Below are 72089 nucleotides of genomic sequence, written 5' to 3' on the forward strand. Positions count from 1 at the left end.
TGTGCCAAAGGTGTGGCTTTGCTGATGACAAGTGCTGATCCATGCTTTCTGCAGGTAGGGACATTGTGATAAATAACAGGCTTTATTTCACAACACGTTTCGTTCCTCCACACATCATAAATAAAGAAGGAAACTTTTATGTTCTGGTTGAACAAGGACACACTTGTTAAAAGAAGGAAAGAACATCTTTATTCAAAGGACATTCTGTTCCCTCCACCGAGTCGACATGGTGGTTAAATGGTTAGATTTGAGGTGTCTCAGAGATCTTGCAAAAGTCTCATTCAAAACAATTTTTAAAAAGGTAAATTTGTCTTTTTGATCAATTTGTATACCTTGACGATGCTCATATGAGAGCAAAAGCATGGTTGATGGTTGATGCATGGTTGATGACGAAGAACATAATGCATGGTTGATGTCTTATTAAATAACAGATGAAATTGATCTCTCATTTTAAACAATTTAATAACAGGTTTAATTGATCTGTCTTTTGTAAACAATTTAATTACTGGTGAAATTGATCTCTCTTTTTAATCAATTTAATAACACGTGAAATTGATCTCTCTTTTTAATCAATTTAATAACAGGTTTAATTGATCTCTCCTTTTAAACAATTTAATAACAGGTGAAATTGATCTCTCTTTTGAAACAATTTCATATCAGCTGCAATTGATCTCTCTTCTTAAACAATTTAATCACTGATGAAATTGATGTTTTTTTAAACAATTTAATTACAGGTGAAATTGATCACTCTTTTTAAACAATTTAATTACAGGTGAAATTGATCTCTCCTTTTGAACAATATAATCTTCTTGTTTTTCTTCTTCTTTCGGCTGCTCCCGTTAGGGGTCGCCACAGCGGATCATCCGTTATGATCCGCATAATGATTTGGCACAGGTTTTACACCGGATGCCCTTCCTGACGCAACCCTGGTCTCCTCTTATGACACAGGGATATGGTACACCTATTCTAACTGGGGCATACACCGGGCCCAGTACACTGGTACTCCCTTTGCCGACCTCAGAAGGATGACAGGCTGAGACAACCTCCTGGTGTGTATTAATTCAAGCGGCCAACGGGGCTTGAACTCAGGACCTTTTGGATCCCAAGCCGCTACCCAAACCACTACGCCAACACCAGGCTTTTTTTTAAGCCAACACCAGGCTTTTTAAACAATTTAATAACAGGTTTAATTGATCGTTTTTTAAACAATTTAATAACAGGTGAAATTGATCTTTCTATTTAAAACAATTTAATATCAGGTGGAATTGATCTGTCTTCTTAAACAATTTAATATCAGGTGGAATTGATCTCTCTTCTTCAACAACTTAATAACAGGTGAAATTGATATATCTATTTAAAACAACTTAATAACAGGTGAAATTGATCTCTCTTCTTCAACAATTTAACAACAGGTGGAATTGATCTCTCTTCTTCAACAATTTAATTACAGGTGAAATTGATCTCTCTTCTTCAACAACTTAATAACAGGTGGATTTGATCTCTCTTCTTCAACAATTTAATAACAGGTGGATTTGATCTCTCTTCTTCAACAATTTAATAACAGGTGGAATTGATCTCTCTTCTTCAACAATTTAATAACAGGTGGAATTGATCTCTCTTCTTCAACAATTTAAGAACAGGTGAAATTGATATGTCTATTTAAAACAATTTAATAACAGGTGAAATTGATATGTCTATTTAAAACAATTTAATAACAGGTGAAATTGATATGTCTATTTAAAACAATTTAATATCAGGTGGAATTGATATGTCTATTTAAAACAATTTAATAACAGATGAAATTGATATGTCTATTTAAAACAACTTAATAACAGGTGAAATTGATCTCTCTTCTTCAACAATTTAACAACAGGTGGAATTGATCTCTCTTCTTCAACAATTTAATAACAGGTGATATTGTTCTCTCTTCTTCAACAATTAATAACAGGTGGAATTGATCTCTCTTCTTCAACAATTTAATAACAGGTGGAATTGATCTCTCTTCTTCAACAATTTAATAACAGGTGGAATTGATCTCTCTTCTTCAACAATTTAATAACAGGTGGAATTGATCTCTCTTCTTCAACAATTTAATAACAGGTGAAATTGATATGTCTATTTAAAACAATTTAATAACAGGTGAAATTGATATGTCTATTTAAAACAATTTAATTACAGGTGGAATTGATATGTCTATTTAAAACAATTTAATAACAGGTGAAATTGATATGTCTATTTAAAACAATATAATAACAGGTGAAATTGATATGTCTATTTAAAACAATTTAATAACAGGTGAAATTGATATGTCTATTTAAAACTGCTTCAAACTAATTTGCAAATGATCGACACAAAGTGCAATATTAATTCTTCCAAATTATAATCATCATTTTGACTTTTTAAATATTCTGATATTCTTTTAAAAATGTCATTAATTCTGATAATGAAAGACGATGACCATTGATTATTCTGACAGAGATCATCAGACGTCACGATGTGTTGACTTTATCTTCATGTGTGCGCATTGTGACTGAAGAATCTCATTGAAACTTGTACATCATCAATCTATTTCACAAAATGTTCTTTTATTTGTTCTGCAAGATTCCACACCCATCAGAATTAATGGTAACAAAATTCAAAATGTTCAAAGACTTCTTGGTCATAATGTCCCACATCTGACCTTGTCTGGGCCGGTTTAAAGAAATATGCACACAGGAGGGAAAAATCAGAAAGTTTTTATCGCCTTGGTCAAAAACAACAAACGCACAGGAATGCAAGCAACGGTCAAACAGCGGTCCAACTACCAGCAAAGCAATTCTGGACAAGATTAATATATCAGGCTGTCAGCATCATATAATTCCTTTACAGAGGTTTGTCAGTACACAAAGGCTTGCCAGCACATTGATGAGAAATCTAAGAACAGAGAGAGAAAGGGAGGGGAAGAGAATGGAGGAAGAAAAAGAGAGGACATGGAGTACATCCAGAGAGCAATTCGAGAATAATGAAAGAATAATACAGGAAAGCAGACATAAAGCTGTGGAGGCAATTGGCTTTTGGCCTTTTGGCTCCAATACATAATAAGCAAGAGAGGATACATTTGATTACAAGTTCTAATAAAATACATTTGATTATAACTTCCAATAAAATGAGTTGCATCAAGGTGAATATATGTGGAGTAATTAGAAACAGGGGTAGTGAAAAGAAAACAGGTGTAGCAATTAATGTTAATAGAAACGGGTGTGGTAATTAGAAACAGGTGTAAACTGAGACAACAATACTTATTAATGGCCACATTCAAACATTCATTATAAAACGACCAAAACAAGAAAGACTGACTCAATCAGTCAATTTCCTGACCCAGATCAAAACCAATGGATCTCCATCTCTTCTGGATCTGATTTTGACAAAATTTCCCTGAAAATATCTGCTGTTTTTCCTCCACTCCAATCACTTATTCAGACCACGTCCTTGTCAATGTGAACATCTCTCTGGCTGTCATCAGAGAACCCCCTCAGCGCCGTCGAATCTGGTATTTCACTCAAGCCGGCTGGCAGGTTCTCCAAGCAGCCATCAAACTTCTAGACTGGTGTTTCTCTACTTTCTTTCGCAAAGCAGCCATCGCTACTTTCTCCAACATCAACTCATCCTGGGAATTCTTTCCAAGAAACTTGCTCTCTCTCATGCACAGATTTATCCCCTGTCGTCTTCAGTTGTCCTACCCTTCCTCTCGCCCATGGTTCACTGAGGCTTGTTACGAGGCAGTTGTCCTGAAACAACTTGCCTTTGCCTCAGGAAAGCAAACCCAACTGAGGGTAATCTCAGTTCCTTCCAAAAAGCTCAGTACAAGTGTGTATTTACCCTCAGGAGAGCCAGAAAACATCTTTCTAAGGTCAAGTCTGAACTCTCAACCTCTCTCCCTTCTCCAAATCCTGGTGGCATCTAATCAAATCTGTTTCTGGTGTATGTTCCCTTCCATCCCCTCCCTTACCTCAAATGGCCGCACTGCTGAGACCGCATGTGAAAAAGCTGAATGCCTAAACTCGGTGTTTGCATCAAAATCTCGTGACCAAAACCCACTGCTTTCTGTACCAACCTTACCCAGTTGCATGCAACTGTCCCTGGTCTCTGTGTCCTTTTCTTCTGACAAGGTGGAGAGCTTGCATTCAAACCTCGACTCAGATTCTGCAACCGGTCCTGAAGGCATCAGCCCACGTGTCCTAAAAACCTGCTCGCTCCTCTGCTCTTGCTCACCCTCTCTCTGTTCTATTCACCCTCTCATTTGCTCAACGTCATCTGCCATCTGCTTGGAAATCAGCAAACATCACTGCCCTGCATAAAAAGGTGCAAAAACAGTTCCCTGTAACTGCAGACCAATCGGCCTTCTCCCAATCATCAGCAAGGTTATGGAATCCATCATCGCTTCAGACATTAAGTCCTTTCTCTTCTCTAATGGCCTGATTTCCGATCATCAATTTAGTTTCAGACCAGGTCACCTTATGCTGGATATGCTGCTTCTGCTCTCCCAACAATGGATGGAGGTCCTCAATGGCGGACATGAAATCAGAACCATATCCCAAGACATATTGCGTGCTTTTGACACGGTCTGACACCCTGCCCTGCTCACCAAACTCTCTTCCTATGGTATCCAAGGCCATCTCCACTCATGACTCGCAGACTTCCTCTCCTGTCACAGTCAACGTGTGACCCTAAATGGAGTTCTTTCATCCCCTCTTCTTGTCCAGGCTGGATTTCCTCAAGGCAGCGTTCTGGGCCCTGTTCTTTTCTGGTTTTCATCAATGATCTCTCCAACTCTGGAAAATCCTCTTTATCTCTTTGCTGATGACTCCACCCTCTGCCGTACCATCGGTCATCCCTCAGACCGGCAAGCAGCAGCTTCTTCACTCACTGCAGATCTGGGTAAAATCAAAAAATGGTCCAACACGTGGAACATATCTTTCAATCCAGACAAATCTTGCACTCTCACTTTGTTTCTCCGAAAGGACCGTTTCGAACCCCACCATTTCCAAAGCCAGTCGACAACTGGGAATCCTCCGTCGTGCAAAGTCCTTCCTTGGCTCACCTGAGTTCTTGACCACATACAAATCTTTCGTCCACAGCCTGATGGAGTACTCCCCTCTGGGCTGGTGCTCCTGCCTCCGACCTTTCTCGGCTTCACGCTGTGGAAACCAAGGCATTTAGGATCATTTGTGTCTCCCGCACTGAGGCTGCCTTTCGGCCACTCACTCTCTCGCTGCAGGCAGGTTGGTGGTCTTTCTGTTTTCTACTGTGTCCCTCTCTGGTCTCGCCCTCCCCGCCCTCTCTGTGATTTATCCCCACAATATTTCCGCAGGTCGCTCAAGGTCTGCTATCAACGCCCTTCTGGTAAAACTACCAAAATCACGAATCACTGCTCACCTTCTCTCTTTCATTCCTCTTTTTCCAACTTTTGGAACAAACTCCCTCACTCTGTTCAATCCCATTCTTCCCTCCAGGCCTTCAAAACAGCTGTCCACCACCACCTCTTATCATCCCCCATCCAAATCCTCAATCTTTTCTACCCCCATTAATCCAACCCAAACTCACCCGCTTCAAATTTCCTGCTTTCCTTCAAGAAAGTCCCTGTAATGTCCATCTTTTATACCCCGTGTTCCCCGCCCCATACCTCTCCCTTCCACAGATTAATGTCTCCGTTCCCCACTGTTTTGTCCTTCCCTCTCCCACCCCTCTTGTCTCATGCCCCCCTTGCTGTGCGTTGTCTGTGAGCTCTCATACGAGCCTCGACAAGATCGACAAAAATAAAATAAAACTCGAACTGCCACTTTATAACTTCTGGCAGTGATGACCGGGTACCCGTAAATGACGCCTTTGATACGACGTGAGACTTAAACGACGGTCGCAAAGTTTCACGACGATACGATGAGCGGTTCTGGAGAAAACGATATTTAATGTTGTTCTTGAATCCGACGTGGCTGCCAAACCGTGTGACCTATCGATTAGAAATTAAAAAAATTATATTCACCACTCGTGTGCGATACGTACGTGAAGTTTACCCTCGATCTGACCGGCCGTTCTGGAGAAGAAGATGTTTGAAGGTTTTAGGGTAAATTTGACCGTGGCCGCCAAACCGTGTGACCTTTCGATTAGAAATTAACAGACTTGTGAAAGGATGTCTTGGGGAAAGTGTGCGTGAATTTTTGTCTCGATCTGTCCGGCTGTTCTGGAGAAGAAGATTTAAAAAAAAAATTATTAATTTTCAATCCATACCAAGATGGCTGACGAACCATGTGACCGATAACATCACAAATTTATATTCTGCTTCAAACCGTGTATTGGAACACGTCTGTCAAGTTTCGTGTTCATCGGAAAATGTGTGTTTTTCTATCCAAGATGGCCGCCACACAATGTGACTTGTGACATCATAATTTTTAGCATGTCTTATTTTCACACTTCATTATTTACTCTTCTTCTTCATTGTTTACTCTTGTTCTTCGTTTTTTACTCTTCTTCTTCATATTTTACTCTTCTTCTTCATTGTTTTACTCTTCTTCTTCATTTTTTGTCTTCTTCTTCTTCATATTTTTTTACTCTTCTTCTTCATTGTTTTTTACTCTTCTTCATTATTTACTCTTGTACTTCATTATTTACTCTTCTTTTTCTTCTTCTTCATTTTTCCCTTCTTCTTCAATTTTTACTCTTATTCTTCATTTTTCACTCTTCTTCATTTATACTCTTCTTCTTCTTCTTCATTATTTACTCTACATCTTCATTTTTTACTCTTCTTCTTCATTATTTAGTCTTCTTCTTCATTTTTTCTCTTCTTCTTCTTGTTTTAGTCTTCTTCTTCATTTTTTACTCTTCTTCTTCTTCATTATTTACTCTTCTAAATTAAAATGAAGAGAGCTCGGTGTTCTTCTTCTTCTTCTTCTTCTTCTGCTGAAGGCAAAACCTTGAGGACGAGGCTCTTGGACACATTGGTCCTCGTTAACATATGTGCAGGCATGAGGCTAGATTATAGTAGCCAAGTATTGCTTTGATAGATTATGTGGTTCCAGAGAAAACATTATTTAATATAATTCTTGAATCCAACATGGCCGACAAAGCATGTGACCTATCAATTTGAAATTAACAAAGTTATATTCACTACTCGTGTGCACTATCCACACCTCAGCCTTTGATACGACATGAGATACATGAGATGACAAAAAAAATTATATTCTGCTTTCAACTGTGTCGTGAAACATGTCCGTGAATTTCGTGTTTACGGAAAAGGTGCGTTTTTCTATCCAAGATGGCCGCCAAACTATGTGACTTGTGACATCATAATTTCTACCATGTATGCAGACATCATAGGGGATGACAGTTGCAAATTTTTGCTTTGATAGGTTAAGCCGTTCCAGAGAAAACATTATTTAATATTTTATTACATCCAACATGGCCACCAAACCATGTGACTAGTGACGTAATAATTTTTACCATGTATGCAGAATTGATGGAAGATGGCATTTGCAAATTTTCGCTTCGAAAGGTTAAGCGGTTCCATAGAAAACATTATTTAATATTTTTTTCAAATCCAACATGGCTGCCAAACGATGTGACCTATCAATTAGAAATTAACAAATTTGTATTCCCTACTCATGCGCAATAGGTATGTGAAGTTTCCCCTTGATCAGATCAGCCATTCTGGAGAAGATGTTTGAAGGTTTTAGGGTAAATTCAAGATGGACGCTAAACCATGTGACTGATCAAGAAGAAATTAACAAACTTGAGAAAGCACCACATGGGGAATACAAGTGTAAAGTTTCGTCTCAATCTGTCTTGCCGTTCTGGAGAAGAAGGTTTTTTAAATTTATTCATTTTAAATCCAAGATGGCTGCTGAACCATGTGACCGAAAACTTCATAAATTTAAATTCAGCTTCCCATCGGGGACCCAAAGAAGTCTGTGAAGTTTCATATAAATTGAATAAGGTCTGTTTTTCTGTCCAAGATGGCCGCCAAACCATGTGACTTGTGACGTCATAATTATTAATATGAATGCAGACACCATAGAGGATGATAGTTGCAAATTTTCGCTTCCATAGCTTATGTCATTCCAGAGAAAACATTATTTAATATTTTTCTTGAATCCAACATGGCTGCCAAACCATGTGACCTATCAATTCGACATTAACAAATTTACATTCCCGACTCGTGTGCAATATGTTTGTGAAGGTTCCCCTTGATCTGACAAGCCGTTCGGGAGAAGAAGATGTTTGAAGGTTTCCGGTAAATTCAAGATTGCCGCCAAACCGTATAACTGATCAATAAGAAATTAACAAACTTGTTAAAGGACCTCATGAAGAATGTGTGTGTAAAGTTTCGCCTCAATCTGTTTAGCCGTTCTGGAGAAGATTTTTTTTTTAATCCCAAAACAAGATGGCTGCCAAACCAAGTGACCAATGACGTCACAATATATTTTTTCTACGGTGAATTGTTGTGCAGATGAGGCTCAAGAAATTTCAAATTTTTCTGATGCAGTGTTGTACCTAATGAATTTTTACCGGCACACCTCTTGACCGATGACCTCACGAAAAATCAACCTGTTTCCCTTGAGGAGCTTATTCAAATGTTTCAAGCGAAAAAAATTTCCATCGCACCGTTTCAGAGATACAGAGGTCCAAAGTTTTTCGGTTTTTTTCAAGATGGCGCCCGCACCACGTGACCTATGACGTCACAATTACCAATTCAGTTTGCTATCAAAAAAGATACATACTATAGTGAAAATGTCGTGTCGATCGGACTTACCGTTCTTGAGAAATTTCTTTTTAAAGCGAAAGAACCCGCAAATTGCCGGCGGAAAAAGAACAAATAATAAAGAATAAGGAAATAAACAGAAGAAAAACAATGGGGTTCCCTGTCAGAATGATGCGCAATAGGTATGTGAATAGGTATGTCAGAATACGCAATCGGTACGCAATAGGTATGTCAGAATGACAGGGAACCCTAATGAAATATAAGGAAGTCCACTTCTCCACTTGTGTGTACTGTTGGTGATGCATTCATTGCATGGAGGAACTATAATGTCGACTACAGTCATGCGCACTTAACGACGGGGTTACGTTCTGAGAAATGCATTGTTTTGCGACGTTGTCGTTGTGCGAACATCATATACATATATATATATATATATATATATATATATATATATATATATATATATATATATATATATATATATATATATATATATATATATATATATATATATATATATATATATATATATATATATATATATATATGTATACATGTACATATATATATATATATATATATATATATATATATATATTTTTTTTTTTCGTTTTCGAACAACGAACTTTTACAAACGTCGACACCTCGGCTCGATGATGTAGCCTATTGTTCCTCGGATACAAACCTGTACAGCATGTTACTGTTCTGAATACTGTGGGCAATTGCAACACACATCCAAGAGAGACGGAAGACACGTTCGTTTTACCTTTGTGCTGTTCATGATGGCCATCGGTGTTGTTTGCAGCAGATTACAATCTCATCTCGCATCGATTATCGAAAGGTGAATAATTGGCGTTTGCATTTTATAAATATGTAATCATTGAATCGATGTTATAATTTACAAATGAAGAAACGAGCTCCTGTCAATTGTGTGATATATTTTGGGAACAGTGCGATTGTTTTAACAACATTAAAAGCTTCACCAAAAAAAAAATTTGTGTTTTAATTTCGACGAAGAACAACGATTTATTCGTGGAATTCTTCAATTCAAAGGTAATTTACTTGCTGGAAGGTAAACGTGGTTTCATTGGTTCAGTTTGAAAGCGATTTCCTTGAATCCCGATTTAGCACGATCCTGTTTTTTTCGCGATGACGTTTTATGGACCTCAACGATCGCATTATAACAGGGCCACACTGTCGTTTATTATCATTATGAGGTATTATGTACTGTGCAGCGTACATAATTGTATGTGCTATTTTGATACATTATGAGGTATTTTTTAATTTTTTTATTTATATTTATATTTATATATTTTTATACTATTTTTAGAGATATATATTTTTAATTTTTATATTTTTATATATATTTATATTTTATACGATTTATCCATTATTTTTATATAATGGAGCTGGCAGATCCGTCGTAAATGTGATTTTGTGATCGCCGTCGTTGCCCGAAACGTCGTTCGGCGGCGCAAGACTGAATTTGGCCAAGGATTTGGGGAATGTCAGAAATGTAAAAACAAGAGAAATGGATGGCCTTCATGACAAGGATTATTTGGAACTCCAAGTGTTTAAAAGGTCTTTTTCACTATCAAAATTAAGACCAATGACTGCACTGTTGTCCCAATAAGAAAGCCAAACATGCGAAACACACACACACACACACACACACACACACACACACACACACACACACACACACACACACACACACACACACACACACACACACACACACACACACACACACACACACACCACGACTCCCACGCCGCACGGAACGCAAACCGATGCCGATAATAGAAAGACAACATCCCGCCACATTGTGCATGATACGGGCAGCACGTACTTTTCAACCCATTGCTGGACGAGTTATATCGATCGGGTTTCGTCCCGCGCACACAACCGCAAAATCACCCGAGTGCTGGCCACGTGCGTAATGGCGGATCCACGTGCACTGTACGGAACGTGCTCGAAGGCAGACCCGTCCGCCGCTCGTGACTTTGTTTTCGTACATAGCCGGGCACGAATGGACACATCTTACTGTCTGTGCATGGGTTCGCCATAACGTCGTATCTTCGGTCCTCGCGGTCCGTAAATGTCCCCTCACCTCAATGGCCAGCGAAGCTGCGATCAGGCGGGGGCATGTTGTACTGCTCGGGCCATGATGGCGCACACAGAGCGTTGGCCAGAGCTGGTTGGGGGCGCACGAGTGGGCGTGCGGGACCGACGCTACCCTGGGCCGCTCGTCAGGGCACCGCCCGGGAAATCTTGCAGGGCGATTCATGTCGCGGAGTTCGGTGTGGGCGATTCGTATCATGCCGTGAGTTCGGAACAGGACATCTTTGTGGCGATAAAGGTCGGAGCGGGTATGTCTCTCCCTCTCTCCCTCTCTCCCTCTCTCCCTCTCTCCCTCTCTCCCTCTCTCCCTCTCTCCTCCCCCCCCCCCCACTGCACTCTCCTCCACCCTCTCTCCGTGTGTCCTCTCTGTCTCTCTCCCCCTCTGTCCCTCTCTCTGTCTCTCTCCCCCTCTGTCCCTCTCTGTCTCTCTCCCCCTCTGTCCCTCTCTCTTTCTCTCTCCATCTCTGTCCCTATCTCTTTCTCTCTCATCTCTGTCCCTCTCTCTTTCTCTCGCTCTCTCTCTCGTTTTTCGCTCAACCTGGACCTCGACTCCGACTCCGCCTTCTGTCGGCATCAATTTGGCTCTTCTTCCTCGTCTCCACCCACACGACTCAAACCCCTCCTTCATGCCCATGGTCTCGACTTGAATTGCCTGAAGCAGTAGATGACGCGCCATCTACCAGGGGGGTACCGCGCCACGCAGCACTCCCCCAAACGTATTGGTGGCGCGTTCAGGTACCGCATATCATTTAAACAAAGGCACTGAGAGACCGTAGCCTAAACTCCTCTCCTGTCTTGCCTCAATCCCTCTTCATCGGGTTGTCTGTGTGTGTGGGTCTGTGTCGTGTGTGTGACCTGCACCTATCCAAGTAAGTAACCCTGCAGAAGATCGTTATTATTATTTTCGTGTTTGGTCTGCTCTGTGTCCGCTTTTATAAGTTGCTTGTTAATTAATGCACCACACCTCTCTCCTCTATCTCTGCACAACACACCCCAATAAATCTCTTGATCATACCACATACCTTTCCTCGCCCATTGTAATAAATTATTATGAGAAATGTTCCCTGCTCGTGTTTGTCTTTTCTTCCATTGATCCAGCATGGTCCGAATCCGAGTTTAGCTGGGACTATGTTCCCAACAATCCATTCCTTTCAACCGGTACGTCCTTGGCAGTGTTGCTTAGCTGCATCCCATCCAGTAAAGTGATCCAGTCCAGTTGAGTGATCCGGTTACCGAGAGCGGAGCGGAGCGGAGCGGAGAAGGCTTACCGAGGGCATGTTCCCCGGTAAATAAACCACATGGTTATTTTTAGGTAACCGGATTAACTAGACGGAGGACCCTAAGTCACGTGGTTGAGTTATTAGCATCCACAGTCTGTTAAGCGACCCGCCGCGTCGCGGAATTATCAGTGTGTGACAGCCTACAATTACGGGGAGTCGGGTGGGAGCCGAGAGAGCTCCCTCCTCCCCCCCTAGTGGTCTTCTCACCTGACCCCTGGCCCACAACAATATATTAAGCGACAAACACTTTACCTTGCAGACATGTCCAGAACACAGAACCTTCATCTAACCATCGACTGAAACTCTCATTCAAATATTAAAACTGTCATTTACAACCGATTTTAACATGCTGAACTGCATATCTTAGCAACCAAGAAGAAATTATATAAATGCATAATTACAATGTATTATTTATTTATTGCATTTTCATCAAAACACCTCCATTATTTAATGCCATGGGTACCGAGTGTATGATGAAGAGCCGGACCTGGTGCTCCCGCTCACAATTAACTTTGTGGTACGGTGGGTTGCTTTACGACCATGAACGCCAATTAGTTAACCAAGAGTTCCAGTCTTCACCGTCTAATTTTGTCATTGAACTGGAAGTCACATGGCTTTGTCAGTGGGGAGTGTGTCCTCGGCAAAGCACCAATCCTATATTGATTCGATCTTAATTAGGGCACCTGAGCAATTACCGCAGGTGCTGCCGACAATGACAGGTTAATTAGTTTGTCAATGTCAATGAAATCTATCCAGGTTCGGACAATTTTGGATGAATGGAAGGAAACGACAAGAACGGACAGGTTGAAACGTCAACAAGGAATTTATTAATGAGGAAAAAATAAATAAACTGAAGAACTTTTTATTTGTTTGTGATGAAAATAGGGAAATTCAAATCACTCAAAATAATCTGAAGCAAATAAAGAATTTATCAGGCATTGAGAGAAAAACTGACAAAGAGAAGATGATTATCACTATGCCTTACTTTACGCTGAAACACGAGACAAGGATACCCAGCAGATCATGCAGGGGAAAGAAATCCGTGCTCTCTTACCAAGGAAGAAGTGATCATATGTCAAATAAAATTTCCTGAAATGTGTGAGCGGACCTTGGTCGATTGCCAGTGCCCGGCCTTGCCTTACACCCTCTCAGAAACGGGCTTGAACTTGAACCATCACCCACCATTAGGAGAAGCTCACAAACTGTCATCAGCGGTCAGGACTGTGAGGCTGGAAGGCTGTCACCAACTCACCAGCTCACCAACCGACTGTCACCAGCTCAGCAACAGACTGTCTATCACCTGCTCACCAACCATCACAAAACTCTCAAGAAAAACGGTCCTCCCATCCTTTTTATAGGTGACCAGTGTGGGTGCAGCCTCAAGTAGACCAGCCAAATCCACCTTGACTATTTGCGCATCGTTTCATGTGACCAACCGTCAACCTTGCGATCATTCCTTCCTCGTTCAGCCCGACATGAACAAGAGCCAGCCAGCATCTATAGAGCTGCCAAGCAGAGCATCAAACGTCGATGAAAAAAGGTGGTCGACAACATCAGTAAAAGAGTTGTGTCGAATGTCGATGAAAGATAGGTGGGTGAGGTAAATGATCCACAGCGTATTTGACCATCAGAATAACCATTCAGGAAAAGCCTGTGGTGTGCTTAATCAAATGTCCTGCAAGTCCAAATTGTAAATAAATCCTCCACCTCCAAGCCAATGTGTCCTGATGGAAAGGGGGTAGACAAGCCTCCTTGGGCTAACAGCTATCTCATGTGCATGAATGTGTCTGTCGTAAAGAGAAAAAGGCCATCCCATAAGAAAGGGAATCTCTTCGATACCCTTCTCCAACGCATCTAAGTTAGAATCCCACCAGACATGGGAATGGGTCTGTCATGGACATGCATTCAGGGAAATAACTGTCTGAGGACCTAAATGTTTGTGTGCATTAGTCAGATCCGATTCTGTAATCCACAACTATATGTATATGTATAAATATCTGTTTAATCAAGAATATTAATAAAAGAATTTACCTCACTGAAATAATTAATTCATAATTATTATCATAACAAATGCAATGCAATCGGAACTTGTTCACACGAAAACCAACCAAAGTTAAACTAGAAGGGTACTCGGTGGAGCGCACACCTCTGCCACGTAATGCCTGATCCACGAGAACATATTGGGCCCAATACATTTTTGAAATATCATGCTGTACAGCACTATATCGTTTTTGGCCCGATCTCTCAATGGTGAAGAATAACTTTAAAAATAAAAACAATTCTCCTATTCGGATCTTCATCAAAATTGAAGGAATTCGGCCTTGTCACACACCCAACCTGTCCACCAAGTTGCATCCAAATCCGTCCACAACTTTGTGAGATATCATGCCATACAGTGGGGAGAACAAGTATTTGATACACTGCCGATTTTGCAGGTTTTCCCACTTACAAAGCACGTAGAGGTCTGTAGTTTTCATCATAGGTACAATTCAACTGTGAAAGACGGAATCTTAAACAAAAATCCTGAAAAATCACATTGTATGATTTTTAAATAATTAATTTGCATTTTATTGCATGAAATAAGTATTTGATACATCAGAAAAACAGAACTTAATATTTGGTACAGAAACCTTTGTTTGCAATTTCAGAGATCAGACGTTTCCTGTAGTTCTTAACCAGGTTTGCACAGACTGCAGCAGGGATTTTGGCCCACTCTTCGATACAGATCTTCTCCAGATCCTTCAGGTTTCGGGGCCGTCGCTGGGCAACACAGACTTTCAGCTCCCTCCAAAGATTTTCCATTCGGTTCAGGTCTGGCGACTGGCTCGGCCACTACAGGACCTTGAGATGCTTCTTCCGGAGCCACTCCTTAGTTGCCCTGGCTGTGTGTTTCGGGTCGTTGTCATGCTGGAAGATCCAGCCACGCTCCATCTTCAATGCTCTTGTTGAGGGAAGGAGGTTGTTGGCCAAGATCTCGCGATACATGGCCCCATCCATCCTTCCCTCAATACGGTGCAGTCGTCCTGTCCCCTTTGCAGAAAAGCATCCCCAAAGAATGATGTTTCCACCACCATGCTTCACGGTTGGGATGGTGTTCTTGGGGTTGAACTCATCCTTCTTCTTCCTCTAAACACGGCGAGGGGAGTTTAAACCAAAAAGCTCTAATTTGGTCTCATCAGACCACATGACCTTTTCCCATTCCTCCTCTGGATCATCCAGATGGTCATTGGCAAACTTCAGACGGGCCTGGACATGCGCTGGCTTGAGCAGAGGGACCTTGCGTGTGCTGCACGATTTTAATGACACAGACATCATCAATAACGTTAACGACACAAACATTGTGACGTTAACGACACAAACATCATCAATACAACGACACGTACGAGATAATATCTTAGCAAATCCTAATATTTTCCCCTTCATCAGTTTCTGCATGGACGAAAATTCACAGAAAATAAGAAAAAATGTCACAAGTCGGGGTTGACAATTCCCACTAATGGGATACCCTTAACCTGTTAAAACATTATCCCACAAAAAGATAGAAACATGTGAAATAAAACAACATTAACATCATCCTTGAGCTTGTTTATCAAAACAATGAAAACTTGATTATTTATTTTTAGAAAAGAATGTTCTATCAAACCTGACATATGAAAACTTATTAAAAGAGTTTAAAACCTTGTCAATCACTTTGAAGAGTGAATCCCTCACTAGTACTAAATCCAAATTTGGAAATACAGTCATGCGCCGCTTCACGACGTTCCGGGCAACGACGGATCGCATATACGACGGGTCTGCCAGTTCTGGAAAAAAAAATGAAAAATAAATTTCACTGAAAAATTCCTTTCGCCGAGTGATATAGCCTCGTATAAAAATAGCACATACAATTATGTACACTCGACAGAACATAATACCTCATAATGATAATAAACAACGACAGTGTGGTCCTGTTATAATGCGATCGTTGAGGTCCATAAAATGTCATCGCGAAAAAAGCAGGGTCGTGCAAAATCAGGATTCAAGGAAATCGGCTTTCAAACTGAACCAATGTTTCCACGTTTACCTTCTAGCAAGTAAATTGCCTTTGAATTGAAGAATTACACGAATAAATCGTTGTTGTTCGTCAATTAAAACACAAATTTTTTTTAGTGAAGCTTTTTATGTTGTTAAAACAATCGCACTGTTCTGAAAATATATCGCACAATTGACAGGTGCTCGTTTATTCATTTGTAAATTATAACATCGATGCAATGATTACGTATTTATAAAATCCAAACGCTATTTATTCACCTTTCTATAATCAATGCGAGAGGAGGTTGTAAGCTGCTGCTAACAACACTGATGGCCGTCATGAACTGCACAAAGGTAAATCTAACGTGTCTTCTGTCTCTTGGATGTGTGTTACAATTGCCGACAGTATTCAGTACAGTAACATGCTGTACAGGTTTGTTTCCGAGGAGCAATAGGCTACACCATACAGCTTAGGTGTCTAGGTTTGTGTAAGTACGATGTTCGAAAACGATGTTCGAAAACGAAAAAAAAAAAGATGTTCACACAATGACGACGTCGCTGACCGAAGAGTTTCTCAGAACGTAACCCCGTCATTAAGGGGCGCATGACTGTAAAGTAAAAAATCAAAAACTTCAACTGACTTGATATTGAGGTTTCCAATTCTATCTCAGAACTCTAAATAAGAATTAATATTCCAGAAAGTGTTAATACCAGAATTATTCTCAATTACTATACAATATTTCCTGAACTATTCCCGAACAACTTGTAATCCTGTGTTAATTATAACCGATAACTGTTTGGTGGAACACTGCCTGGCACCCACTATAAACCTATACTTGTATGGGTTCTTATGAAGCTTATGTATCCAGAAAAGTCGAGGAATACAAAGATTTACCTCTTTACATTTAATACCGAAATTACGAACTAAAACTTCCTGAAGCTCAGAGATAATATCTTAGAGTGACTAATGACAAGGAACATATGTGCAATTTCCTATGCTGGTGAAATTAACCGTATCAATGTCTAACTCTCTTAATAAAACCTCCACATAAAACTTTTTCCACACCACAACAAAATTATGAGCAGCCTTATCCACTGGAGCGATTACAGAGCTACCATGGAGATTCTGAATGTCTTTCCAAACACTCGGCTTGTTCAACATTAGTTAACACCGACCCAGTGAAAGGAAGTCCCAACTACTAAAAAAAACTTAATCCTGTTATCCAGGACTTCCCCAACCCTGTTAAACCATGCAATAAAACTGTTTACAGATAACTTAAACTTGGTGCACATATTGTTCATAAAATTGGAGACCGAATCCTCAATTGAAGACCTATTGCAGCTCCAAGGTTGAGTTACGAGTTCCCGATATTTACCTCCCATTTTCATCAGATCCCTATTTTCTCTCTTACTAATTACATTTAAATCCCCAGAAACTACGTGTCCACAAGGACCAGATAGAAAAGGGGAAGATGAACATGCACAGTCGGTTTCCAAAATGTCCTTTTCGATATCTATCCTTAGAGTTTTAAGAAATTTACCATAATTGAATAAGGATTGTCCAATGGTGTTCGTGAAAGTGAAATAAACCATCAATGGGTTTCACTCCCTTACTTTATCTTGTAATAAACTCTCGACACTAATATCCCTAAAATGCAATGAAGCCGAAGGCGATACACCTGCTTGCTGAAAAAATCACAAACTAAGAACTCGCGGATCCCATCAACTTTGGGACACTCTTATTCACGGGAACCCTGGTAGAAAAAGCCTTGATCAAAAACGAGCACATATCAGATGAACCTGCTAAACTCTGGAGAATATTAGCAATGACTTGTTTGGAACATGACCTCGGAAGTATATAAAAATCCTCACGTGATCCTTCCATGGAAGATAATTTGACATTAACAATTGAGTTACCACCATTCTTTGGTACAAGCTTAAACCTTTTCAGCAACCAGAGTGATTCATTAAAGCCATTCAGTAACATTTGATTGATCTTCTCGTGGCTGGCAAGCATTGACTCCGACATGCTTGCAACGCCCTCCATGCTACGTTGGTGGTCAAAGGTTGCTTGGTATTCACAGCAATCTCATAACTTTCCACCTTTTCTTTCTAGCCAAGCTCTTATTGGATGAGTGGCCAAGGCCCCAAAAGTGACCTACATTTTGAGATACCCCTCTTATGGTATAACAAGGCAACGTTGGTGTGGGATTTGCAGCCTGATATTGAACTTCCGGATCAGGGGTCGGTGCATGTGGATGACTGATCGGTGCTCTGTGCTCCCACCTCTTCTCAGCTAAGTTCCCCCAAACATTTACATTATGTGTTGCTGTTTGGTTTTTATCATTGTTTTGCTATCCATGTTTTCATTATGTTTTCTTTCCCAATCTGTGTCCTGCTGTGTTGAATCATTGAGTTAGTCACTCGAGTTCAGTTGAGCCTATTCGTGATCGTCAATTGTGCTTCCAAGGTTGCGATTTGAGTGTGGGGTGGGGGGGATTTTCCTGTGGTTTTTGTTTCCCTGGCACCACACTTGAAATTGCCATCCCCATGTGGTATAAATTTCTCCCCCCACCCCCGTCGAAAAAAGTTATATCAATGGTGATTGAATTCGTGAAGTTGTAACGTCTGACATTTAAATATGATAAATGTTTGCTGCACCCTTTTTGAGCACGAACTGATTTAAAAAAATGTTCAAGCACACAAACAGCATAAGATCAGCATGACATCGGGGTGAACTTGATTTTTTTTCAATGTAATGAAGTTTGGTTTCACTGGATCCGGATCAGAGTGTGAAGGTGTTTCGTGTGCAAAGTGGATCGCATGGGATTCCACTTATCCGTTATGATCTCACAAACCTGCACATCATGAAACACAGCAAATTAACTCATGAAAATGGACTACGTCATCGTCATTACAATGCTGTATTTCGATCCAACATCAAAAAAATAAATCCCTTATTTTCCTGTCAAACTTTGATTTAAGTGATAAGTTTTGAATCCATACGTGAAGAGTTTAAATAGTTCCAAGATTAATTTTTTCATCACTTTTTTTTTCAGTGTGAGAATTGTATTAATTAGTGAAATATTTCGGTTATTTCTCCGCAATATGCTCACCGAGTGGGTTCCAGTGTGCGGTCATACATGCATTCATACTAACGTACATCCATTAATATGTGACTCAAACATCTACTTACCAACGACCTGACCGACTCCTCACAAACCACCCGAAGAATCAGGACCTAATTTGGTACGATGCACTTGGACATTGTCAGGTCAGGTCAGATTCAATCTGTAACTTGCGCGAGGTACCATATAAACCTGCACTAATATGTTTCATGTTCGGGTTGTTGGGGACTAAACCGTCTCCCCCACCAGGTTTTCTCGTGAGGAGGGTGTATTATATTGCTGCCCAACAGGATTAAAAACAAAACCTCTCAAAGGGCGGAGGAGCTCCTTGTGAGCCAACGGACATCCATATAGAGTGCCAACTTGTTTCTGCGAACATCCTCCTGCAGTTGGGTTACATTGTCTTTCGGAGGTTAGTGACAGGACTTGAACTCCGGCCACCGGAAAACCCTTCACTCAGCAAAACACAAGAAACCTGAAAACCCACCCCGTGGGAGTACCTCCTGTACTGCTGCCCTTCACAGGGTATTAGGTAGTTGGCTGTAGACAGCAACCACTCAGGGTAGTACTACCGTTCTGAGTTTGGAGAGTTCATGTGGTGCCCGGAACCATCTTACACTCTCCGTGTCGGGATTGCTGGTTTCACTTTCTGTCTCACTCAAACTACAGCTTCCGGGATCGCTTTAATATCTCTTTCTTGAAAACACAAAATCACACACTTTTCAAGCAAACATCACACACTTTTCCAACAAAGAGCACACACTTTTCAAACAAACATCATACACTTTTCAAACAAACATCACACACTTTTCAAACAAACATCACACACTTTTCAAACAAACATCACACACTTTTCAAACACACATCACACACTTTTCAAAGAAACATCATTCACTTTTCAAACAAACATCACACACTTTTCAAACAAACATAACACACTTTTCAAACAAACATCACACACTTTTCAAACACACATCACACACTTTTCAAACACACATCACACACTTTTCAAACACACATCACACACTTTTCAAACACACATCACACACTTTTCAAACACACATCACACACTTTTCAAACACACATCACACACTTTTCAAACAAACATCATACACTTTTCAAACACACATCACACACTTTTCAAACACATATCACACACTTTTCAAACAAACATAACAAACTTTTCAAACAAATATCATACACTTTTCAATCAAACGTCACAGACTTTTCAAACAAAGATCACACACTTTTCAAACAAACGTCACAGACTTTTCAAACAAACATCATACAATTTTCAAACAAATGTCACATACTTTTCAAACAATCGTCACAGACTTTTCAAACAAATATCACACACTTTTCAAACAAACGTCACAGACTTTTCAAACAAATATCACACACTTTTCAAACAAATGTCACAGACTTTTCTTCCTCACTCATTTTCACTCCTCACTTCACATTCTCTCTCTTTGATTTCTCTTTCCTCTCATTTCCCTCAGACAGCCTCCAATTAAATATGATAAAGTCCCAAAAGTTAATAGCCCTGAGTTCATGGCATTATGGGGTGCGTTGCAACTCCGGTGGCCGCTGCCAATGAGAGGGGGTGGGTGCGGGTCTCAGGCAGTATTTGAATTGGTCCCTCCCAAGACACTTACCTTTTGAACCAACGTGACTCTTTTTCAATTCATTTCACCAACGTTCGTCTTTCCTCAACTCTTTCCGCTGTTGAACATCATCCAGCAAGCTCCTCTCCTAATATTTTGCTTCTCTCAGAGACACAGTTATCACATGACGTTCTTGTTAATTCTTATAACATTTCGAATTGCAATGTTCACTCACGGTTCCGCTTCAAAGGAGCAGTCTGTGTCGATTCTAACATCAACACGCCTGCTGTACACCTTGTGAGTAGGGTGAATACACTGATTCTGGCTCACTTTTCCCCATGTAAGTGAATGGGGGATTTTCAGCAATTCATATTTTTCCCATAAAAATAAACCCCCTTTTTATCTCTCCCAAGGTATATTTATTTGTCTCTCCTATTAACCTTGGGGCACTCTTTTCAAATAACCAATGCAATAAGATCAAGATTTGTTCAAGTAGTAAAGTAGTAATGTGATTTGTTAAAGGTGATTCTAAAGAAATATCTGAAACATGTAAGCCTCGGGGCACTCTTTTTCAAATAACCAATGCATATTGTTTAGCTCACTCATTGAACCTATAAAGATTTCTTCATTCTCAAATTCCTTCAATGGTCTAATTTTCTTTGCACAATAATCCCCATCTGAAATATTTAAAAATATAACATTTGAATCTTTATATTTTTAAAGATACCCCTTTTGTGCCATTATGAAATGATAAACTTCTCTCAATGCTCTTGTTTGACCACCTCCTGAGCCACATATCATTTTGAGATGAGGGTAAATTGTTTTTCCATTGTTCAATTGATAACCACCAAAGTTTTCAGTCCATTCAGGGATATTTATTTATTTCTTTACATCCTCTAACTTTCTCGTTTTTAAATTGATTTGCTTATTTGTTTTATTTACCTTTGTTTTTCGTTGTTTTTTCAATAAGACTTATTTGATATTTTTTTACATTCATGATGTTTTCCATTTATATACCAAGACTGAGATTTTCTCCACTCTTTAGTTTGATTAATGCTTGGTTTGACCATTTACATATTGTGAAAAAACGTGACGGTAACCCTTAAAAACCCCAATCCATCTTCTCATCTATAAAACACAATCTATTCTATCCACTCTATCATACAATATCCATATGGAACACAATCTATTCCATTATCTAAAATAAATCGCTTATCATCAAAGGCTCCGAATGCCTTTTTATTTCCTTCTTCACTATATATCTTATGTTTATAACTTCTTATTTTATTCGTTTTCCTCTATTCTTCTTTCTTGTTCATCAAACAATTATAATAATTTCTAAAAGTTATTGATTTCTTTATTACATATTTCTTTATTCCCTTTAACCTCTTATCAATCTGATCACCATACTTGTAAGCATATGCCTTTGCTCTCAATCCAATAAACTCACTCATTACTTTTCCACCCAACTCATCTTTAAACTTACCAATAACCTTTTCATTCTTTTTCGAAAATAACTCACTCATCTTACTAAAATTACTTGTATCATATACTCCAATATTTTTCTTCATATCTTGAAAAACATCATCAGTTTTTATATCTAGGATATAACTATCAGTGTACAAATTCAACAATGAAACATTTTCACCATACTCTTTCTTTAAGCCATTATACAAATAATATCTTTGATAAATCAAGAACTGCTGTTCCAATATAAATTGCTTTATCCATTTCAAGACTTTTATTTCCTTTTCCATATGAATAGCAGAAAAGTTCTCTGAAAAAACCTCTTCTCTCTTAAAACTTGGTTTATATATCAATCAAGAAGCTTCTTTCCAAGATGTTGCAAATCTAATGTTTTGCCTGTTTCTAACATTCTCCATTGTCTTTCCAAAGACAGCATTATTCATCAATTTATAGAATTCCCCTTCAAATTTTACTTTTGTATTTGTTCTCATATCTGTATTGAATTTAATATACTTTTTCATCCAAGGACTTTGTTTAAATTTTAAAACTCTATGAATTTTAGCTACTCTCAATCCTTCTCTCAAAAATTGTTTCAAGCTTCTCTGATGCAAAACATGTCCCTCTTAATCATAGAATGTTGTTAATAACTTTTCTGTTGATTTGCCTTTAATATTAAAACTTTTATGATAATCACTTAACCATTCTTTCTTTGGGGTTTTTTTTTCACATGCAAAAGGAAGTTCTTCATGCTATTATGAAGATCACTCGGGTACCTCAAATCAACTTCAAAATAATAACCATCTTCTTCCTCATTCAATTCCTCTTGAGAAGAAATAACAATATTCATCAAAGCCTTTTCATAAGCCTTTTCTTCCACCCACTCTAATTTACCATAAGGCAGAGACTGAGACATTGCCCATCCATACAAATTATTAGCATCAAAATACATCAAATAATTGCTTTCTTTTTCACTGTCATAATTTGGAAGATATTTGTTATTTGCTTCAGCATATCTTTTTGAACATACTTGTGATATTCCACCTCTCTTCGACTTCTCAATCATCAAAAGCATATCTACATCAGTGATTAAATCTATATCTTGTTTTGTCATTTTCAACATTGCACTCCAAGCTAAACCAGGAGCTGTGAAATAGTGGGCAGGATCTAATCCATAACAATTTTTATGATGACAGATTGATCTAAAAGCTGCAACACATCAGCGAACAATAAAACATCTGTTTTTAGACACAAATCATGATATTCTCCAAGGTTCTTTGTCTTAAATATTTTCCAAATTTCTTGTGTGTGTTTATATTCCTTCTCACTTATCTCTTCTTCATAAAGGTTATTGTAGAAACTTTCTTTTGTAGGAAGTTGTGTTTCTTTAAATCTCATAAATGAATCCATATAATCACAAGGTTAAATTCCCAAACTTGCAAGAATTTTCTCTTTACTTTGAATTTCAGTCCTTGTTTGAATTATCTCTCCAGTGAGAATTCCCTCTTTAATCAGAATTTCATCTTTAATCAGAATTTCCTCTTTAGTTGGAATTTCATTCATTGTTTGAATTTTCTTTATAATTAGAATTTCTTCGTCAGTTAGAATTTCATCATTAATTTCCTCATTAATTAGAATTTCGTCTTTACTTTGAATTCTCTCTTTAATCTGAATTTCCTCTTTCGTTAGAATTTCCTCTTTTGGAAAGAATGAATTAAGATTTGGAAAAGACGCCGTGGAGCTTAGATTTGATGCTCGGTTGGCTTGTGGTGCTCCCATAAACTTGCAAGAATCTTGAAACCTAATTCGAGTTTAAGGTTTTGTGAATTTCATTTTTGTAAATGAAATATACTTTTGACTTGTATTTGTTATGGCAGAAATATTCCCTGGTGTTTTTGAAAGTTCATTTATAAATGGATGTGTTTCACAGTTGGCTCTGTTGTGAAGAAAGACTGGAATAAAAGAAGGAAATTTATAATTAAGATTACAACAGGACTGAGCGGGACCTCTATATTTACCAGTAAGATGACTATGATCCCTAACTTTAGACTCCTCAATTTCCTCCTCACACATATGACAGATATTGTTCTTTCTCAATTCTAATTTTTCTTCTTCGGTTAATTTCATCGGTTCCTTTGTTTCTTTCATTAATTTATTTCCTCTTATACAATCCTTTTCAAATCGTTTTACAAACTCTTGTGAAGCTTTTTTTCCACTATAATGTTCAAGTTTATTATAGTTTTCTCCAACAGATGATTTGCTATAATAACAGACACCACAAGGAATATGTTTTTGAGATTTATTTGTATATGATTCTTTTCGATTAGGAGAAGCAGTATTTATCTTTATTAGGATACAATCAAAATCAGCGTATATCACAAATGGGTGCATAATAGATTTATTATAATTTTAAAAATAAATCTTTTCACCAGGTTTAGGCATTGTAATTACAGCTGATTTATGATTACTACGATATTTTGAATGTTGTTCTAATCGTTCTTTTGTATGAAATGAATTAAGACTGAAATGAATTGTATATCGCTTACAAGGATATATTTTGTTTGCTGTTCTGAATACCTGAGAAGAGATTAATCTTGATAAATTATTGATGTATGTATAATGTGAATTCTTTCCAACACTAAAATATAAAAGATCAATGTGTGTTTCTTCATTTTTATAGTTGTTTGAAATTTTTAATATTTGAACTTTGTTTGTATCCGTTCATCCATATACATTGATAGAAAGATTCTTCTTTTTCTCAAATTTAGGAATATCTGTTTGTGGCATTGGGAATTTAAAATCTTTGATGTCCAAGGTATTCTCATATTTCATGTATTGTTTTACTCTTTCTGAATTACAATAAGACCATCTGTAATATGCAAAGAGAAATTTGTATTTTTTCAACAACCCTAAAGATGTAAATCCTGATGAAATAAAGGATGTTAATATCTCAAGTGAAATGAGATTTCGTTCAATTGTAGTTAATGATCATTTTAAAATTACCTTAAATTTAAAAAATGTTGTCGTTGAATCTGGTAATGGAAAAAAAGTATATAGATATCAATGGTAATGTTATTTCTTCGAATTAAATGTGAGTCAATATTCAACTGAAGATTTTGAAGATTATGAGAGTGATTATGACAGTTTTATAGATGATTCTGAAGATGAACTTTAGTTTAAGTAAAGTTTTACTTTATAAATATGCGAGACTTCCCTGATTCTCCATATGACAAATTTGAGAATTGTCCTGCGTGTGATAGAGTGGGATTAAACACAGAGTCAAAAGCCTATAAACAATGTATATTCTGTGATTATCTTCGAATTAATGATAATAAAAAAAATATTAAAAGGAAAATATTTATTTTAGATTTACACAAAAAATGAATTACTTTGCAAGATTCATTAGAGAAACGAATGTAAAGTATGAGGGTGATAACACACTTTTCCTTACAAGGGAAGAAACTGAACATATTAGAGAAATGTTCAAAGGATTGTTGTTATATATTATTCATGGATGTGATTTTCAGGGAAATATCAACACAAGATAATGCATTAATAAAATAATGGATTATCTTGAAATTAAACCCGAACTTAGGTTAAAATATAGAGTTTCTGAAAATGCCAACAAGAAATTAAATAACCTGTTTTCCAAATATATAAATGAATGATTTTTTAGCCATTTGGGAAAATAAGATAAAATTTAACAATCATAAAAATCTTCTGAATTCATTAAGATGCCCCATAGTTGGTTCAAGTGGATGTGGAAAAACCTGCTTACTTTTGAATATACTCCTGACTCCCAACTTTTTAGATTATGATAATTCAATAATTTTCACAAAGTCGAGTTTTCAACCAGAGTATCAACTATTCTCACAAGGTATTAATGCTGGTCTTCAAAAAGAAGATATAATCGGTTTATTTAAACTTCAAAAAAACCGAAATGATTAAAACATTGAAGATATAATACAACTATTTTGTGATGCACAGAGATGTGAAAAGAAATCAAAACTGATAACTTGTATTCTTTGTGATAATACGGATGATATACTGTCTCCCCAAGATTTGGATAAATCAAAAAAGAACCTCGTTATCTTTGATGATTGTGTTAATGAGAGAAACCAAACGGAAATGGACAGCGACTACACAAGAGGGAGACATTCTTCTTGTAATTGTATTTATCTTAGTCAATTGTACTTTCAACTTCCTCGTCATTCCATCAGAAACAATGCTAATACTTTTATTTTATTCAAGTTAAATTCAACAGATATAAACAATTTTTGGAGAGATAATTGTTATACAATATGTAGTAAAAAGGAATTTGGGGATTACATGAAGCACCCGACTGAAAAATATAAATATATTGTTGTGAAACAAGATGAGATATTAAATGATATTTTCCAATAAATAAATGGATGCGAAAGAAAGAGCAAGAAGATTTAAGGATCGAGTTTGTTTCAAAAGTTGTAAAACAACAGGAAGACATAAAGAAGAAACGCAGACATAAACTTACGGGTGAAGAATCATTTGAAAGAAAACAAGAAAAAAATTTTAAACCACTTTTAAAAAATTCCAAAAAAATTGTAGATGTTTCCACAGTTCCCACAATATAATATACTCCTAAAAAACTTCAAATGACAAAAAAAAAGATTTCAGCCAAATGACGGAGGAAGAATTAGAGCATATAGGAGAATTAGAATATGATGATGAGGGATTATTTCAACAACTGGAAGAGAAAAATCAACCCCCTGATTATATTATGAATGCTCTTCAAAACAATGAATATTCAGCGGAATCCAAAACCAAAGCAGGACTCATTCCAACAGAACAACGAGCAATATTTCATCTTGTTCAAGAAAAGGGATTGATATTTAATGATGAATTAAGGTTCTTGAGTTCTGCTCATCCCTCTGTTAAACAAACCCCCAGATTAATTTTTCTTCTCACAAAAGATGGAAGACAAGCTTGAACTGTGAGGAATGAATCAAAGTATTTTAATAAACCATTGGATAATGAAAATAATGATGATAGAGTATATAATGATTTGACGAACTCTGTTGATTATAGGGTTAGTCTTTCTGGTAAACGTCGCAATAATGAGAAGGAGAAACACATTGTTCAGTCTTTAAGTAGGCCTGGTTCAGGTGCTCGTTTTCTTCCAAATGACCCATCGCAATTCGTTAATAGACTTATTGTTGTTAGGCAGTAAGAAGGCTGGAAATAACAATTGTTTTCATGAAGCATCAGCCATTTTAGACCAGTTGATGATCATGAAAATAATTAATAAATTTCAATATAAGGACATTTTATCTCATATTAAATAAGATGAGAAGCACAATCATGAGTTTTAATTTCACAACAAGCGACCATACATCTTCATTCCCATATACACGACAACCTGACCCAACAAAAGAATATGAGGCATCTTTATTGTCCATGGAAACTTATAATACTTTATTTAATATAACTGAGAAAAATGACAAGTTTAGTTATAATCCGGGAAGTGGACACAAAACTATAACAGTCTAACCCGGAGCATATGAGATTTCTCAAATATCTTCCGAAATTGCTCGTCTTATGAAAGAACAGGGTGATGAACCAAAAAATATTGTTATAGACATTCAAAAACATACTTCAAAATCAACGATTAAACTTAAAAATAACTACAAGGTTGATTTCACAACAGATAATTCATTTAGAGAGTGATTGGGTTTCTCCTCCAAAAACATTGAAACTCATGGGACGTTTTACAGCGATAATGTCATTCAAATATCCTCAGGAATAAATTCGGTATTAATTTTCTGTGATTTGTTTGATGGTGCTTATAATGATGGAATGAAAACAAATGCAATATTTTCAGTCGGCGCATACTCAACCCCAATTGGTTATAAATTCAATATGGAACCCAAAAATCTGGTTTATCTCCCTCTGTCAGGAAAAACCATACACAAAGTAAAGTTTAGGATAACCGACCAAGATAACCAAGAACCCTCATTCAAAATCTCAACCCCAACCCTCATTCAAAATCTCAACCCCAACCCTCATTCAAAATCTCAACCCCAACCCTCATTCAAAATCTCAACCCTCGCCCAACACAATGTTTTTTTTTTTTCAATTCATATTTCAACAATATATATTTTTTATGTTTTTTTTTCTCTTCTTCCAATGATGTCTTTTAAGACTTTCAGGTTTGATGAAGGAGAAAGGTAGAGTAAGAACCTTCTTACACTTTCTTCCCAGAACTAACAATATATATTTTTGTGTTTTTTTTCTCTTCTTCCATTTCTGTCTTTTAAGGCTTTCAGGTTTGATGAAGTAGAAAGGGGGAGTAAGAACTTTCTTGATATTGCTCTCATCAAGCACTATCCAACAAAGAACTACATAGATAGGTTTAGATCCCAAAGAGTGGTAGCATTTCAAGTCTCCAAAATAAACCCAACTTTCCAAGTCTCCAAGGTATAACCACATTCCTGTTGAGTTTCCAAGATACGTCTCACATTGTGAGTTATCAAGCCAGAACCCACATTTCAAGTCTCCAAAAATATAACCATCTATCCATGACTCCAAGGTAGAACCACAATTTCCAGAAATATTGTGGGTTTCGGTGATAGATCTCACATAGTATAACTGTGGATCATCAAGGAAAACTCCATTTTTCCAATTTTTATGGGTTTCGGTCATCGATCTCACATAGTATAACTGTGGATCATCAAGGAAATCTCCATTTTTCAAAATGTCTGAAATTTGTGAGTCTCCAAGGTAGGTTCCATATTTAGAACCATTTTGGCAGAACCCTTTTCCCAAGTGTCCAAGGTAGTTATTTAAACCATCAAGGCAGAACTCATTTACTGATTTTTTTTCTTAAATTTGTGAGTCTCCAAGGTAAAACTTGTATTCTGGCTCATCAAGGTATAACTTGTTCAGTGGGTATTGTCTTGATAACTCGCAATGAGTACTATTGCTGTAAAACTCTTTTTCAGGATTTTGCTGGTCTCCAAGGTATAACTCTTTGGTTGGGCCATCAAGGTTGGGCTCGTTCTGTGGGTCTTGGTCACTCACAAGGTCTTCAACCAAGCCAACAATTTCGTCCCAAGTTATGGCAAAAGCAGTATTTTCATTTTTTTTATTCCACAATTACACCATGTGATACAATAAACCTACGAGGTATAACTCTCACATAAAATTTATCCTGGAATCCACACATGACACAAATAGCTAAGTCTGCCTCGAAGAAATTCGGAGACCTGTTCAGATGTCGAAGATTCTTCTCCTATGAACAGTTGCTCCAACTCGACAAAGGATTGATTCATCCTTGTGACTGCTCACATCTGGGGAGGTTGCAGCTACACAAACTTACTGGACAGAATTGAATCCAAAGTTAGTTGACTTGTCAACTCTGCCAATGTGAACTCAAAACTTGACACGCTCAAATTACGCCACAGAGGAGGCTCTCTTTCTCTTTTCTGCAGATACTACTTCGGTTTCTGCTCACAAGAACTTACTTCTTGTGTACCTCCACCATTCGCGAGATCAAGGAATACTGGACAAGCCACTACATCACATGATTACTGTGTTGCCATTGGTGTCTCAAGGGTGGGTCATTACGTTGTTTTTTTTTTTTCCCCTCCACTGCCAAACTCTGGAATTCTTGAACTTCTCACATCTTCCCAAACACATGACTTTCCCCTTTTCAAAAAACTGATTTATTACTTCCTCAAAAACTCTTCACCTATTCTCTTTTTCCTTATGTTTTTATAATTCTTGGGAAATTCTATAATTTCCTTATGTTTCTTAGGAGGAATCTGTGTCGATTCTAACATCAACACGCCTGCTGTACACCTTGTGAACCTCGAGTCTCCAAACCTTGATGTCATCTGGCTTCATATATGTCTCTTGGCAATCGCTATCTTTCTCTGTTTAACAAACTGTTCTCCCAATTCTGCAAACTTTATAGCTTTCTTTGACTGTCTTAACTCTTGCCATGAGACCATGACTTCCGAACACCCTCAATCAGGATTTCTCTATCTCGGAGACTTCAATGTACATTACAAGGAGTGGTGGAAATCTTCCCACACGGATGTTGGGGGGGGGGGGGGTTGAAGCTCTTACATTTTCCATTCTTAATGATTTGTAACAAATTATCACCCACTCTACCCAAATCCCAGATCGTCATGACCACACGACCAATACTTTGGATTTATTCTTCACTTCCAATCCGTTGCTTTACAACCACAAAATTTCACCTGAAATTGGTTCTTCTGACCTCAATCGTGTGAAAATCACTTGAATTACCACCACTTCTTCTCATCTGAATGCTCCGTTGAAATGTCAGTATTGGCATTTCAATAATGCTGACTGGACTGGTTTACAAAACTTCTTTAATGACTTTCCCTGGAAAGACTACTGCCTCTCCTCAAGCGATGTCTCTATCTTTACTGAACATACAGCTGAGGTTATTGTTGCAGGAATGGAGGCTTATATCCCCTTCTCTTTCAAATCTATCTCTCTTACTCGTTCTCAGTTCAATAATTCCGGCTCTCTGGCCATTCGTGCAAGGGATGCCACATATCGGACATGGAAAAACTCTTCTTCCTCCGATTCGCATTCTTCTTTCATATTTTCCAGAAATCATTGCAAACATGTTATTCGTGAAGCTAAGCATTCCTTTATTCAAAATAAATGTGACAACCTCTCATCTTCCACTAATGGATCTTTCTGGTCCTAAGCTAAAAGTATCTCCAACAACCTCTGTCTCTCTCTACCTTTCCTTCGCTTTTCCGTTCCAATGATGCTATCGCTGTCTCTCCAACCGATAAAGCAACTCTTTTTTGGTTCTCTTTTCTCCTCTAACTCCACTCTAGATGACTCTAACATTCCATCTCCCTCTGATACTCCTCTCACCAATCATATGTCCCTCCAAATCATCTCTTTTCATGCAGTCAAAAAAATACTCCTCTCTCTGGACATAAGCAAGGCCTATTGGCAAGATGGCATTCCTCCTCGCGTTATAAAGGAATTTGCTTCAGAGCTTGCACCCGTGCTTGCTCGTTTGTTTCGTTTTTGTTTTAAAACCCAAACTTTTCCACTTTCCTGGAAACATGCCTTAATGCAGCCTATTTTAAAGAAGGGTGATCCTTCAAACCCTTCGAATACCGTCCTCTTGCTCTGACTTCCACTGTTTCCAAAATCTTTGAATGTCGTCTCAATTCCCATTTTCTCAAGCATCTTGAACCTCAGAGTCTTCTATATGATCACCAATACGGCTTTCACAAAGCAAGATCTACAGGTGATATCCTTTCTTACATGATGAATATGAATGTCTGGGCCTCTTCTTTGAGAGACTTTGGGGAATCCTTTGTTGTAGACCTTGATATCTCAAAAGCCTTTGACAGAGTTTGGCATCGGGGTCTGATATCCAAGCTTTCCTCTTTCGGCTTTCCTCCTTCACTCTGCTCTCTCGTATTGAGCTTCCTCTATGACCGCTCTATCTCTCTAATTGTTGATGGTTCAACATCGATCCCCTTCCCTATCAAAAGCTGTGCACCTCAGGGTTCCATTCTGTCTCCAACACTCTTCCTTCTTTTTCTCAATGACCTTTCTTCCACAAATAACCAAATGCACTCGTATGTTGATGACTCAACATTACATTCCTCCATGTCATTCCCATCTACCCCATCTTCCCTCACTCGATCTACATCTCGTTTCATCACAGCCACCTCTTTAAATTCGGATTTGGACAAAATTTCCTGGTGGGGCAAATGTAATCAAGTTAAGTTTAATGTTTCAAAAACTGTGTCTGTGTCTGTCTCTCTCTGTCTTTGTCTCTCTCTCTCTCTCTCTCTCTCTCTCTCTCTCTCTCTCTCTCTCTCTCTCTCTCTCTCTCTCTCTCTCTTTCTCTCTCTCTCTCTCTCTCTCTCTCTCTCTCTCTTTGTCTTTGTCTTTGTCTTTGTCTTTGTCTTTGTCTTTGTCTCTCTCTCTCTCTCTCTCTCTCTCTGTCTCTGTCTCTGTCTCTGTCTCTGTCTCTGTCTCTGTCTCTGTCTCTCTCTCTCTCTCTTCTCCAATCTCCTTTGAAAATTCTACAATTACACTTTCTGATACAATAAACCGATGAGGTATTACTCTCACATAAAATGTATCCTGGAATCCACACATTACACAAATAGCTAAGTCTGCCTCGAAGAAATTAGGAGTCCTGTTCAGATGTCGAAAGTTCTTCTCCTATGAGCAGTTGCTCCAACTCGAGAAATGATTGATTCGTCCTTGTGACTGCTCTCACATCTGGGGAGGTTGCAGCTACACAAACTTACTGGACAGAATTGAATCCAAAGTTAGTTGACTTGTCAATTCTGCCAATGTGAACTCAAAACTTGACATGCTCAAATTCCGCCACATAGGAGGCTCTCTTTCTCTTTTCTGCAGATAGTACTTCGGTTTCTGCTCACAAGAACTTACTTCTTGTGTACCTCCACCATTAGCGAGATCAAGGAATACTGGACAAGCCACTACATCACATGATTACTGTGTAGCCATTGGCGTCTCAAAGGTGGGTCGTTACGATGTTTTTTTTCTTCCCCTCCACTGCCATACTCTGGAATTCTTTAACTTCTCACATCTTCCCAAACACATGACTTTCCCCTTTTCAAAAAACTGATTTATTTCTTCCTTAAAAACTCTTCGACAATTCTCTTTTTCCTTACTTTTCGATCAATGCAGTTCTTTTATATAAGACTTGGCCTCGATGTGGACGATTTAGTCCATTACTGAAGACTTCAACATGAAAAAGGTGGGGCAGCTCAGCGAATGATGGGATTGAGGCAAAGCCTTCGGGATCCCCACTCTTTGATGATAGTTGGAAAACTACTGGCTCCTGGGGAAAACCTTCCTGGGTCAGATTGCAGTCGTGTGTGTCATGTATTTGCAGTAATTTCCCCTCGACCTCCTCACCCATCATGAAATATATAATTACCAATTTGAGTTTTTTTTTAAATCAACAATTAAGTTCTTTTTTCAAGGCACACATCCTTTAATGGAATAACACAGCTGTGTGATCTTCATCCCTAGTTTGTCTTGTGAAATCATTTGGAATGACATTTTGAACTATGTTTGTGTGAATTTTGTTCCCAATTGCAGCTTTTCTTCGGGTACATCTCTTTAATTGTACAGGATATCACGTGGCCCATGACTTTTTGCAAACACCTAAAATGGAGCGGATTCTATAAATTATTTTCTTTCTGTAAATTATTCTGTCAGAATGACAACGACATGGCAGACCTCCACAAATGATTTATTATTCTTGTTCATGGCTTTCACAATTCAAACGCAATACATTCATGTGTTTTCATGAGTTATATTTGCAGGAAACAGACATTGATGGAAGAGTTACATAAAGAGTAGAGGAGGAACAAGTAAATCAGAAGAAAAAGAACAGCTCGGTGAACTGGCATGCATAATGTGAAGAAGTTGTGAAAAGACTGCCCAATCACTTTACTGATGAACCCCAAGACAATACCATTTAAAACTTGTTCAATAAACCACTTATAGAATTATATGTTCGGCAAAAGATTTGCAAAGGGACAAGAAAAGCACAAATGCTGAATAATCACGAATTTAATCCCTTAAAAGCTCCATTATTAGCTGCACCCTTTCATGATGTGCTCTCGGCGATTGCATCAAATCGAGAGTTGCTCACGATCTTGGGTGCGACACGTTTAAACCGGTATTTCCTTCAGATCCACTTCGATAGGGTAATGGTCACTGACACACAGAGCCTGTGGGAGTATCAGGAAAAGGAATCCTTTAACCACGTTACTTTGAACATGTCCTCATAAACATTTTAAATCTTATCTTTTATCATCAAACTTATTGATTTAACAGATCATATGTATTGTGTATAATATTACACTCGTCTGGGTACTTTAAATTCCAAACACACATTGATCATCTTCTGTGTTTACTGAGGACATTTATCACCTCTGATATGTTGCTCCAGGTTCATTGAACTCATCCTCAATTAAAATGGGAAAAAGTATTATATAAAACAGAAATTTCATGAAACTGGGAAAACCAAAAAAATCATTACGTCTATGGAACACAGAACTGTATTAATTGTAAACCAGATAGATCTAAATGAAGGAGAAACGTAACCTTTCATCCTTCATTGCCATGTAAAACCCGATTGATGTACTTGTGCACACTTTATGGAACGCCAAGTATAACCAAGCACCAAACGATCAACCATCAATAGAAAAGTGCACTATGAATGATCGGTAGGTTCTGAATGTCCAATCAGTGACAGGTATACCCTGCTCATACCTCATTCTCACTGAGAGAGTATTCCGTCTGAATGTTCAAAGGTTTTGCTGATCCAGGTACAATAGCCTCTTGTAATGCCGATCCAAAAACCACAAATCTGTAAGTTTGAAAACACGTGAAGGGAAACAAGGGGGAGAGAACCGAATTACACACAGAGGAAGGTAACTCCAACCCTACCCCTAAACCTAACCCAAACAGCACACAATATCTCATCATTATGTTTATCATGATAGGGTGTTGTGCCATTGGATGGACCAATGAATCGGTGTGGGATTTCAGAATGTAAGGATTCCCTGCAGATCCCACAAGGAAAAAGGTTGGGAAAACAAGTATAAAAAAGACATAAAATGTCACAGCCCCGTTGTTTCAGTAATTTTGCTGTGTGGACGTGAAGGGCTAGCCCATATTTATGTGCAACTAAAATGGACGCCAGCCTACCAGTCGGCCATCTTCGATCTGATGTGGAAAAATAAATGACAAGCATATGTAAGACATCATTCGTTATGTGTATGACAAGTTTAAACAACATCGGTAAATGCATGTCCGAGAAATGGTTGAGGACACAAGCACGCAGGGACGTGAACAGAAACCAAATCCGTTCGCCCTCATTTCGCATGAAGTCCAACAGAGGCTAATAAAGTTATTCATCTGAGATGGAAACCGACTTCGGAGTGGTTTCTGTGCCAGGTGTGTGTGTGTGTGTGTGTGTGTGTGTGTGTGTGTGTGTGTGTGTGTGTGTGTGTGTGTGTGTGTGTGTGTGTGTGTGTGTGTGTGTGTGTGTGTGTGTGTGTGTGTGTGTGTGTGTGTGTGTGTGTGTGTGTGTGTGTGTGTGTTCATTTATGGGTAGTGATGTAATCATATTGCAGTTGGTAGTTCATGAGTCTAACTGATATTCACAGATAAATCATCATGAAACATGTAAAGATAATTTGTTACGAATCAAGAACACGTTTTTGCAAAGTTCCTTTGAAGAAAACAATTCAATTGTGTGTCTGCAAGGTGTTTATTATTTAGTTATTTATTTATTGATATTGCATTTAGTCTAAATGTTGTAGTTAACATTGGTTACTCTTAAACAACACCAGGCTTGTGGTTAACAACTGAAGCTATGTCATTGTAAGAGGAAAGAGAAATGAAAGGAAATAGGTTGAGAGTTTGGAAAATAAGGGAAAGGGTTGGGGATAGGTAACAGGTAAGGAATCTGGGTGGAGTGGGGTAAGGAGAAGAACAAGTTTCACATTTTTGCGAATGTTATAACTGAATAATCCCAATGAGCACATCATTCAGGATTGTAGTTGCTCTTACTATATAATGTCCCAATATAATTGAGGAATTGCAAACAAACCGGTCATTTGCAGAGTTGATATCCTCTTTCACCATTGTGTCCATATTCTCATCAATGAGCCAAAGGAAGTCACCAAACTGGTTCAAACTTTCGTCCTCCTGAGGATGTTTCATGGCACTAAAGTCTCCGAGAAACATGGCGGTCATCTACAGAAGAAACAGGAAAAGGTAATGTGATCTCTTTGGATCCTCGATCACCAGAATTATATTATTTAATTTCTAATCTTCTTTCCAGATGAAGGATTGAAGGATGCGTGATGGTAATTGTGTAAATGTACTCATGTCCACGATTGAAGGATGTATGATCGACGTTATGGAAATGTACTTGTGTCCACAAAGCTCCATTTATGACTCCATTGATGATGTTGGCTTCGTGGACCCTCAAACCAAGGAATCCATCCAAACATTCGTTGCACATCCTGAGCCCTTGACTTTACACCATTGTTATTAAACTTTCTGAAGTATTTCTCAAAATTTTGTTGAAGGTTAATTTCAAAATGTACCTGCGTTATAAATTATTGAATTTACATTGTGTCATAAAAAATATTTCAAGAGTCATAGGGTATGTGGAGTGGATATTAAATTTACAACGGGAGATCTGCACAGATTTTATTTAAAAAACGAGTTTTTTTTTATTGTTCTTACCGTGTTGTACCACTTTGATTGAACTGCTTGAAACATTGAAGAAAGTTTACGACTTTCTTTCTTCACTTCGTTTGGATCCGTCCAAATGGGGATAAGAATCAAATCCCTGATACCTGAAAAAACCAAAATTTGTTATCGTCTGTAATTGAGAAACTCACAATTTAGCACAACACAGGCACAAACACCAACACCAGGTGTATCTCTCATGAAAACTATGCATATATATATATATATATATATATATATATATATATATATATATTTAAATAAAGATGTATGTATTTATTTATAAATATATATGTACAGATATATTTTTATAAATATGAATATATATATATATATATATATATATATATATATATATATATATATATATATATATATACATATATATATACATATATATTCTTCTTCTTCTACTTTCGGCTGCTCCCATTTGGGGTCGCCACAGTGGATCATCCGTTATGATCCGCATAATCATTTGGCACAGGTTTTACGCCGGATGCCCTTCCTGACGCAACCCTGGTCGCCTCTTATGACACAGGGGTGTGGTACACCTATTCTAACCGGGGCATATATATATATATTTTTTTTTTTTTTTTTTTCCAACGAAATGTTTATGTTATATGTTGAACAAAAAACATACCTTGGTGCGTTTTGATGATCATTCAGAGAGATTTTTGAATATTGCTCATATTGGTCATCTTTCCTCATAAATGTGTGTGTGTCAGGCCATTCATCCGTCAATCTCCTCCATAACTCCAAAACTATGAAAACTCGGGGCCCTGAACTTTGCATGCACACCCCTGATATGTATTACCTTTAGTGGATTTGTCATTGGAAATCAGTACTGTGAGGATTTTGTAACAACGCACATCGTTGGTGCACTCAGTCCTTGGAAAAAGATGAACAAGCTCAATCTAGATCCATACATTGGGAACATAATCTGTGCAGAGCGTTGGTGCTGCCTAAGCAGTTTCCTGGGCTATTGGGCAGAATGCTGGACAGATCGCCAGCGACACAGGATACCAGCAAGCTGGTACTTATTTTTGCCAACCTCAGGATGACAGGCTGAGTCAACGCCACCTGGTCTTAATTCAACAGCAATTCGGAATTTGAACTCAGGACCCTCGGATCCCAAGCTCACCATTCCAGCCATGAAGACATCACCCAGCAATACGCTGAATCGTCTGACGTGGAAATCTGCTTCAAAGAAAAATCTCAAGTTTGCCACTCATGTTGAGCTCAAGGAGAACCTATCACTGTTCGCTCGACTGCTCATCAATGCATGATCACACCCAGATGTTGATCTCCAAGTCGCTGTTGGAATGTGCCAGTTCAGTTCCATTCCAAGATCTCGATTTACATCAGATGGCTCCCTTCAAGTCTGCCTGAACAAGTTTAAGCTGATGGCGATCTTGGAAGCTCACACACAAAAGGACAATGAACCAAGGCATCTCAACACTGATCTCGAAACAATCACAGACAATGGGGAAGAGCGAGACACCGATTATATGGTGTCCTCATTCTGGGATCTCAAAATGTATTATTGAACTCGTATAAAAACATGGAACCCGACTTGCTTCCAATGTTCCATAACATATCAACACATTTAATACAATAAACATTGGATTTATCATAAAATTCCCATGGGAATACACAAGGCCCTGGACCACTGGGGGTGTTATGGAACAATCAAACTAACTCATGAACAATCATCACACAATAATAAATCACATTCCAAATCTGTAATGAAGTGGAGTGAAATATTAGTAAATATTGTTTTGTACCGATAAAAGAGCATTATGTAAACTAAAATGTGAAAGTTTTTAATACTTACTGGTGTTATTGGCCTGAAACCTCATGAAGAATGCCTCTGGATGAAAGATATTGTAATCTATTAATTTTGGACCCTGTTCCGTGGAATCATATTTCATCTCCACCAAGTCTGATCTGCAAACAAACAAAACCAGTAACTAAACTTGCATTGAATCGTGTACAACATGTAATACAAACTTCCTGCTCACATTTCTTACATCAAGGATTTTCAACTTTTGTATGTTTGGGTCGACCCCTTCACACATATGGCAAAAACAGAGACCTCTTTCATGGAGTGATCCCTCCCAGGAAATGAAAACTTCTTTAATACATGGTGTCAGACTCACGGAAGAGATCCAAATAAATCGCACACAGACACACATACACACACACACACACACACACACACACACACACACACACACACACACACACACACACACACACACACACACACACACAGACACACACACAGACAGACACACACACACACACACACAAACACACACACACACACACACACATCACTTGTTCCAGGATTTTCAGTCATCTGATTGTTCTTCCTGCACATTGAAGTTATAATTGTGGTCACGTGGTATCTGTTGGTCATATTTCCGGGGTCATGTTTCCAGTATTAACTCTGTTGAACTGAACTTGGTTCACCGTAGCACAGATAACCATTTGTGTGCGGACATTGTTCCACTGTGTAATTGTTCTTTCACCGAATGTTTTTCTTTATCTACTTCCGGTAATTTCCCGTGAATCTCATGAACCAGTTTCCTCGTATTTGTTCCTCTGCTCGTCTGTTGAAGAATATTCCCTTCGTGATCTTGTCAACTTGGTTCATCATTCTCAACACTTGAAACCTATTGATCTTCTTCTTCCCCTGCTTTGAGGTTTGGGGATATTTGGGGGTTTTGATCTTTTTCCTACACGGTGTGTGCTCCACCTATTGTCGCTCTCGTTCTGCTCATGTTTATGTTATGGTAGAGTTGTGTTTATTTATGACGAACTCAACATTTGGATTCTTGTGTCCACAATGTATGACATCACAGTTTGAGTGGTGGTTGTCCGTAAACAGAGCGTTCTGTTCCATGTGTTCAACACAGACATCCCTCAGTATGTTTGCCATGAACTTGCCTGCCACACAACTCAAGTTGACACCATGCTAATTGCCTTGTTCATTCCTGTTTCCTTTCTTTTTGATCAGCACTCCGTCAGCTTTCCTCCAGCCTGATGGAACTGTTCCTTTGAGAAGGGATTTCTGCTCGATTAAACAGAAGGATGTACACACGTCATTCAGAATGTTGGAATGGATCTGATCTGATCCTGGGAACCTGTGTGGTTTTTAAGTGATTGTTATTATTTTATAAATTGGTACAATATGATGATGGTTGTGAAGGAGAACGAAATAGAATTTAAAGAGACATTGTCCATCAAAAATGTTCAAATTCCAATTGAGATTCAAGTTTGTTTCATTCTGAATTATCTTCAAGTTTTGAAGGTTTATCCTTTCTCTTCATCACAAATCGATGAATCCTGAAGTTGTTGATCCCTTGATAAGTGCAGGAAAAAAAGGGAAAGGATGTGATGAGAATCCAGCGAGGAAGGATGTCGGTAAGAAACGATGGACGTCGTGGGAATATATATTATTCTGTACCTTATCGAGGCTCGTATGAGAGCGAGCACACAACACACAACAATGGGGGCATGAGACATGAGCGGCGGGAGTGGGAAGGACAACACAGTGGGGAACAGAGACATCAGGAAATCTGTGGAATGGGGCGGGGAGGGATGGGGCGGGGAACACGGGGGATACAAGATGGACATTACAGGGAATTTCAGTCAGGAAAGCAGGGAATTTGAAGCAGGTGGGTTTGGGGTGGACGAACGGGGGTGCAAAAGATAGAGGTATTGGATGGGGGACAATAAGGTATTGTGGTGAACAGCGGTTTTGAAGGCCTGGAGGGAAGAATGGGATTGAACAGAGTGAGGGAGTTTGTTCCAAAGGTGGGAAAAAGAGGAATGAAAGAGTGAAGGTGAGCAGTGTTTTGTGATTTTGGTAGTTTTACTCGAAGGGGGTTGTTGGCGGACCTTGAGCACCCTTTGGAAACATAGTGGGGACAAATCACAGACTCAACAGGGAGGTGGGGTGGGGGGCAAGACCGGAGAGGAGATGGCAGAAGACAAAAAGACCACTGACAGACCTGTGGTGAAAGAGAGAGAGGCCCAAAGACTCAGCCTCTTCATGGGAGATACCAATGATCCGAAATGCCTTGGTTTCCACAGCGTGAAGCCGAAAAACGTGGGAGGCAGGAGCACCATCCCAGAGGGGAGAGCAGAACTCCATCAGGATGTGGACAAAAGCTTTGTAAGTGGTCAGTAGCTCAGGTGGGCCGAAGAAGGACTTTGCACGACGGAGGATTCCCAGTGACTGGCTTTGAAGGCCAGGTTGGAAATGTGGCTTTCCCAGGAAAGATCATGGCACATAGTGAGACCCAGAAGCTTGAAAGAAAGGACTTCTTCAAGAGGATTGTTGAGAAAGTGGATTGGGGGGGGGGGAGTCGAAACGGTCCTTTCAGAGAGACATAGTGAGAGTGTGAGATTTGTCCGGATTGAAAGACATGTTCCACGTGTTGGACCACTTTGTGATTTAACCCAGATCTGCAGTGAGCGAAGAAGCTGCTGCATGCCGGTCTGAGGGATGACCGATGGTATGGCAGAGGGTAGAGTCATCAGGTCAGGTCAGGTCAGGTATGGGAGAATGTGCCAGAGCAGCGCGTCACTGCGTCCACTTTCCATCGGTCGGTACTCCAGGGGCCTCCGTTTGGCCACCCTCCAGGCAGATGCCTGGACCATCCCCATTACCTTGAGATGCCGATCAGCCTGCTGAAACCACGAGGCATGTGGTCAGCCCATTGGCCTCCTCCACTCAAGAGACTCCCTCAATGAGATAATCTGGTGAGCAGGATCAGCGCTAGGAAAATGAGGCACATGTCCATACAGCCACAGCTGATGCTCACAGACAATGCAGGTAACAAATCTCATTTGAATCTCTCTCAGCAACCACTACTTGGACAAAAAGTCCGACTAGCGATAACCAAGGATTCTCCGAAGAGACCTGGCACCAAATGAATTAAGTCTCCGTCTCAGATATCCTTGGTCAGAATCCAAGTCTCGCATCCATAGAGCAAGACTGGAAGCACCAAGGACCTGAAGACTCGAACTTTCGTCCTCCCGCACAGGTACCGGCAGCGCCACACCCCATTATCCAGAAACCCCATTAAAACACACACCTGAAACTGATTTGATTAGTTGCCTCCAGGATTTGGAGGAGGGAGAGAAGTTTGAGAGTTCAGACTTGAGCTTGGAAAGATGTTGTTTTCTGGCTCTCCTGAGGGTAGATACACACTTGCTCCAAGCTTTATGGAAGGAACTGAGATTACCCTTAGTTGGGTTTGCTTTCCATGAGGCAAAGGGATGTTGTTTAAGGAGAACTGCCTCGCCACAAGCTAAAGTGAACCATGGGACGGAGGAAGGGTAGGACAACTGAAGACGAGAGGGGATAAATCTGTGCATGAGGGAGAGCAAATATCTTCGAAAGAATACCCAGGATGAGATGATGTTGGAGAAAGTAGTGACGGGAGACCAGTCTTGAAGTTTGATGGCTTCTTGGAGACCCTGCCAGTCAGCATGAGTGAAATTTCAGACTCAACTGCACTGAGGTGGTTCTCTGATAACAGCCAGAGAGATGTCCACTTTGACAAGGACGTGGTCAGAAGAACCGATTGGAGCGGAGAAAGAACAGCCAATAATTTCAGGGAAATTTGTCAAAATCAGATCCAGAAGAGATGACAGGTGAGAGAGGTACCCACACCTTGCAAACTGGCATGATGACAATTGAAGTCACCACATATGAGGTCGAATTGAGAACAGTCTGTGGAAATAGAACAAGACAAGTGAATTATGATGCAGTGAAGAGCACCACACGTGTGAAAGAGGCAGATGAGGCATTATAAGAAACCGTTATTATTATTATTATTATTATTATTATTATTTGAGAGTTTTCATCAGATTAGGAAATGGAATGTTTGTAGAAAAAAACCGTGGAGGTGAATCGTGAATGGGGAGAATCACGTGGTTATGGGAGGTGTATCGTCAAAAGTGAATTTATTTATTTCAAATAAGGATTGCGTTATGTTTGGAAAAGGGGAGGTTGAGGTAAAATCGTGGAGGTGTGTGGTGAATTTGGAACGGTAAACGCAGAGTGAAGCTGCTGGGTCGATGAAATGTATCAGGAAGAGTGGAGAGTGACTCATGATTACAGGAGGTGTATATATAGAAAGGATACAAGGAAGATTATTAATTTTTGATGTATTTTTGAAGAATAGGTAAGATTCGCGAATGGACGGTTGGCGGAAGAAATCGTGAAGGTAAAGGCTCGAGTTGGTCAGCGCAAGTAGAATAAAGAAGGTGTGCCTGCAGGATTAAGAAGAAGAAGAGGAAGAAGCAGAAGGATCGGAACTCGTGGGTATGCAAGGAGAAAGAGAGATTATTTTTGGGGGGGATTTAAGACAAGACACAGAGTGTTTTGTTGAGAGGGATGGGGGATGTTGGGAAAGTGGGGAAGATAGGAATTGCAGATAATAGGGAGAGAAAACAAATAAAAACAATTGTACACCAAGAGGGGAAGGATGGGAAGGAATGGAGTTGTAAGTGAAAAATCCCATTTTTATAAATATTATGTGAACTTGGACATGAAAGAAATGTTTATAATTCACTTTTTGCATCCCATTCTCAAATCATCTTGGTACAACAAACGTCATGTGTGGATGTTTATAGAAGGGAATACAATTGATCTCACACCCCTCTACGTAATGATCCTTCTCAAGATCATTGGATGACGTACCGGTAGACGAATGCAAACACTCTCTTCCAGGAGGCTTTCATCTTTTCTTCACTCATAATGTAGTTGTAGGTGTTTTCAGGGAACTCCCTAGGGGAGAAGCTCCAGTTAATAAGTTCCAGTAAAACCTGTGTCAGGAACTTGGATTTCAATGCAAATGTTCTTTTGATAATTCCATGTACTTTAATGAACATCCCTTTCAAAATAACGAGATAAATATAATAATTATAAAGGTCCAACAACGTGAAGATATACAATAAAAAACAAACAACAAACAAAGTTAATGTAAAATGTGATGTAATAAAGAGCAGATCATGAACCATGCTTTAAACAGAGCGTCGGTGCTGCCGAAGTAGTTTACATGGCTCAGGTTACAATCATCGACGGGTCACCACTCTGACACAGGGAGTCAGAACAGGAATTTGGAATTTGGCCAAGGTGCCAGAGATAGCTCGCCAACTCTTCACGAAGTACACCGTGGGATCAATAATGTCCAAAAACTAATGCTGGAAGATGGGACGTCCAGTTCAACATCCATGCAAGGTCATTGCACACACACGCACACACACACACACACACGAACACACAAACACACACACAACCCTGCCTGTGAAACACCACTCTGACAAATGATAGCTCGGCTGAGATTCAAACCCAGTCGAGTCAGCTTTGAGGTGAGTCTGCACACCTGCAGACCATGCTGCCAGCCCATAAGAGAAAGATGTAAGCAATTAAAATAGTAGATTATTAAATATAAACTAAATGATCCATGAGTTTAACATGATCAACCATCACAAGGTATTCCGATTCAGTCTCCAGATCTCTCTCAAAATGGTTCATTCTGGGAAGTCTATTATTTCCCCTTTCACTCTTGTCCATCCAGGCTTTATTTTACAACACGTTTCGTTCCTCCACACATCATAAATCAAAAGGAAACTTTTATGTTCCGGTTGAACAAGGACACACTTGTTTCAAGAAGGAAAGAACATCTTTATTCAAAGGACATTCTGTTCCCTACACCGAGTCGACATGGTGGTTAAATGGTTGGGTTTGTGGTCTCTCAGCGATCTTGCATTCTGATCTGATCAGAGATCAGAGGTCTCATTCAAAACAATTTTTAAAAGGGTAAATTTGTCTTTTTGATCAATTTGTATACCTTGACGATGTTCATATGAGAGCGAAAAGCATGGTTGATGGTTGATGCATGGTTGATGTTGAAGAACATGATGCATGGTTGATGTCTTATTAAATAACATGAAATTGATCTCTCATTTTAAACAATTTAACAACAGGTGAAATTGATCTCTCTTTTTAATCAATTTAATAACACGTGAAATTGATCTCTCTTTTTAAACAATTTAATAACAGGTTTAATTGATCTCTCTTTTTAAACAATTTAATAACAGGTGAAATTAATCTCTCTTTTTAAACAATTTAATAACAGGTGAAATTGATCTTTCTGTTTAAAACAATTTAATATCAGCTGGAATTGATCTCTCTTCTTAAACAATTTAATAACAGATGAAATTGATGTCTTTTTAAACAATTTAAAAACAGGTTCAATTGATCTCTCTTTTTAAACAATTTAATTACAGGTGAAATTGATCTCTCCTTTTAAACAATTCAATCTTCATCTTTTTCTTCTTCTTCTTTCGGCTGCTCCCGTTAGGGGTCGCCACAGCGGATCATCCGTTATGATCCGCATAATCATTTTGCACAGGTTTTACACCGGATGCCCTTCCTGACGCAACCCTGGTCTCCTCTTATGACACAGGGATATGGTACACCTATTCTAAGCGGGGCATACACCGGGCCCAGTACACTGGTACTCCCTTTGCCGACCTCGGAAGGATGACAGGCTGAGACAACCTCCTGGTGTGTATTAATTCAAGCGGCCAACGGGGCTTGAACTCAAGACCTTTTGGATCCCAAGCCGCGACCCTAACCACTATGCTAACACCAGGCTTTTTTAAGCCAACACCAAGCTTTTTAAACAATTTAATAAAAGGTTTAATTGAACTCCCTTTTTAAACAATTTAATAACAGGTGAAATTGATCTTTCTATTTAAAACAATTTAATATCAGGTGGGATTGATGGCTTTTTAAACAATTTAATTACAGGTGATATTGATCTTTCTATTTAAAACAATTTAATATCAGGTGGAATTGATCTCTCTTCTTCAACAACTTAATATTAGGTGAAATTGATGGCTTTTTAAACAATTTAATAACAGGTGAAATTGATACGTCTATTTAAAACAATTTAATATCAGGTGGAATTGATCTCTCTTCTTAAACAATTTAATATCAAGTGGAATTGATCTCTCTTCTTCATAACTTAATAACAGGTGAAATTGATATGTCTATTTAAAACAATTTAATAACAGGTGAAATTGATATGTCTATTTAAAACAGTGCTTCAAACTAAGTTGCAAATGATCTACACAAAGTGCAATATTAATTCTTCCAAATTACAATCATCATTTTGACTTTTTAAATATTTTGAAATTCTTTTATAAATGTCATTAATTCTGATATTCAAAGACGATGACCATTGATTATTCTGACAGAGATCATCAGACGTCACGATGTGTTGACTTTATCTTCATGTGTGCGCATTGTGACTGAAGAATCTCATTGAAACCTGTACATCATCAATCTATTTCACAAAATGTTATTTTATTTGTTCTGTATGATTCCACACCCACCGGAATTAAAGGAAACAAAATTCAAAATGTTACAAGACTTCTTTTTCATCACATTGTGAACCGATTGAAAATTGCCTCAATGTCATTTCATGTGTCATTTATTTAATTTTTCACAAAATATTTGTGATGTGAAGTTTTGTTAATCTGAGCGCCACAATATTTTGGGAAAATAATCTGAACCTGAGTCATGAATTCCTGATTTTCAAAAATGAAGATACATATCTAATTTTCAGTTTCATTGAATGAATAATTATTACTTGTGTTGTGGAACTCGAGAAACTCAATTGTCCACTCAAGGCAAAGTTCATCAAACAGAAAATTTTTATTACGTAATTACAGAACGAAGGAGCATTGATGAAATACATACAATGGTCTCCACTAATCGGAGCTCATAGGAATCGTCTATATATAATACCCAAGGGAAGGTGGGGGAAGTATATAGGGGGACGAGGAGAAGAACAGAAACGAAAACCAGGAGGGGAGGCCGGTCATAATGACCCACATCTCACCGTGTCTGGGCCGGTTTAATGAAATATGCACACAGGAGAGACAAATCAGAAAGTTCTTATCGCCTTGGTCAGAAACAACAAACGCACAGGAATGCGAGCAAGGGTCGAACAGCGGTCCAACTACCAGCAAAGCAATTCTGGACAGAATATGTATCAGGCTGTCAGAATTACATAATTCCTTTACAGAGGCTTGTCAGTACACAAAGGCTTGCCAGCACATTGATGAGAAATCTAAGAACAGAGAGAGAAAGGGAGGGGAAGAGAAGGGAGGAAGAAAAAGAGAGGACATGCAGTACATCCAGAGAGCAATTCGAGAATAATGAAAGAATAATACAGGAAAGCAGCCATGAAGCTATGGAGACCAATGGCTTTTGGCCTTTTGGCTCCAATACATAAGGAATTCTTTCCAAGAAACTTTTTCTCTCTCTCTCTCTCTCTCTCTCTCTCTCTCTCTCTCTCTCTCTCTCTCTCTCTCTCTCTCTCTCTCTCTCTCTCTCTCTCTTCCTCTCTCTCTCTCTCTCTCTCTCTCTCTCTCTCTCTCTCTCTCTCTCTCTCTCTCTCTCTCTCTCTCTCTGTCTCTGTCTCTGTCTCTGTCTCTGTCTCTGTCTCTGTCTCTGTCTCTGTCTCTGTCTCTGTCTCTGTCTCTGTCTCTGTCTCTGTCTCTGTCTCTGTCTCTGTCTCTGTCTCTGTCTCTGTCTCTGTCTCTCTCTCTCAGTCTCTGTCTCTGTCTCTGTCTCTCTCTCTCTCTCAGTCTCTGTCTCTCTCTCTCTCTCTCTCTCTCTCTCTCTCTCTCTCTCTCTCTCTCTCTCTCTTTCTCTCTCTCTCTCTCTCTCTCTCTCCCTCTCTCTCTCTCTCTCTCTCTCTCTCTCTCTCTCTCTCTCTCTCTCTCTCTCTCTCATGCACAGATTTATCGCCTGTCGTCTTCAGTTGTCCTACCCTTCCTCCCACCCATGGTTCACTGAGGCTTGTGACGAGGCAGTTGTCCTGAAACAACTTGCCTTTGCCTCAGGAAAGCAAACCCAACTGAGGGTAATCTCAGTTCCTTCCATAAAGCTCAGAACAAGTGTGTATTTACCCTCAGGAGAGCCAGAAAACATCTTTCTAAGGTCAAGTCTGAACTCTCAACCTCTCTCCCTTACCAAATCCTGGTGGCATCTAATCAAATCTGTTTCTGCTGTATGTTCCCTCCATCCCCTCCCTTACCTCAAATGGCCGCACTGCTTAAACCGCATGTGAAAAAGCTGAATGCCTAAACTCAGTGTTTGCATCAAAATCTTGTGTCCCAAACCCACTGCTTTCTGTAGCAACCTTACCCAGTTGCAAGCAACTGTCCCTGGTCTCTGTGTCCTTTTCTTCTGACAAGGTGGAAAGCTTGCAGTCAAACCTCGACTCAGATTCTGCAACCGGTCCAGAAGGCATTAGCCCACGTGTCCTAAAAACCTGCTCGCTCCTCTGCTCTTGCTCACCCTCTCTCTGTTCTATTCACCCTATCATTTGCTCAAGGTCATCTGCCATCTGCTTGGAAATCAGCAAACATCACTGCCCTGCATAAAAAGGTGCAAAAACAGTTCCCTGTAACTGCAGACCAATCGGCCTTCTCCCAATCATCAGCAAGGTTATGGAATCCATCATCACTTCAGACATTAAGTCCTTTCTCTTCTCTAATGGCCGATTTCCGATCATCAATTTAGTTTCAGAACAGGTCACCTTATGTTGGATATGCTGCTTCTGCTCTCCCAACAATGGATGGAGGTCCTCAATGCTGGACATGAAATCAGAACCATATCCCAAGACATATTGCGTGCTTTTGACACGGTCTGACACCCTGCCCTGCTCACCAAACTCTCTTCCTATGGTATCCAAGGCCATCTCCACTCATGACTCGCAGACTTCCTCTCCTGTCACAGTCAACGTGTGACCCTAAATGGAGTTCTTTCATCCCCTCTTACTGTCCAGGCTGGAGTTCCTCAAGGCAGCGTTCTGGGCCCTGCTCTTTTTCTGGTTTTCATCAATGATCTCTCCGACTCTGGAAAATCCTCTTTCTCTCTTTGCTGATGACTCCATCCTCTGCCGTACCATCGGTCATCCCTCAGACCGGCAAGCAGCAGCTTCTTCACTCACTGCAGATCTGGGTAAAATCAAAAAATGGTCCAACACGTGGAACATGTCTTTCAATCCGGACAAATCTCGCACTCTCACTTTGTTTCTCCGAAAGGACCGTTTCGAACCCCACCATTTCCAAAGCCAGTCGACGACTGGGAATCCTCCGTCGTGCAAAGTCCTTCCTTGGCGCACCTGAGTTATTGACCACATACAAAGCTTGACCACATACACATTATTTACTCTTCATTTTTTTCTCTTCTTCATTTTTTTACTCTTCTTCTTCATTGTTTTTCTCTTCTTCTTTATTTTTACTCTTCTTCATTATTTACTCTTCTTCTTCATTTTTTACTCTTCTTCTTCATTTTTTTCTCTTCTTCTTTTTCTTCTTCATTATTTTTTGCTCTTCTTCTTCTTCTTCTTCTTCTTCTTCTTCATTATTTACTCTTCTTCATTATTTACTCTTGTACTTCATTATTTACTCTTCTTCTTCAATTTTTACTCTTCTTCTTCATTTTTTACTCTTCTTCTTCATTTCTACTCTTCTTCTTTTTCATTATTTACTCTTCTTCTTCATTTTTTACTCTTCTTTTCATTTTTTCTCTTCTTCTTCATTTTTTACTCTTCTTCTACATTTTTTACTCTTCTTCTTCTTCTTCATTATTTACTCTTTTTCTAAATTAAAATTAAGAGAGATCGGCGTTGTTCTTCTTGTTCTTCTTGTTCTTCTTCTGGTGAAGGCAAAACCTTTAGGACGCCGCTCTTGGACACATTTGTCCTCGTTAACATATGTGCAGGCATGGGGCTAGATTATAGTTGCCAAGTCTTGGTTCAATAGGTTATGTGATTCCAGAGAAAACATTATTTAATATAATTCTTGAATCCAACATGGCTGCCAAACCATGTGATCTATCAATTAGAAATTAACAAACTTGTGAAAGGATGTCTTGCGGAAAGTGTGTGTGAATTTTTGCCTCAATCTATACGGCTGTTCTGGAGAAGAAGATTTTAAAAATTTAATAATTTTCAATCCAAGATGGCAGACGAACCACATGATCTATGACATCATAAATTTAAATTCTGCTTCCAATCGTGGAGTGGAACACATTCGTGAAGTTTCGTCTTCATCGGACAAAGTGCGTTATTCTATCCAAGACGGCCGCCAAACCATGTGACATGTGATGTCATAATTTTTAACATGCATGCAAGGAAGGGGGTAGATTATATTGGCCAAGTTTCGCTTCGATAGGTTATGTGGTTCCAGAGAAAACATTATTTAATATAATTCTTCAATCCAACATGGCCACCAAACCATGTGACTTATCAATTAGAAATTAACAAAGTTATATTCACTACTCGTATGCACTATCCAGACCTCAGCCTTTGATATAACATGAGATACATGAGATGACAAAAAAATTTATATTCTGCTTTCAACTGTGTCGTGGAACATGTCTGTGAATTTTCGTGATAACCGGAAAAGGTGCGTTTTTCTATCCAAGATGGCCGCCAAACTATGTGACTTGTGACATCATAATTTCAACCATGTATGCAGAATTGATGGAAGATGGCATTTGCAAATTTTCGCTTCGATAGTTTAAGCAGTTCCAGAGAAAACATTATTTAATATTTTCTTAAATCCAACATAGCCGCCAAACCATGTGACTTTTGACGTAATAATTTTTACCATGTATGCAGAATTGATGGAAGATGGCATTTGCAAATGTTCACTTCGATAGGTTAAGCGGTTCCAGAGAAAACATTATTTAATATTTTTCTTAAATCCAACATGGCTGCCAAACGATGTGACCTATCAATTAGAAATAAACAAACTTGTATTCCCTACTGATGCGCAATAGGGATGTGAAGTTTCCCCTTGATCAGATCAGCCATTCTGGAGAAGAAGATGTTTTAAGGTTTTAGGGTAAATTCAAGATGGTCACCAAGCCATGTGACTGATCAAGAAGAAATTAACAAACTTGAGAAAACACCACATGGGGAATATATGTGTAAAGTTTCGTCTCAATCTGTCCTGCCGTTCTGGAGAAGAAGATTTTAAAAATTTATTCGTTTTCACTCCAAGATGGCTGCCGAACCATGTGACCAATAACTTCATAAATTTAAATTCAGCTTCCCATCGGGGACCCTAACAAGTATGTGAAGTTTCGTATAAATCGAATAAGGTCCGTTTTTCTATCCAAGATGGCCACCAAACCATGTGACTTGTGACATCGTAATTTTTAGTATGACTGCACACATCATGGACGATGATAGCTGCAAATTTTCACTTCCATAGGTTATGTCATTCCAGAGAAAACATTATTTAATATTTTTCTTGAATCCAACATGGCTGCCAAACCATGTGACCTATCAATTAGAAATTAACAAACTTACATTCGCTACTCGTGTGCAATATATTTGTGAAGTTTCCCCTTGATCTGATGAGCCATGCTGGAGAAGAAGGTGTTTGAAGGTTTACGGTAAATTCAAGATTTCCGCCAATCCGTATAACCGATTAATAAGAAATTAACACACTTGATAAAGGACCTCATGAGGAATGTGTGTGTAAAGTTTCGCCTCAATCTGTTTAGCCGTTCTGGAGAAGATTTTTTTTTTTAAATTCCCAAAACAAGATGGCTGCCAAACCAAGTGACCTATGACGTCATGATATATTTTTTCTACGGTGTATTGTTGTGCAGATGAGGCTCAAGAAATTTCAAATTTTTCCGATGCAGCGTTGTACCTTACGACTTTTGACCAGCACACCTCTTGACCGATGACCTCACGAAAAATCACCTCTGTTCCCCTTGAGGAGCTTATTCAAATGTTTGAAGCGAAAAAAAATTTCCATCGCACCGTTTCAGAGATACAGAGATCCAAAGTTTTTCGTTTTTTTGCAAGATGGCGCGCACACCACGTGACCTATGACGTCACAATTACCAATTAAGTTTGCTATCAAAAAAGATACAAACTATGGTGAAAATGTCGTGTCGATCGGACTTTACCGTTCTTGAGAAAATGATTTTTAAAGCGAAAGAACCCGCAAATTGCCGGCGGAAAAAAGAACAAATAATAAAGAATAAGGAAATAAACAGAAGAAAAACAATAGGGTTCCCTGTCAGAATGACAGGGAACCCGAATGAAATATAAAGAAGTCCACTTCTCCACTTGTGTGTACTGTTGGTGATGCATTCATTGCATGGAGGAACTATAATGTCGACTATAGTCATGCGCACTTTACGACGGGGTTACGTTCTGAGAAATGCGTCGTTACGCGACGTCGTCGTTGTGCGAACATCATATATACATATATTTTTTTTCGTTTTCGAACATCGAACTTACACAAACGTAGACACCTCGGCTCGATGGTGTTGCCTATTGCTCATCGGATACAAACCTGTACAGCATGTTACTGTACTAAATACTGTGGGCAATTGTAACACACATCCAAGAGAGAGGGAAGACACGTTAGTTTTACCTTTGTTATCGCATAATAACAGGGCCACACTGTCGTTTATTATCATTATGAGGTATTATGTACTGTACAGCATACATAATTGTATGTGCTATTTTTATACATTATGAGGTATTTTTTATTTTTATATTTGTATTTATTTATATATTTTTATACTATTTTTAGAGATATATTTTTTTAATTTTTATATTTTTATATATAATTATATTTTATACGATTTATCCATTATTTTTATATAATGGAGCTGGCAGATCCGTCGTAAATGTGATTATGTGATCACCGTCATTGCCCGAAACGTTGTTCGGCGGCGCAAGACTGTATTTGGCCAAGGATTTGGGGAATGTCAGAAATGTAAAAACAATAGAAATGGATGGACTACATGACAAGGATTATTTGGAACTCCAAGTGTTTAAAAGGTCTTTTTCACGATCAAAATAAAGACCAATGACTGCACTGTAGTCCCAAGAAGAAAGCCAGACATGCGAAACAATGCACACACACACAAACACACACACACACACACACACACACACACACACACACACACACACACACACACACACACACACACACACACACACACACACACACACGTGAGATGGGTCCTCAGCAAAGGCCAAGCAGGCACGACACCCACAACCCTCCATACAAAATACAGCCTACCAAACACATTCGCGGGGGTAATTTCCATCCGATGATGTTTCCCACAACACACACACACACACACACACACACACACACACACACACACACACACACACACACACACACACACACACACACACACACACACACACACACACACACACACACACACACACACACACACACACACACACACACACACACCACGACTCCCACGCCGCACGGAACGCAAACCGAGGCCGATCATAGAAATACAACATCCCGCCACGTTGTGCATGATACGGGCAGCACGTACTTTTAAACCCATCGCTGGACGAGTTATATCGATCGGGTTTCGTCCCGCGCACACAACAGCAAAATCACCCGAGTGCTGACCACGTGCGTAATGGCGGATCCACATGCACTGTACGGAACGTGCTCGAAGGCAGACCCGTGCGCCGCTCGCGACTTTGTTTTCGGACAGAGCCGGGCACGAATGGACACATCTTACTGTCTGTGCATGGGTTCGCCATAACGTCGTATCTTTGGTCCTAACGGTCGGTAAATGTCCCCTCGCCTCAATGGCCAGCGAAGCTGCGATCGGGCGGGGGCATGTTGTACTGCTCGGGCCACGTTGGCGCACACAGAGCGTTGGCCAGAGCTGGTTGGGGGCGCACGAGTGGGCGTGCGGGACCGACGCTACCCTGGGCCGCTCGTCAGGGCACCACCCAGGAAATCTTGCAGGGCGATTCATGGCGCGGAGTTCGGTGTGGGCGATTCGTATCATGCCGTGAGTTCGGAACAGGACATCTTTGTGGCTTCGGGTCATCTTGCCGGAAATGGAGTGTTGCGGCTTCCGGCCATCGCGGCCGTGCAGAAGGTCGGGATCCATCAGACTGCCCAATTCGGGGGACGTCACGGACTTTCAGGGTGGCCTCCCGCCCCGATCTGCGGGGCTTATAAAGGTCGGAGCGGGAATGTGTGTCTCTCTCTCTCGCTCTCGCTCTCTCTCTACTCTCTATCATCTTCTTCTTCTTCTTCTTCCTCTCTCTCTCTCTTTCTCTCCCCGCCCTCTCTCTCTCTCTCCCCGCCCTCTCTCTCTCTCTCCCCGCCCTCTCTCTCTCTCCCCGCCCTCTCTCTCTCTCTCCCCGCCCTCTCTCTCTCTCTCCCCGCCCTCTCTCTCTCTCTCCCCGCCCTCTCTCTCTCTCTCTCTCTCCCGCCCTCTCTCTCTCTCTCCCCGCCTCTCTCTCTCTCTCCCCGCCCTCTCTCTCTCTCTCCCCGCCCTCTCTCTCTCTCTCTCCCCGCCCTCTCTCTCTCTCTCCCCGCCCTCTCTCTCTCTCTCTCTCTCCCCCGCCCTCTCTCTCTCTCTCTCCCCGCCCTCTCTCTCTCTCTCTCCCCGCCCTCTCTCCGTGTCTCCTCTCTGTCTCTCTCCCCCTCTGCCCTCTCTCTTTCTCTCTCCCTCTCTGTCCCTCTCTCTTTCTCTCTCCCTCTCTGTCCCTCTCTCATCTCTGTCCCTCTCTCTCCCTCCCCCTCTGTTTGTGTCTCGCTCTCTCGCTCTCTCCCTCTCGTTTTTCGCTCAACCTGGAGCTTGACTCCACCTTCTGTCGGCATCAATGGGCTCTTCTTCCTCATCTCCGCCCACACGACTCTGACTCCACCCTCCCAACTCAAACCCCTCCTTCATGCCCATGGTCTTGACTTGAACTGCCTGAAGCAGTAGACGACGCGCCAGCTACCAGGGGGGTACCGCACCATGAAGCACTCCCCCAAACGTATTGGTGGCGCGTTCGGGTACCGCCTATCATTTAAATAAAGGCACTGAGAGACCGTAGCCTGAACTCCTCTCCTGTCTTGCCTCAATCCCTCTTCATCGGGTTGTCTGTGTGTGTGGGTCTGTGTCGTGTGTGTGACCTGCACCTGTCCAAGTAAGTAACCCTGCAGAAGATCGTTATTATTATTTTCGTGTTTGGTCTGCTCTGTGTCCGCTTTTATAAGTTTCTTGTTTATTGCTGCACCACACCTCTCTCCTCTATCTCTGCACAACACACCCCAATAAATCTCTTGATCATACCACATACCTTTCCTCGCCCATTGCAATAAATTATTATGAGAAATGTTCCCTGCTCGTTTTTGTCTTTTCTTCCATTGATCCAGCATGGTCCGAATCCTAGTTTAGCCGGGACTATATTCCCAACAATCCATTCCTTTCAACCGGTACGTCCTTGACAGTGTTGCTTAGCTGCATCCCATCTGGTAAAGTGATCCGGTCCGGTTGAGTGATCCGGTTCGGACAAGGCTTACCGAGGGCATGTTCCCCGCTAAATAAACCACATGGTTATTTTTAGGTAACCGGATTAACGAGACGGAGGACCCTAAGTCACGTGGTTGAGTTATTAGCGTCCACAGTCGGTTAAGCGACCCACCGCGTCACGGAATTATCAGTGTGTGACGGCCTACAATTCCGGGGAGTCGGGTGGGAGCCGAGAGAGCTCCCCCCTCCCTCCCTTGTGGTCTTCTCACCTGACCCCTCGCCCACAACAATATATTAAGCGATAAACACTTCACCTTGCAGACATGTCCAGAACACAGAACCTTCATCTAACCATCGACTGAAATTCTCATTCAAATATTCAAACTGTCATTTACAACCGATTTTAACATGCTGAACTGCATATATTTGCAACCACGAAGAAATTATATAAATGCATAATTACAATGTATTATTTATTTATTGTATTTTCATCTGAATACCTCCATTATTTAATGCCATCTATAAATACATAAATTTATAGATGCATGTACATACATATACATATATTGTTACGGCCATGGGTACCGAGTGTATGATGACAAGCCGGACCTGGTGCTCTCGCTCACAATTAACTTCGTGGTACGGTGGGTTGCTTTACGACCATGAACGCCAATTAGTTAACCAAGAGTTCCAGTGTTCACCGTCTAATTTTGTCGTTAAACTGGAAGTATCATGGCTTTGTCAGTCGGGAGTGTGTCCTCGGCAAAGCACCAATCCTATATTGATTCGATCTTAATTAGGGCACCTGAGCAATTACCGCAGGTGCTGCCAATAATGACAGGTTAATTAGTTTGTCAATGTCAATGAAATCTATCCAGGTTCAGACAATTTTGGATGAATGGAAGGAAAGGACAAGAACGGACAGGTTGAAACATCAACAAGGAATTTATTAATGAGGAAAAAATAAATAAACTGAAGAACTTTTTTATTTATTTGTGATGAAAATCGGGAAATTCAAATCACTCAAAATAATCATAAGCAAATAAAGAATTTATCAGGCATTGAGAGAAAAACTGACAAAGAGCAGATGATTAATTATCACTATGCCTTACTTAACGCTGAAACACGAGACAAGGATACCCAGCAGATCATGCAGGGGCAAAGAAATCCGGGCTCTCTTACCAAGGAAGAAGTCATCATGTGTCAAATAAAATTTCCCGAAATGTGTGAGTGGACTTGGTCGATTGCCAGTGCCCGGCCTTGCCTTACACCCTCTCACAAACGGGCTTGAACTCCAATCGTCGTCACCTCCAGGAACCAGGGTGGCCAAGAATCAGGTACGCCAAGAGCACGTCCCGAGCAGTAACAGCAAGAATGCTCCAACCATCACCCACCATCAGGAGAAGCTCACAAACTGTCACCAGCGGTCAGGACTGTGAGGCTGGAAGGCTGTCACCAACTCACGAGCTCACCAACCGACTGTCACCAGCTCACCAACCATCACAAAACTCTCAAGAAAAACGGTCCTCCCATCCTTTTTATAGGCGACCAGTGTGGGTGCAGCCTCAAGTAGACCAGCCAAATCCACCTTGACTATTTACGCATCGTTTCATGTGACCAACCGTCAACCTCGCGACCATTCCTTCCTCGTTCAGCCTGACATGAACAAGAGCCAGCCAGCATCTATAGAGCTGCCAAGCAGAGCATCAAACGTCGATCAAAAAAGGTGGTCGTCAACGTCAGTGAAAGAGTTGAGTGTCGAACGTGGATGAAAGATCGGTGGGTGAGGTAAATGATCCACAGCCGTATTTGACCATCAGAATAACCATTCTGGAATAGCCTGCGGTGTGCTTAATCAAATGTCCTGCAAGTCCAAATTGTAAATAAATCCTCCACCTCCAAGCCAATGTGTCCTGATGGAAAGGGGGTAGACAAGCCTCCTTGGGCTAACAGCTATCTCATGTGCATGAATGTGTCTGTCGTAAAGAGAAAAAGGCAATCCCATAAGAAAGGGAATCTCTTCGATACCCTTCTCCAACGCATCAATGTTTGAATCCCACCAGACATGGGAATGGGTCTATCATGGACATGCATTCAGGGAAATAGCTGTCTGAGGACCTAAATCTTTGGATGCATTAGTCAGATCCGATTCTGAAATCCACAACCACATGTATATGTATAAATATCTGTTTAATCAAGAATATTAATAAAATAATTTGCCTCACTGAATTAATTAATTCATAATTATTATCATAACAAATGCAATGCAATCGGAACTTGTTCACACGAAAACCAACCAAAGTTAAACGAGAAGGGTACTCGGTAGAGCGCACACCTCTGCCACGTAATGCCTGATCCACCAGAACATATCAGGCCCAATACATTTTTGAAATATCATGCTGTACAGCACTATATCGTTTTTGGCCCGATCTCTTAATGATGAAGAATAACTTTAAAAATAAAAACAATTCTCGGATTCGGATCTTCATCAAAATTGAAGGAATTCGGCCTTGTCACACACCCAACCTGTCCACCAAGTTGTATTCGAATCCGTCCACAACTTTGTGAGATATCATGCCATATGTAGGTTTAGCCCAATCTCTCAATGGTGAAAGATCACTAATAAATTATCAGATCTGCATCCGGATCCGGATCTTCACCAAAATTGAAACAATTCTTCCTTGTCAAACACCCAACCTGCCCACCAAGTTTCATCCGAATCTGTCTTCAAGTTTTTGAGTTATCGTGCTATATGTCGTTTTAAGCCCGATCTCTCAATCGTGAAGAATGACTTTTAAAAATCCTCATTGTCGGATCCGGATCTGGATCTTCACCAAAATCTAATCAGTTCTTCCGTATCACACACCCAACCTCTCCAGAAAATTCCATTTGGATTCGTCCATGACTTTTTGAGACAAACTGTACATAAACAAACAGACAGAAAGGAGTGAAAACATAACCTCCTTCACCTTCGGTGCCAGAGGAAATAAAAGGTGACGATGGAGTTTAAAGAAATTCTCACAAGACCTGATCAATCAATCAGCCAAATATCCCCCATTTAACATGATGGAAAAAATCTTCTCAGCACATTCCACAAAATCATCCTTAACTGAACAAATTCTTGTAAACCTAAGTAGTTGAGATGAAAAGACATGATAATCCATTTTAATTGGTACATTGCTACCTGGAAAGGTGTACAAGACTACAGGGAAACTGATATCATCAACTTTATGACCTACACTCGCACTAAAACCATTTTGTTGAATTCTCACCAACACATCCAGACATGCAGGAACTGTACAATCATCACCACTCCTGTTTACAGTCAGGATATCTGGATAAATCTTAGAAAGTTGCCGATCAAAAAAAATATCGTTAACGAAACAAACCTCCTCAATACAACGACACGTATGAGATAATATTTTAGCGAATCCTAATATTTTCCCCTTCATCAGTTTCTGCATGGACGAAAATTCACAGAAAATAAGAAAAAATGTCACAAGTAGGGGGTGACAATTCCCATCCATGGAATACCCTTAACCTGTTTAAACATTATCCCACAAAAAGAGAGAAACGTGTGAAATAAAACAACATTAACATCATCCTTGAGCTTGCTTATCAGAACAATGAAAACTTGATTATTTATTTTTAGAAAAGAATGTTCTATCAAACCTGACATATGAAAACTTATTAAAAGAGTTTAAAACCTTGTCAATCACTTTTAAGAGTGAATCCCTCACTAGTACTAAATCCAAATTTGTAAATACAGTCATGCGCCGCTTCACGACGTTCCGGGCAATGACGGATCGCATATACGACGGGTCTGCCAGCTCTGAAAAAAAAATATTAAAAAAAAATTTCACTGAAACATTCCTTTCACCAAGTGATGTAGCCTCGTATAAAAATAGCACATACAATTTTGTACACTCGACAGAACATAATTCCTCAAAATGATAATAAACAACGACAGTGTGGTCCTGTTATAATGCGATCGTTGAGGTCAATAAAATGTCATCGCGAAAAAAGCAGGGTCGTGCAAAATCAGGATTCAAGGAAATCGGCTTTCAAACTGAACCAATGTTTCCATGTTTACCTTCTCGCAAGTAAATTGCTTTTGAATTGAAGAATTCCACGAATAAATCGTTGTTCGTCAATTAAAACACATTTTTTTTTTAGTGAAGCTTTTTATGTTGTTAAAACAATCGCACTGTTCCGAAAATATATCACACAATTCACAGGTGCTCGTTTATTCATTTGTAAATTATAACATCGATGCAATGATTACGTATTTATAAAATCCAAACGCTATTTATTCACCTTTCTATAATCAATGCGAGAGGAGGTTGTAAGCTGCTGCTAACAACACTGATGGCCGTCATGAACTGCACAAAGGTAAATCTAACGTGTCTTCAGTCTCTTGGATGTGTGTTGCAATTGGCGACAGTATTCAGTACAGTAACATGCTGTACAGGTTTGTTTCCGAGGAGCAATAGGCTACACCATATAGCTTAGGTGTCTAGGTTTGTGTAAGTACGATGTTCGAAAACGAAAAAAAAAAAAGATGTTCGCACAACGACGACGTCGCTGACCGATGAGTTTCTCAGAATGTAACCCGTCATTAAGGGGCGCATGACTGAAAAGTTAAAAAACAAAAACTTTAACTGACTTGATATTGAGGTGTCCAATTCTATCTAAGAACTCTAAATAAGAATTAATATTCCCGAAAGTGTTAATACCAGAATTATTCTCAATTACTATACAATATTTCCTGAACTGTTCCTGAACAACTTGTAATCCTGAGTTAATTATAACCGATAACTGTTTGGTGGAACACTGCCTGGCACCCACTATAAACCTATATTTGTATGGGTTCTTATGAAGCTTATGTATCCAGAAAAGTCGAGGAATACAAAGATTTACCTCTTTACATTTAATACCGAAATTACGAACTAAAACTTCCTGAAGCTCAGAGATAATATCTTAGAGTGACTAATGACAAGGAACATATGTGCAATTTCCTATGCTGGTGAAATTAACCGTATCAATGTCTAACTCTCTTCATAAAACCTCCACATAAAACTTTTTCCAAACCACAACAAAATTATGAGCAGCCTTATCCACTGGAGCGATTACAGAGCTATCATGGAGATTCTGAATGTCTTTCCAAACACTCGGCTTGTTCAACATTAGTTAACACCAACCCAGTGAAAGGAAGTCCCAACTACTAAAAAAATCTTAATCCTGTTATCCAGGACTTCCCTAACCCTGTTAAACCATGCAATAAAACTGTTTACAGATAACTTAAACTTGGTGCACATATAGTTCATAAAATTGGAGACCGAATCCTCAATTGAAGACCTATTGCAGCTCCAAGGTTGAGTTACTAGTTTCCGATATTTACCTCCCATTTTCATCAGATCCCTATTTTTTCTCTTACTAATTACATTTAAATCCCCAGAAACTACGTGTCCACAAGGACCAGATAGAAAAGGGGAAGATGAACATGCACAGTCGGTTTCCAAAATGTCCTTTTTGATATCTATCCTTAGAGTTTTAAGAAATTTACCATAATTGAATAAGGATTGTCCAATGGTGTTCGTGAAAGTGAAAAAGACCATCAATGGGGTTCACTCCCTTACTTTATCTTGCAATAAACTCTCGACACTAATATCCCTAAAATGCAATGAAGCCGAAGGTGATACACCTGCTTGCTGAAAAAATCACAAACTAAGAACTCGCGGATCCCATCAACTTTGGGATACTCTTCTTCACCGGAACCCTGGTAGAAAAAGCTTTGATCAAAAACCAGCACATATCAGATGAACCTGCTAAACTCTGGAGAATATTAGCAATGACTTGTTTGGAACATGACCTCGGAAGTATATAAAAATCCTGACGTGATCCTTCCATGGAAGATAATTTGATATTAACAATTGAGTTACCTCCATTCTTTGGTGCAAGCTTAAACCTTTTCAGCAACCAGAGTGATTCAGTAAAGCCATCCAGTAACATTTGATTGATCTTTTCGTGGCTGGCAAGCACTGACTCCGACGTGCTTGCAACGCCCTCCATGCTACGTTGGTGATCAAAGGTTGCATGGTATTCACAGCAATCTCATAACTTTCCACCTTTTCTTTCGAGCCAAGCTCTTATTGTATGAGTGGCCAAGGCCCCAAAAGTGACCTACATTTTGAGATACCCCTCTTATGGTATAACAAGGCAACGGTGTGGGATTTCAGCCTGCTTTTGAACTTTCGGATCAGGGGTCGGTGCATGTGGATGACTGATCGGTGCTCTGTGCTCCCACCTCTTCTAAGCTAAGTTCCCTCAACCATTTACATTATTTTTTGCTGTTTGGTTTTTATCATTGTTTTGCTATCCATGTTTTCATTATATTTTCTTTCCCAATCTGTGTCTTGCTGTGTTGAATCATTGAGTTAGTCACTCGAGTTCAGTTGAGCCTATTCGTGATCATCAAGTGTGCTTCCCAGGTTGCGATTTGAGTGTGGGGTCGGGTGATTTTCCCGACTGGTTTTTGTATCCCTGGCACCACACTTAAAATTGCCATCCCCATGTGGTATAAATTTATCCCCACACCCCCGTCGAAAAAAATTATATCAATGGTGATTGAATTCGTGAAGTTGTAACATCTGACATTTAAATAAGATAAATGTTTGCTGCACCCTTTTTGAGCACGAACTGATTTAAAAAATGTTCAAGCACACAAACAGCATAAGATCAGCATGACATCGGGGTGAACTTGATTTTTTTTTCAATGTAATGAAGTTTGGTTTCACTGGATCCGGATCAGAGTGTGAGGGTGTTTCGTGTGTAAAGTGGGTCGCATGGGATTCCACTTATCCGTTATGATCTCACAAACCTGCACATCATGAAACACAGCAAATTAACTCATGAAAATGGACTATGTCATCGTCATTACCATGCTGTATTTCGATCGAACATCAAAAAAATATATCCCTTATTTTCCTTTCAAACTTTGATTGAATTGATAAGTTTTGAATCCATACGTGAAGCGTTTAAGTAGTTCCAAGATTAATTTTTTTCATTACTTTTTTTTCAGTGTGAGAAGTGTATTAATTAGTGAAATATTTCGGTTATTTCTCCGCAATATGCTCACCGAGTGGGTTCCAGTGTGCCGTAATACATGCATTCATAGCAACGTACATCCATTAATATGTGACTAAAACATCTGCTCACGAACTTCCTAACCGACTCCTCACAAACTACCCGACGAATCAGGACCTAATTTGGTAAGATGCACATGGACATTGTCAGGTCTGGTCAGATTCAATCTGTAACTTGCTCGAGTTACCATATAAACCTGCACTAATATGTTTTATGGTCGGGTTTTTGGGGACTAAACCGTCCCCCCCACCAGGTTTTCTCGTGAGGAGGGTGTATTATATTGATGCCCAACAGGAATAAAAACAAAACCTCTCAAAGGGCGGAGGAACTCCTTGTGAGCCAACGGACATCCATATATAGTGCCAACTGTGTCTGCGAACATCCTCCTGCAGTTGGGTTACATTGTCTTTCGGAGGTTAGTGACAGGACTTGCACTCCGGCCACCGGAAAACCCTTCACTCAGCAAAACACAAGAAACCTGAAAACCCACCCCGTGGGAGTACCTCCTGTACTCTTTAATATCTATAAATATTATATTAATAATATAATATTGCTTTAATATCTCTTTCTTGAAAACACAAAATCACACACTTTTCAAACAAACATTGCACCCTTTTCAAACAAACATCACACACTTATCAAACAAACATCACACACTTTTCCAACAAAGAGCACACACTTTTCAAACAAACATCATACACTTTTCAAACACATATCACACACTTTTCAAACACACATCGCACACTTTTCAAAGAAACATCGTACACTTTTCAAACGAACATCACACACTTATCAAACAAACATCACACTTTTCAAACAAATATAATACACTTTTCAAACAAATGTCACATACTTTTCAAACAAACGTCACAGACTTTTCAAACAAATATCACACACTTTTGAAACAAACGTCACAGACTTTTCAAACAAATATCACACACTTTTCAAACAAATGTCACAGACTTTTCAAACAAACATCACACACTTTTCAAACAATCATCACGTACTTTTCTTCCTCACTCATTTTCACTCCTCACTTCACATTCTCTCGCTTTGATTTCTCTTTCCTCTCATTTCCCTCAGACAGCCTTCAATTAAATCTGATAAAGTCCCAAAAGTTAATAGCCCTGAGGTCATGGCATTATGGGGTGCGTTGCATCTCCGGTGGCCGCTGCCAATGAAAGGGGGGTGGGTGGGGGTCTCAGGCAGTATTTGAATTGATCCCTCCCAAGACACTTACCTTTTGAACCAACGTGACTCTTTTTCAATTCATTTCACCAACGTTTGTGTCTTTCCTCAACTCATTCCACTGTTGAACATCATCCAGCAATTTCCTCTCCTAATATTTTGCTTCTCTCAGAGACACAATTATCACATGACGTTCTTGTTAATTCTTAAAACATTTCGAATTACAATGTTCACTCACAGTTCCGCTTCAAAGGAGGAGTCTGTGTCGATTCTAACATCAACACACCTGCTCTACACCTTGTGAGTAGGGTGAATATACTGATGCTGGCTCACTTTTCCCCATGTAAGTGAATGGGGGATTTTCAGCGATTCATATTTTTTCCCCTAAAAAAAAACCCCCTTGTTATCTATCCCAAGGTATATTTATTTGTCTCTCCTTTTAACCTAGGGGCACTCTTTTCAAATAACCAATGCAAGAAGATAAAGATTTGTTCAAGAAGTAAAGTAGTAATGTGATTTGTTGAAGGTGATTCCAAAGAAATATCTGAAACATGTCAGCCTCGGGCACTCTTTTTCAAATAACCAATGCATATTGTTTCGCTCACTCATTGAACCTATAAAGATTTGTTCATTCTCAAATTCCTTCAATAGTCTAATTTTCTTTGCACAATAATCCCCATCTAAAATATTTAAAAATAAAACATTTGAATCTTTATATTTTTTATGACACCCCTTTTGTGCCATTATGAAATGATAAACTTCTCTCAATGCTCTTCTTTGACCACCTCCTGAGCCACATATCATTTTGAGATTATAGTAAATTGTTTTTCCATTGTTCAATTGATAACCATCAAAGCTTTCAGTCCATTCAGGGATATTTATTTTTTTCTTTACATACTCTAACTTACTAGTTTTTGAATTGATTTGCTTAATTGTTTTATTTTCCTTTGTTTTCGTTGTTTTTTCAATAAGACTTATTTGATATTTTTCACATTCATTATGTTTTCCATTTATATACCAAGACTGAGATTTTCTCCACTCTTTAGTTTGATTAATACTTGGTTTGACCATTTATATGTTGTGAAAAAACATGGCGGTAACCTTTAAAAACGCCATACCATCTTCCCATCTTTAAAACACAATCTATTCTATACACTCTATCATACAATATCCATATGGAACACAATATATTCCATTATCTAAAATAAATCGCTTCTCATCAAAGGCTCCTAATGCCTTTTAATTACTTCTTCACGATATATCTTATGTTTATAACTTCTTATTTTATTCGTTTTCCTGTATTCTTCTTTCTTGTTCATCAAACAATTATAATAATTTCTAAAAGTTATTGATTTCTTTATTACATATTTCTTTATTCCCTTTCACCGCTTATCAATCTGATCACCATACTTATAAGCATATGCCTTTGCTCTCAATCCAATAAACTCACTCATTACTTTTCCACCCAACTCATCCTTAAACTTACCAATAACCTTTTCATTCTTTTTCGAAAATAACTCACTCGTCTGACTAAAATTACTTGTATCATATACTCCAATATTTTTCTTCATATGTTTAAAAACATCATCAGTTTTTATATCTAGGATATCAGTGTCCATATTCAACAATGAAACGTTTTCACCATACTCTTTCTTTAAGCCATTATACAAAAAATCATACATCAATATCTTTGATAAATCAAGAACTGCTGTTCCAATATAAATTGGTTTATCCATTACAATACTTTCCTTTTCCATATGAATAGCAGAAAAGTTCTCTGAAAAAACCTCTTCTCTCTTAAAACTTGGTTTATTTATCAATCAAGAAGCTTCTTTCCAAGATGTTGCAAATTTAATGTTTTGCCTCTTTCTTACATTCTCCATTGTCTTTCCAAAGACAGCATTATTCATCAATTTATAGAATTCCCCTTCAAATTTTACTTTTGTATTTGTTCTCGTATCTGTATTGAATTTAATATACTTTTTCATCCAAGGACTTTGTTTAAATTTTAAAACTCTATGAAATTTAGCTACTCTCAATCCTTCTATCAAAAACTGTTTCCAGCTTCTCTGATGTAAAACATGTCCCTCTTTATCACAGAATGTTGTTGATAACTTTTCTGTTGATTTGCCTTTATTATTAAAACTTTTATGATAATCACTTAACCATTGTTTCTTTGGGGTTTTTTTCTCACATGCAAAAGGAAAGTCTTCATGCTTATTATGAAGATCACTCGGGTACCTCAAATCAACTTCAAAATAATAACCTTCTTCTTCCTCATTCAATTCCTCTTGAGAAGAAATAACAATATTCATCAAAACCTTTTCATAATCCTTTTCTTCCACCCACTCTAATTTACCATAAGGCAGAGACTCAGACATTGCCCATCCATACAAATTATTAGCATCAAAATACATCAAATAATTCCTATCTTTTTCACTATCATAATTTGGAAGATATTTGTTATTTGCTTTAGCATATCTTTTTGAACATACTTGTGATATTCCACCTCTCTTAGACTTCTCAATCATCAAAAGCATATCTACATCGGTGATTAAATCTATATCTTGTTTTGTCATTTTCAACATTGCACTCCAAGCTAAACCAGGAGCTGTGAAATAGTGGGCAGGATCTAATCCATAACCATTTTTATTATGACAGATTGATCTAAAAGCTACAAACCCATCAGCTAACAATAGAACATCTGTTTTTAGATACAAATCATGATATTCTCCAAGGTTCTTTGCCTTAAATATTTTCCAAATTTCTTGTGCGTGTTTATATTCCTTATCACTTATCTCTTCTTCATAAAGGTTATTGTATAAACTTTCTTTTGGAGGAAGTTGTGTTTCTTTAAATCTCATAAATGAATCCATATAATCATAAGGATAAATTCCCAAACTTGCATGAATTTTCTCTTTACTTTGAATTTCATTCCTTGTTTGAATTATCTCTCCAGTTAGAATTCCCTCTTTAATCAGAATTTCCTCTTAAGTTAGAATTTCATTCATTGTTTGAATTTTCTTTATAATTAGAATTTCATCTTCAGTTAAAATTTCTTCATTAATTTCCTCATTAATTAGAATTTCGTCTTTACTTTGAATTCTCTCTTTAATCTGAATTTCCTCTTGAGTTAGAATTTCCTCTTTTGGAAAGAATGAATTAAGATTTGGAAAAGAAGCCGTGGAGCTTAGATTTGATGCTCGGTTGGCTTGTGGTGCTCCCATGAACTTGTAAGAATCTTGAAACCTAATGCGAGTTAAAGGTTTTGTGAATATCATTTTTGTAAATGAAATATACTTTTGACTTGTGTTTTTTATGGCAGAAATATTCCCTGGTGTTTTTGAAAGTTCATTTATAAATAGATGTGTATCACAGTTGGCTCTGTTGTGAAGAAAGACTGGAATAAAAGAAGGAAATTTATAATTAAGATAACAACAGGAATGAGCAGGACCTCTATATACCAGTAAGATAACAATGATCCCGAACGTTAGACTCCTCAATTTCCTCCTCACACATATGACAGATATTGTTCTTTCTCAATTCTAATTTTTCTTCTTTGGTTAATTCCATCGGTTCATTTGTTTCTTTCATTAATTTAGTTATTCTTATACAATCCTTTTCAAATCGTTTTACAAACGCTTGTGCAGCTTTTTTTCCACTATAATGTTCAAGTTTATTATACTTTTCTCCAACAGATGATTTGCTATAATAACAGACACCACAAGGATATGTTTTTGATATTTATTTGTAAATGATTCTTTTGGATAAGGAGAAGCAGTATTTATCTTTATTAGGATACAATCAAAATCAGCGTATATCACAAATGGGTGCATGATAGATTTATTATAATTTTCAAAATAAATCTTTTCACCAGGTTTAGGCATTGTAATTACAGCTGATTTATGATTACTACAATATTTTGAATGTTGTTCTAATCGTTCTTTTGTATGAAATGAATTAAGACATCGCTTACAAGAATATATTTTGTTTGCTGTTCTGAATACCTGAGAAGAGATTAATCTTGATTAATTATTGATGTATGTATCATGTGAATTCTTTCCAACACTAAAATATAAAAGATCAATGTGTGTTTCTTCATTTTTATAGTTGTTTGAAATTTTTAATATATGAACTTTGTTTGTATCCGTTAATCCATATACATTGATAGAAAGATTATTCTTTTTCTAAAATTTAGGAATATCTGTTTGTGGCATTTGGAATTTAAAATCTTTCATGTCCAAGGTATTCTCTTATTTCATGTATTGTTTTCCTCTTTCTGAATTACAATTTGGTGGATGAAAGTGAGCAAGAACAGACCAGAGAAAAGATTTATTATCATTGTTCTTAATATTAACAACTGCCTTCTTTAGATTTATTTATTTTGTTAATTCAATATAAGAAGAAGCTTTAAGAGGGTTTGATTTTAGAATGTGTATATCTAAAAAGATGATTTTTTTAATATTAAATCCACTTCCTACCACTGTATTATCAACATCCTCCTCTTGTCTTGATAGTTCTTCATAAACCCCACCATTCAAAAAATCTTGAAATTATGTTATAAAATGAAGATCTGTTCTCATATGAGGAGTTTATTAGCTGTTAGAGTTTTCACAAATCATTTTCACTCCCATATAAAATTTTAAAGTTTTCATTTCTTTAAATGTCTTTTTAATAACTTTTTCAACATTAGGTTTCACTATTTCAATTGCTTCAGCTCTTGAAGATTGGCTGGGTTCTCCAAATTGAAAAATCCTTATTTTTATATGCCCTTTAAATGCCCTATCAGTGTTTTCAATATAAGTCTCCTTTTACTTTAAACTCATTTTTCTTGTGTTTTTGTTTTTGAAGGTGATTCTTATAATGACTCTTCAAAACATCCTTCCAGCAGATATCACAATGTTTTCTTTCCAACTCAAGAGGAGATATTTGGTGAAATAGATTAAATATATGTTTGTTGGTTTGAAGGTGTTTTTTATAATGTTTATATTCGTGATTACAAACATTGCACTGCGTTGTATTCACCATATTCATATCATAAAACTTTGCTTAAACTAAAATTTTCTTGATGAAAATTTCGTTTAATTTATAGTTGAATCTATTCTTAAAACCATTTTATCCTCCAACTTTTTTCACTTCATAAATACAATGTTTCAAGACACAAAAGACAAGTTTCAATCAATCTCATCATTTGTAAAAGACACTGAGAAATATGTCAAGGATGTAAAATTGAACAAAGATAAATATAACAACTATTGGATAAAAACAATTATGGTAAATAATGAGTTCTTCAATTTCCTTCAGTAGAAGGGCTTTTAGTATACCTGGTAGAACATCAATTAAAGTATCTCTAACAAAAGTTTCTCCTCTCCTTCTGGTAATATATTCAAAACTAGAAAAAGCAATTTACCTTTAATTTTAAAAAATGTTGTCATTGAATCTGATAATGAAAAAAAGGATATAGATATAAATGGTAATGTTGTTTCTACGAATTAAATATGAGTCAATATTCAACTGAAGATTTTGAAGATTATGAGAGTGATTATGACAGTTTTATAGACGATTCTGAAGATGAACTTTAGTTTAAGTAAAGTTTTACTTTATAAATATGCGAGATTTCCTTGATTCTCCATAGGGCAAATTTGAGAATTGTCCTGCATGTGATAGAGTGGGATTAAACACAGAGTCAAAAGCCTATAAACAATGTATATTCTGTGAATATCTTCTAATTAATGATAATAAAAAAATATAAAAAGGAAAATATTTCTTTTAGATTTACACAAAAAATGAATTAATTTTCAAGATTCATGAGAGAAATGAATGGAAAGTATGAGGGTGATAACACACCTTTCCTTACAAGGGAAGAAACTGAATGTATTAGAAACTGAAGAAACTGAGAAATTTTCAAAGGATTGTTGTTATATATTATTCATGGCTGTGATTTTCAGGGAAATATCAACACAAGATATTGCATAAATAAAATAATGGATTATCTTGAAATTAAACCCGAACTTAGGTTAAAATATAGAGTTTCTAAAAATGCCAACAAGAAATTAAATAACCTGTTTTCCAAAGATATAAATGAATGAATTTTTACCCATTTGGGAAAATAAGATAAAATTTAACAATCATAAAAATCTTCCGAATTCATGAAGATGCCTCATAATTGGTTCAAGCGAATGTGGAAAAACCTGATTACTTTGGAAGATGCTCCTGACTCCCAACTTTTTAGATTATGATAATTCAATAATTTTCACAAAGTCGAGTTTTCAACCAGAGTATCAACTATTCTCACAAGGTATTAATGCTGGTCTTCAAAAAGAAGATATAATCACTTTATTTAAACTTCAAAAAAACCTAAATGATTATAACATTGAAGATATAATACAACTATTTTGTGATACACAGAGATGGGAAAAGAAATCAAAACTGATAACTTGTATTCTTCGTGATAATACGGATGATATACCGTCTCCCCAAGATTTGGATAAATCCAAAAAGAACCTCGTTATCTTTGATGATTGTGTTAATGAGAGAAACCAAATGGTAATGGACAGCGACTGCACAAGAGGCAGACATTCTTCTTGTAATTGTATTTATCTTAGTCAATCGTACTTTCAATTTCCTCGTCGTTCCGTCAGAAACAATGCCAATACTTTTATTTTATTCAAGTTAAATTAAATAGATATAAACAATTTTTGGAGAGATAATTGTTATACAATATGTCGTAAAAAGGAATTTGGGGATTACATGAAGCACCCGACTGAAAAATATAAATATATTGTTATGAAACAAGATGAGATATTAAATGATATTTTCCAATAAATAAATGGATGCGAAAGAAAGAGCAAGAAGATTTAAGGATCGAGTTGGTTTCAAAAGTTGTATAACAACAGGAAGACATAAAGAAGAAATGCAGACATAAACTAACCGGTGAAGAAGCATTTGAAAGAAAACAAGAAAAATATTTTCAACCACTTTTAAAAACTTCCAAAAAAAAATTGTAGATGTTTCCACAGTTCCCACAATAGAATATACTCCTAAAAAATTTCAAATGACAAAAAAAAAGATTTCAGTCAAATCAGGTCAGGTCAGGTATGGGAGCATGTGCCAGAACAGCACGTCGCTGCATCCACTTTCCGCCGGTACTTCAGGGGCCTCCGTCTGGCCATCCCCCAGGCAGATGCCAGGCCCATCCCCATCTCCTTGAGATGATGGTCACCCTGTTGCAACCATGAGGCACGTGGTCGACCCACTGGCCTCCTCCACTCATGAGACTCCCTCGCTGAGAGAATCTGGTGAGCAGGATCAGAGTCAGGAAAACGAGCCACATGTCCATACAGCCGCAACTGACGCTCACGGACTATGCAGGTAACAAATCTCATCCGAGTCTCTCTCAGCAACCGCTCGTTGGACACAAAATCCGACTAGTGATAGCCAAGGATTCTCCGAAGAGACCTGGTACCAAAGGAATTAAGTCTCCGTCTAAGATCCTTGGTCAGAGTCCAAGTCTCGCACCCATAGAGCAAGACTGGAAGTACCAAGGACCTGAAGACTCGGACTTTCGTCCTCCCGCACAGGTACTGGCAGCGCCACACCCCATGATCCAGTGAATCCATGACTCCCCAGGCCCGACCCAGACGTCTATTGACCTCTGACTCGAAGCCAGCAGAGACATGAATATCACTGCCAAGGTAAGTGAATCTCTCCACGACCTCAACATCCTCACCACAAACAGACACAGACAGGACAGCAGCATCCAAGATGTTACCAAAAGCCTGGATCTTAGTTTTGACCCAAGAAACCCGTAATTCCAACGGCTCCGACTCCTCATTCAGCACCTCGAGGGCCCCCAAGAGGATGTCTAAAGTCTCCGCAAAGATGACTGCATCATCTGCAAAGTCAAGGTCCGAGATCTTGACATTCCCAAATGACGCACCGCAACTTGATCTCTCCGACATCCTCCCTAGAATCCAGTCCATACAAGTGCTGAAAAGTGTGGGGGCAAGTACACATCCCTGACGAACTCCAGTAACAACTGGAAATAAGTCAGAGATGGTACCACCACACTTCACAGCACTCTCAGTACCAGAGTAGAGTTCAGACATCAGATTGATCAGTGTTGGTGGCACCCCACGAAGACCAAGAATCCTCCAGAGGACATCCCGATTCACTGAATCGAACGCTTTACAGAGATCAACATAGGCTGCAAGCAGCCCCTGCCAAAACTCTCCTCTGCGTTCGGTGAGGACACGAAGTGCAAGGATACGGTCAATCGTTGACCTCTTTGGTGTAAAGCCTGACTGCTCTAGACACTGGTGCTCAAGCAGGTGGTGGCGAACCCTATCGAGAATTATCCGAGCAAAGACCTTGCCCGGCACTGAGAGCAGCGTCACCCCTCGGTAGTTGTTGCAGTCTTGGCGATCACCCTTCCCTTTCCAGAGAGGGACATCAAGGCCCCTCTTCCAGTCAGTTGGGATGATGCCTGTGTTCCAGGCAGAGCACAAAACTGCATGCAACGACACGAGTGCAGCATTTCCACCAGCCTTGAGAAGTTCGGCATGGATGCCACAGATCCCTGGAGCTTTGCCCCGTTTCAACTGGTTCACCGCAGCCCGTGTTTCCACAAGCGTAGGTGGACCACAGTTGATTCGAGGGTCAGCAACAGGGATTGTAACACCCTTGACGTCCAACTCGACAGTTGGGGGATCAGCCTGGTACAAC

At 38.9% G+C, this 72089-nt stretch overlaps 1 protein-coding gene across 1 annotated transcript; it reads right to left on the reverse strand.

Annotated features, from left to right (window-relative positions):
- Nucleotides 1–33799: 33799 nt before the first annotated feature.
- LOC147014967 (deoxyribonuclease gamma-like) lies at nucleotides 33800–43438 on the reverse strand. Its single transcript, XM_085849230.1, has 6 exons — nucleotides 43368–43438; nucleotides 38481–38593; nucleotides 36641–36753; nucleotides 35997–36142; nucleotides 34652–34748; nucleotides 33800–34107 (listed from the first exon to the last, which is right to left on the reverse strand). Exons 1-6 carry the CDS (start codon nucleotides 43421–43423, stop codon nucleotides 34048–34050), a joined length of 585 nt encoding a protein of 194 aa, XP_085705356.1. The 5' UTR covers nucleotides 43424–43438; the 3' UTR covers nucleotides 33800–34047.
- Between the last annotated feature and the right edge of the window lie 28651 nt (nucleotides 43439–72089).

This window comes from Eptatretus burgeri, chromosome 12 (genome assembly GCF_056783735.1).
Source record: "Eptatretus burgeri isolate ZD-2024b chromosome 12, Ebu_testis_v1, whole genome shotgun sequence".
NCBI lineage: Eukaryota > Metazoa > Chordata > Myxini > Myxiniformes > Myxinidae > Eptatretus > Eptatretus burgeri.

Bases quoted from the DNA above. Each gene is read 5' to 3' on its own strand.
- LOC147014967 (XM_085849230.1), bottom strand. From the start codon at position 43,423: ATGAGTGAAGAAAAGATGAAAGCCTCCTGGAAGAGAGTGTTTGCATTC. The intron at 38,594-43,367 runs GTACGTCATCCA...GTTTGTTTGCAG, and splicing joins GTGTTTGCATTCGTCTACCG to ATCAGACTTGGTGGAGATGA. The intron at 34,749-35,996 runs GTTTGTTTGCAA...TCAAACTTACAG, and splicing joins ATCAACTCTGCAAATGACCG to ATTTGTGGTTTTTGGATCGG.